We start from the raw sequence: 72,089 nt of genomic DNA, 5'->3' as shown, positions 1-72,089 counted from the left end.
TGTTGTCGCAGGACAATGTCTTACGCAACTACTTTGGATCAAACATCAGTTGGAAGACTACGACATTTATGAAAGTAGTATTCCTGTACTATGTGATAACACTGTTGCAATTAACATTTCTAAAAATCCTGTTTTGAATTCTAGGACTAAGCATATAGAAATCAAACATCATTTCATTAGAGATCATGTGCAAAAAGGAACGTTTAAACTGATTTATGTTAAGACTGAAGAACAACTAGCTAATATCTTCACCAAACCCCTTCAAAAAGATAGATATGTCTGGCTGCGAGATAGGCTAGGAATGGAGTTGATAGATGACCAATAGTATAGTGCACTCGGCCTCTATTTCTTTTTTATGATTACAAAGGGGGAGAAAGAACACAAAAAATCTATCAACTGAAAAGATCACTATGTAAGGGGGAGAGCATAGTCTAAGGGGGAGGAACCTTAGAACTTTAAGAAAATGAACATAAAAAACCCTTACATTACATATACATGATATTTTCTTGCTTTGTCTCTGATATAAAATGCTTGATATGTATAAACATGTATGAAGGATATATCCAAAAATGAACTTGATAGATTATATTTGTCATCATCAAAAAGGGGGAGATTGTTAAGTCAGATGAAGTGCATTCGCAATTCCCATCGAGATTTTGAATATGACAAATATAACACATATTGTTATTCCTAAGGGGGAGAAAGAACACAAAAAAAAACACAAAAAATCTATCAACTGAAAAGGTCACTATGTAAGGGGGAGAGCATAGTCTAAGGGGGAAGAACCTTAGAACTTTAAGAAAACGAACATAAAAAACTCTTACATTGCATATACCTTACATTACATATACATAATATTTGCTTGCTCTGTGTCTGATACAAAATTCTTTATATGTATAAACATGTATGAAGGATGTATCCAAAAACGAACTTGATAGATTATATTTGTCATCATCAAAAATGGGGAGATTGTTAAGTCAGACGAAGTGCATTCGCAATTCTCACCTAGGTTTTGAATACGACAAATATAACACATATTATTATTCCTAACATGTGCATTAGTGTTTCAGATGCATAACAATAAGTTCAGGCAAAAATGAAAGACAAAGTATGATCAAGCATAATCGGATTGAACAAGACATCAGACGATAGCAAAGCTAGTATCAAGACTAAGGTTGATCCAGGCCCAAATCAAAAACAAGATAAGACAAATCTATCAGTTGAATCTTGAGGGATCAGATGTAAGACCAAAATAGGCATCATATGAGACTAAGTCAAGAACTGGACGATAGTTGGCCAAACATCAACATAGAGTTGCAAAATCATCAGATAGAGCCTAACAAACAAGCAGACAAAGTCATCACCCTCATGATCAGACATAAAGGGTAGTCAAGACCAGACAAAGAATCATGTATCCAGACATAATTAGAAAGTAATGAAGCACGTCTGAAGTCCACTAATCACATTGAGTGAAATCATACAAGAAATACAAACAGACATCAAACCTGAATACAAAAAGAAGAAAAATAGGCAAGCGTGGATTCACAAGTCAAAGTTGCGTGTGTTAGAGAAAGGACACCTACTTTTCAGAAAAAAGACAGCACCTCAGCAGTTAATCTGATGAGAAAAGTACAAATATGCCTAGATCATGATTGAAGTCAGACATTGAAGTAATCAACTACACTGAAGGACTTCACGAATACAAGAAAACATTTAATGCAAGATCAAATGCATTAAATGAAAAGATTTACATAGTCATGAAAAAGCCTCCATCTGCAACGAATTAAAGCTATGCTCCAACGAGAAAACTTGAATTCAAACAATGACCAGATTTATCAATTGGCTATAAGTATCAAGCCAAAGAAGAAGAGAAGAGAACAGAGAAGTAGAGAAAAATGCACAATAAGAAAAACAAAGTGAAAGAGCATAAGCTACATTTCTTCTCAAAGCATTTCTTGTATATCTGACTAAAAACTAAGATAGCTTATCTTAGTGAGTGTTGCTAATAGTTTATCCTCTCTACGAGAGTAAACAAACACTTACACACTTATTCTTGTAATATTAAGGTTACGCACCTTAGTGAATGTAGAAACTATCTTATCCTTTCTGTGAGAGTTACAAACACACTCAACACCTTCATTTGTTGTAAAGCCTGAAGAGGCTAGTAGAAAGAATACTTGGAGAACTAGAAGTGGTTTGAGAATACTAGCGCTAGTGAGTGAAGCTAGCGGGCCAGAAGTGGTCAAGAATACTTGGAGAACCAGAAGTGGTTAATAATACTAGCATCGACAAGTGAGGTTAACGAGCTAGAAGTGGTTAAGAATAATTGTAATCCTCTGTGATTAGTGGAACCCTTCAGTTGAACGAGACTAGACATAGCTCAGATTGAGTGAACCACTATAGAAATCCGTGCATACCTCTTTCTATTTTTCAAACACTACTTGTCTAAAAACTTCGTCTTTCATCTACTTTCATTTCAACAAACTGTTAGACGAAAACACACTTGTCCACCATTTTCGAATAAACATTTTTTATTGGATGATAAAACCTTTCAGACGGAAAACTAATTTACTCAACATGTTTCTTGAAGTAGACGATCAGTTCTATCGGACGCAAAAAGCTTTCTAGTCAGACTAGCTTGCACAAGTTTTTAACAGAGCTTGAATATTCTTTTTATTAAAAGTAAAATAAGCATATTTACAAAACGATTTTAAAAAAATCTTCCTTCGAACAAACACACACATTCAACCCCCCCTTCTGTGTGTATTTCTACTAACTTCAACAACGCATTATTTATAAAATACAAATCCAAATTATACATAATCAATTTACATTCTTGGATATTTGTGCTTATACAAAATAATTTACATATAAAAAAACATAAAAAGTTGTACTAATAAGACAACATTAAGTTATATTAGGGAAATCGTACTAACAAGACACAGTTGATGAATTTTCCACAAAAACAAAATTATACTTCGTTTATAGCTTTGTCATCCCTTGACGGATTTTAGCACCATGAATGTGTCCTTACATTTTTTTTAAGCTACTAACTCCTCCAAGACATCAATTTTAGCTTGCTAACCCCTACATCTATCTTCAAACTACTTACGATGGCCTTCACCATTGGTAGAAGCTATACTATGATTTTCAAGTCCCCTTGTGTTCCCTTCCAAGGCTCTCTTATGTTCTCCATCACTACTTTGTCCTCTGAGCAGACTTTCGTGTTGCAACTCTCCTTCTTTCGTCTTTTCTCTTCCTTTATTTATCTTATTGGAGATAAAAGAGAAACACACACACACATACACTCCTATTAGAACTTGAGATGAATAAAAGAGCGAAATTTTATTGATCCCCAAAAACTCTAACATACAATTGATAACGTATTTAATTATATATGTACCATATCATATACAAACTATACCTTTTAAACAGCTGAATTAACCAAACCCATTAAATGAGTTAACCAATTAATAGAGTTATTGTATCAGCTAATAGAATTACTGTATTAACCAATCACTTAAAAAAGTTAACCACTCAAACTAACAAAGTGAACCTACCTTAAATTAATCTACACATATCGTCTCCTTTTTTGGAAGATATCCTACTCTTCCTTGGACCTTCATTCTCTTTTCCCAACTCTTTATTTTCCCTTTTTTCCCACATTACCCTTCTTCCTTCTTAAAAGTTAAAATTATACACAACAATTTTTTATGCAACAATCAACACTATTTTTTCTAAACTTGACATCAATTTTTCAAAGATGCACCATGAGAAGATCGATAGGAGCAAATGTATGTACAAGTCTCATGCAAGTATTGCATAAGCATAACATGAAAGGTAGGTAAGTGGTAAACTAAATAAAAACTTAACAATTACAGGAGTCAAAGCTTATATAAGGTCTCATATATAGCTTCTATACTGCAAAAAAATTGTCCTACAGTGACACACACCTTGTTGTGACACAATATTTGTCCCTAGAAATTACTTTTACCTGTATTCATATTCTCATAATTATTAAAAAAAGTATAAGTATAAGTTATAATGACATACAATATATGTATTACATCTCGTTCAAAATCAACAGTAAAATTATATGTGTGTATATATTAAATAGATTTATAACTACATATATTATATCTATAGAGATACTTTTTATAGGTTGCTACTTTCCATTTCTTAATGAACTGACAAATAAAAATTAAAATAATATAAATCAAGCAATCTATTTAAAGGAAACCATTTGTTGAATAATAAGTTCAACCTAGGCCATTACTAATTCAATGAACAAAAACCTAGAGAAATCATTAACAAAAAATGTTTTGAAGGATTAAGTGTTGGCTTCTTATTTCTTAGAGTTTCATGAGTTGTGTGTGTTTTGATGATTATGAAGGTTTAGCTAAAACAAAAAGAGATACACTAGGTTGTTTTAGTCTAATTTTTCTTTCTTCTATTATCTCCAAAGTTGAATAGTGTTGTCCCAATTCAAGACTTCTGCACATTCATGAAATTCATGTTCACTTTACTGAAAAAATCTATCACACATTCATGCCTTACACATACATGTAAAATGAAAATCAATTTATAAACTTATCAAACATCGTAAAAATTTATTTATTACTATACTTTACACTATACAATATTGAAGCAACCATTAAAAGTAAAACAACCATTAACATGTCTCCAAAATATCTATATTTTAACACATCAAAAGTTACCAATGGAACAACAAATAACAATCATTTTAACAAGTAAGCCACTATAATGCGAATTCAAATGTTGTGATTAAGAGAAGTTTTAACCCATTAAAATAAAACAATCAAAAACCTATATCTTACATATCTACATTTTAACCTTCACCACCAACAGAAGTTATACTCTGTATTTTGACTTATTTTGTGTCTTCTTCAAAGGCTCTCTTACTTCCTTTGTAACTCCTCCGCATTCCCAACCACACTCACTCTTTCAAATGCCAATTTCCATTGGATTTTATGGGAAACTGTTGGTATAAATTTCTAAGCCAAATAGAAATTTTTCATTAATCAATATTAAGAACCATTGTGTCAGATTACAGAGCTAAGGTTAGTAAACCATACCTGTATCCATTGACGTTGACCGAAGATTGCAGTTAAATAGTCTTTTGGTACAATGATCTTTCTCAGCCAAATCACTGAATTCCTTAACAAGACTTGATGTTCCTCTTCTGATGAGGAGACAGAGAGACATGTGTTTTTGATTTGGCATATTGGGGACCATGACTATCTTTACGATTTTAAACCTGTTAGGATTCCCATTAACCTTTGACGGGCCAAATCTGGTTTTCACTTATTTGGGCCCATATCAATTTTTCCTATTGGTAGTCTAAAGGCTCACTAAAATTAGATCACTTTTGTTGAGCCTAACTAAATGTAAATAGAAAATATAAATATTACAAATAATATATGTAGCCCACATTAATTATTATAAATTTTCTAACAATCTCCGATTTGGGCTTCATATTCATTTGAGCATTATTATATCACAAAATTCTTTAGGCGTGCAACCATATGCTATTTACTTTTAGACTCCCCTTAAACAATCTGGTTTATCTCATACAACTACAAGGAACTACTGCAACTTTCATCATTACCTAATGTGACTAAACCACAATGATCGTCACAATTGTATGCACTCAATGACATAGATCAAATATGGATAAGTGGCATGGAAATTACATGCAATGTGATCTTAGTCATGTTTATTTCCAATTGGTCCAAACTTTATTCTTTATAGAGATCAATTCAAAATTCAACATATATATATATATATATATATATATATATATATATATATATTGCACAAAAACAAGCTCAGAATAGAATTATGAACATTAACTTTATTTTTGTAGAAAATCCAAATAGTAAAAATATCTGGAAAAATTAAAAATAAAGAAGATATAAAACATAAATGAGACTCCCACTAAACTAAGGTACTATAAGGAATTACATCCATATGAATAGCGTGCTCATGAAAGACTTTAGGCACCAAACCCTTAGTAAGTGGATCTGTTAGCATAAAATTAGTCCCTATATGTTCTATAGAAATTTGTTTTTTCTGAACTATTTCCTTAACAACTAGAAACTTTATAACAATAAATTTTGACTTGGTTGTACTCTTATTGTAACAGCCCAATTTTCAATGGGCCTTGGGCCCAATTCGTTGCCCGGAACGGGCCGTTTCAAAAGTGAAACGGGCCGTTCCGGAATAAAGAATTTGCCTAAAAAACGTAGTTGAGAACGGGCCGTTCCGGTTAGAGAACGGGCCGTTCTGGTTTGGAGAACGGGTCGTTCCAGTTGAGATTTTTGTGTGGTTCTGGAGGGTCCAGAACGGCCGTTCCACTTTTGGAACGGGCCGTTCCGGGTTAGTGAGGCAGATTCCTATAAATAGGGGGCTTCACTTCTCATTTTTCACACACCTCTCATTCTCATTCTTTCTTCTCTTCTGTTCTCTCTTCTTTCCCTCTCCTTCTTTCTGAAGACCAAGAGGAATCTAGAGAAGGAGGTTCTACCCTACTTTTAGTTTCGGTCCCTGTTTAAGGAAAAGAGGAGGAGGTTCTGCCCTAGTTCCTATTTATCCAGGTACGGGAGAAAAGTGAATTATTTATATGTGGAGTTACATGAGGGAATTGGGTAGAATAAGAGCCCTTAGAATTATGAGAAATTTTATAATTATTTCTGTTTGAAAAATTATTGGCATTATTTGATTCTATATGAATTTAGGATTATGAATATATGATTTATTTGTAAAAAATGATGCTCTGGGAGAGAGAACGAAATTATAGAGAAGTGCCTGTGAGTTGGGTTTTGGAATAATTGGAGATTTTATCGTTTGTATTAAAATTATATTAAATTGCTAATTTTATTGATTATTATTACATTTATGAATGTTATATTAAATTGATAATTCTATTGATTTAATATTGTATTAAACTGGGGAATTAACTGAGTTTTATATTATTGTTATAATGAGTATTCATGGTGAATTACGTGAGGATGTGTAAACCCTTATTTTATTAGACTTATCTGTTGAGTATGTGATATGAAATTGTGTATTTGATATGAAATAGTGATATGAGATGAGATGTTGTATGGACATGATTAAGGTTGTGATTGTGATGTGTTTCCTCACACTAGTGACTAGGGATGGCACGACCCCTGGGTAAGTGGTGCTACAGGGAGGGCGTGACCCTAGTATGGTGTGGGATGAGTAAGACAGTTAACACACTCCACTTATGTCAATTATGGCAGCCCTGACATAGGGTTAATTGCAAGAGATTGTATGGATTGTAATGTGATTGTGGTTCCTCACATTCATGCTTCAGGGACGAGCGTACTCCTGAATGATCAGGGATTATACGAACCTGGGTAGGTGATGCTTCAGGGACGAGCGTACTCCTGAATGATCAGGGATGATACGAACCCTGGGTAGGTGATGCTTCAGGGACGAGCGTACTCCTGAATGATCAGGGATGATACGAACCCTAGGTAGGTGATGCTTTAGGGACGAGCGTACTCCTAGATGATCAGGGATGATACGAACCCTGGTATGGTGTGGGTTGAGTGAGGCAATTAACCCGTATCACTTGTGTCAGATGTGGCGAGGTCTTGGCATAGTGTTAATTGTAAGATTGGATTGAATTATGGACGTGGAAATGATATTGTTAAATGTAAAATGGTGTGGATGGTGATGGATTGATAAATTATGATACATGCTTATATATATGAATTATGATGAGATTTCATTATGATGTGGTAGTATGTACTTTGCATATAGATATTTCCTTTTCTCACCGTATAAATTGTGGATGTTTTAGGTGAGGAAGATCCGGCTACGAGTAGAATGCCAACATTTGAATTGTGGGTATGCTCTGATATTGTGACATTGGGGCAGAGGATTTTTAGGACATAGATTTTATATGGATTTGGAATTGTAAATATGATTTTGAAAACAATTTGTAAACTTTCAAGTTTTATTTTCAATTATTATGTTGGTTATTGATAAATGAATATGAAGGTTTTATGTGAACCCTTTTACCAACGTTAAAAACTTTATTCTTTAGTTTATTTATATGATTAATATTTACATGTGTTGGGGTAGTAAGGGTGTCACACTTATTGTTATTGGAATAAAGAAATGCAGAGTTATTATCACAATAGATTTTCAATGCCCTTTCAATTTCATCAACCACACGTAAATTAGTGATAAAATTTCGCAGTCATATCCCATGGTTGGATGTCTCAAAACAAGTAATGAACTCTACAACCATGGTTGAAGAAGCTATAATAGTCTATTGAATAGACTTCTAAGAGATAACTCCTCTAGCCAACATAAAGATTTGTATCCATATGTGGAGCGTTTGTTGTCTTGACATCTAGCAAAATTAGAGTTTGAGTACCCAATGATCTCTAAAATGTCAGACTTTTGATAAGTGAGCATATTTCCTTTTGTTATCTTCAAATAGTACATTACACGCTTTACTGTCTTCCAATGCTGTATCCCAAGATTACTTAACTATTTGCCCAAAATTTCCACTACAAATGCAATATTGGGACAAGTATAAACTTGAACGTACATTAGACTTCCCACAACTGAAGCAAAGGGAATCTTTTGCATCTCATTTCTTTCAAGGTCATTATTAGGGCACTATTTAAGGCTAAATTTGTCTCCCTTGGCTATAGGGGTATCTCCTAGTTTACTATCTTTCATGTTGAATCTATCTAAAACTTTATTGATATAGCTCTCTTATGATATCCTTATGATACCATGAGAACAATCTCTTAGTATCTTAATACCTAACACAAAAGAGGCTTCACCAAGATTTTTCATTTCAAGATTTTTTGTTAGAAATCTCTTAGTTTCATGCAATAAGCTTATATTGCTGCTAGCAAGTAGTATATCATCGACATATAACACCAAAAATATATATTTACTCCCACTAAACTTATGATAAACACAATCATCAACTATATTTTCCTCAAAACCATACGATGTAATAACTTGATGGAACTTGTGATACCATTGACAGGAAGCTTGTTTGAGACCATAGATATGGATTTATTTAGTTTGCATACATAGACTTTGAGTTAACAGACACAAATTTTTTTGGTTGCATCATATAAATCATTTTTTCAATGTCATTTAGAAACACAGTTTTAACATCCATATGTTGAAGCTCTAAATCATAATGAGCTACGAGTGCCATTATTATTCTAAAAGAATCATTTGAAGAAATCGGAGAAAAAATTTCTTTATGATCAATGCCTTCCTTTTAAGTGAAGCCTTTAGCAACTAAATGAGCCTGATATCTTTGGATATTACCTTTCGAATCTCTCTTGGTTTTAAATATCCATTTACAACCATTAGGTTTCACACCTTGAGGTAATTCAAAGAGATCTCAAACATCATTATCTTGCATAAATTTCACCTCATCTTTCATAGCATCAATCCACTTTTGAGAGTTAGAACTGCGAATAGTTTGATAGAAATTGATTGGATAATCCTCTAGTAAACAATGTCATCCTCATGTTCTTGGAGAAATGCAATATAATCATTTGAAATTGCACTTATTTCTCTAGTGGATGTCCTTAATGACACTTCTTGAGGCTGTTGAGCTTGCTTTATGGGTATTTGAGGGAGAACCTCAATATTGTCTTGTTCTGGGACAATGTTAGGAATAACTCCATGATTGTCACATATTACTAAGGTAAGTATTGGAATAGTAATAGGCATGAGAACTTGATTATTGTCAATGATAGGTTCTTCCTCAAAGACAACATTTCTTATGTTCTCTTGTTTCCCAAACTCAAAATCCTCAAGGAATTTCACATTCCCCGTCTCAAAGAATGATTAGTAGTGGGATTGTAAAATTTATAGCCCTGAAAGTGTTTAGGATAACCAACAAAGTAGAAACTTGCTTTCATGTGGCCTCTAAGGACGCGCTTCAGCTAGACAACCCAAATGTGTAAATGCTTTAGACTTGGCCTTTTACCGATCCATAGCTCATAAGGAGTTTTGTTAACTGCTAAACTTGATACCTTATTTAGGATATAAACTACGGTTTTAAATGCTTCTCCACACAATGACTCTGATAAGGAACAATGACTAATCATACTTTTCACCATATCCTTAAGCGTCTTGTTTCTATGTTCTGCAACACTATTTATGCTTGGTTTCCTAGGCATAGTATACTTAGGAATGATGCCACATTCCCTTAGGAAAACTGTAAAAGGCCATGGACGTTATTCACCTAATCCATCATATCTACCGTAATATTCACCACCACAATCATATTTGATGGCCTTAGTTTTCTTTTCAAGTTGAAGCTCAACTTCAACTTTTAAAGATTTGAAAATGTCTAGGGATTGGGAGTTCTCATGAATTAAAAATAGGTAGTCGTACCTTGAATAATCATCTATGAACGTAATGAAATACTGTTGCCCATTCCAAGATGTCGTAGGAAATGGTCCACAGATATCTGTGTGAATTAATTCCAAAGCGTCCTTAGCCCTTTAGGCACCTAATTTTCAAGAATTTTTTTGTTTACCCTTAATACATTTATCGCAAACCTCAAAGTCTGAAAAGTCTAAGTGTTCAAGAATCTCATCCAATACAAGCCTCTGAATTCTCTATTTAGAGACATGGCCTAAATGCTTATGCCATAAGGTGGCTGAGTTCTCATTTATTTTACACTTTGTACAATGAAAATCAATATGAAAATTTTCTTTATTGGAACTAACTACATCTAGTAAGTATAAATTATCAATTAAGGAACTAGAACCAACAACATTTGAATTTTGATAGAGACTAAATTTATTATTTCCAAATGAACAAGAAAAACCAAATTTGTTCAAACTAGAAATAGAAATTAAATTTTGCCTAAAAGATGGTACAACAAAAGTCTCAAATAAATCCAAATGAAATCCAGTTTTAACTGTAATCTAAATGTTTCAATAGCATCCACTATGACCTTGTCGCCATCACCCACATAGATAAATCTTTCATTATCACTTGGTGGTCGGGTCCAAAGGCAATTTTGTATGGATACACTAATGTGAGTAATAGAACCAGAATCTACCCACATCATGTGGTACAAAAGCTAAATTAACTTCATAACAAACAAAAGAGAGAAAGTTACCTTTCTTTACATGCCAGGAGGCATACTTGGGACACTTTATCTTCATGTTCCCAAGATTTTTGTAGAAGAAGCAAGTAGGTGTGTTCTTATCCATTTGGACTTTCTTTTGTTGAGAATTCCTTTCTGCAGCATCCTTATTATTCTTTCTCTTTCTATTGTGAGAGCTTGACGCCAAATGAGCACTTTTAGTCTTTTCCTTTTGTTACCTTTCATATTCTTGCACATAGTGAGAAATCAGTTCTTTCAAAGTCCATTTATCTTTCTAAGTATTATAACTCACGTTGAACTGCCCAAAGTGCATAGGAAGGAAAATCAAAACTCTAGGTGCACGAGCAAGTCATCAGACAACGCTAACTTTAGTTCTTTTAGTTTTGATGCAAGATTGGACATTTCCATAATGTACTCCCTTATATTTCCTTTACCTTTGTATCTCACAGAGATATATTTAGCAAGCAAACTACTTGCATCAGCTTTCTCATTACTGGTGAAATATTGCTCAACAACATCAAGGAAACCTTTAGCATTGTGGCTCTTAGAAATAGGGCCTTGAAAAACTTCTAGAACAGATCACTTCATGATCACCAAACACATTCGGTTTGAGTGTTCCCACTTTTCAACCTTATCCTCATTTAGGTTTTCTAGAGTTGAAGTGGATTTCTTAACCCTAAGTGCAAGATCAAGATCCATGCAATCAAGAATTATCTCAACTGCTTCCTTCCAGGCCTTAAAGTTTGCCTCACTAAACATGGGATATAATTAATTTGAGCAGAAAAGTTAACAACACTAGCAACAACAACTGTAATAGAACATAGATACAATTTTTTTAATTACATGCACACAAAGTAAAATAAAATAAAATATGCGAATTATTTACATAATAGACTCATTACAAGATATCGAGCACAACATTAATTTTTTGTCTTTGGACACACAAATTAACTTGTAAGTGGTACTCTCACTGCAACGATCAAATATTGACAATTAATTTTGTCAAATAATAGCCTTTCTTTGGATCGAATATTATTCACATGATTATAACTTTATAATTGTCACATATTTATCATCACACGCATGTTACTATTTGGTCAAATTGTGTCTTCCTTTGGGATGAGCACAAATTGCATAAATAATCTCATACTAACATCTATTGTAATTTTAATTAAATTAATTTCTATAATAGGGATTGCTTTGACAATATATTATATCAATTAATTTAATTAAAAAATTACTAGACAAGTTAATAAATAAAGAGGGTTTATAATCTATCAAAATTCGCACTCAAATTTTATATAAAAAAAATTGATATAAGCATGCAACATTTACAAATTTCAAAATTATCAATTCAAATTTGAGAAAAATATCATTGATTGAGAGATATAAGTATCAAAATAAAAAAATGCAATAATTAAAATATATAATCCCTTTAATCTATCCCATTAATATAAAAAATTCAATTTTTAATCAATCATGTATCCATATAACCAATTAAACCAAACTGGAGCTATCATACGACCAACGCTTAACTACACGTACTATCAATGAAACAAAATAAAAAATTAAAAAAACTATATCCAATATATGAATCAAATCATGTAAACAAAGCACAAATCAAAGATTGATTCATTCAATTTCCATTATAAAAAAAAAATTGTAATGATACGCTTTAGAACCTCATAACCTAACGACAACGCTGGCTTTGATACCACTTGTTGGAATAAATTTCTTAAGCCAAATAGAAAATTTCCATTAATCAATATTAAGAACTGTTTTGTCAGATTACAGAGTTAAGATTAGTAATAGATATCTGTATCCATTGACATTGACTGAATGTTGCAGCAAAATAGTCTTTTGGTACAATGATCTTCCTCAAGCAAATCACTGGATTCTTTAATGAGACTTGATGTCTCTCTTCTGATGGAGAGATAGAGAAACGTGTGTTTCTGATTTGACATATTGGAGACCATGACCATCTTTACGATTTTAAACCTGTTAGGGTTCCCATTAACCCTTAACGGACCAAATCTAGTTTTCACTTATTTGGGCCCATATATCAGTTTTTTCTATTGATATTTATAGGCTCACTAAAATTATATCAAATTTATTGATCCCAATTAAATATAAATACTACAAATAATATATATAGTCCACAATAATTATTAGAAATAAAATTTCTAACAGAAATAAAAAACTTTTTTTTGACAATTTCTTTCTCATATTTTTATCCACATAAACAAAGCTTGTAAGAAAGAAAAAAAAAAAAAAAAAAAAAGGAATGTGACATAGATGTTTTTGTCGTTAGTCGATGTAGAAATAACATTTTCGATTAATTTTATATCTTTTCATAATATTTAGTTTTTTTGAAAAATTATCCTACCTATACAATGCATATAAAAAAATTATTAGTTATAATGAAAATAAATTAAAACAATGTCTGTTACTAATATTCTTCAAAACATGGCTCATATTTTATACAAAAATATGACGCATCTAATAAAGATCATCATATCAACGCCATCTACAGTAAAACTAATTAAATATCCCAACAATAAAGCTATTTCACGCATGGTAAAGTTGAAAAGGTTTAGGCATGTGAATTATTTACCGTATTAAGCATATTTTTAAAAATTATTGTATAAAATAATAATTATACTTTATTTAATACATGTTATTTTTATTTTTTCAAACATTGACTTTCTGGTTGGTATAACAAAAAAAGAAAAAGGGAAAGCAGAACCTCTTTTAGTTTAATAAAAGAAAATAAATAAATAAAGATAATTTTTTATTTAAAAAATGAACTTTATCTCCCTTTTAATTTCTTTTCATCTCTATTCAATAAACTAGAAGAAATAAGAAAATCATTATTTATGTTTTCTGTGATACTATACCCCAACTTTAAATTCTTCAATCATATATAGATAATTGTTTGAGTCAGCTACCAAACAAAAGCAGCCCTCATAATTTAAATAAAGTGGCATGAAGTCTTCGTCAGTCATACTTTTGGCCAACATAAAAGCACTCCCACACACAACACATACCAAGCACATACATAGAGAAAGGTGGCAGCTATTATTGAAGACGAACCTGAAACTCACCAATCAATTTTTCCTCAACGATCAGGTTCTGATCTGAATCCATTCTCATCTAGTTTTCCAAAAATTTATTTATCTTTTTGGTGTTTTAGCCATAGTATCTACTAATTTCTTATTTTTTGATGATTTATTGCATGTTCTGTAATTGCAAGTTCTCTAAGCAAAGTATATAATTGATTAACTATTTGTTGGGACAAGCTATTCACTCTCTAGTGTATTCTTTGACACTAATTGGGTGTTAAAGCCTTCTAACATGCTTTCTTTTTCAATTTTTATCCTAAGAAGTTGAATCTAGGCCATTCGGAAACTGATACCTGTTTCCAGAATGGTTAGCATGCACAAAGGATTTTCTTTTATACATTTTCAACTTCTTAAGGTGTGAAAAGCTGAAAATGTTGCAGATAGTAAAGAAAACGGTTCTACGATTCAAAGTTTTGTCATAAGAAACAATCTAAATCAAGTCTATCCTAAATCTTTAAAGATGGATAATTATCAAATCATATCCCAAGCTAATAAGTATTGAAAAAACTTCAAATATCACACTAATTGAAGATAAAATTAACAAATAATATATAAATAGTAGATAATCATTATTTTATAAATTCATTTTATAAGATTGAATTAAATTTATAATTTTTTTAAAATATTTATTTTATCATAATATAATAATTAAACTGTCCTCTTTCTTTGGTAAAAAGCATTTCTCGTAAACATAAATTGTTTTCTTTTCATGCTTTCTATTATATAACCAAGTCAGTACTATCGTCCGTCAAAAAGCCTTACATATTGGCTTCCAGTGCTGCATGCGTTGCAATAACCTCTTTCTTTATATATATTTTATTAGAATATATTTTATTATTAATAAAAAGAAATAGAGTTAATAACTTTATAATATATTCTATACACTACTGCTACTGGATATGAATTTTTATTCCATTTATTTTCAAGAATTTTAACATTCAAAATTAGATTATTATCAGTATTATGAAAACTTTTAAGGGCCACTGAATAATTTGGGTAATTATTAATATATACAGGTCCTTTATGTAAATTTGTTTCAAACATAGCTAAAATTTGATTTTCGAGTTCAGTTGGTCTATTGTCTCTTAACGCTACAAACATTGAAGTATCCATTCCTAGTCTGAATAAAGGTTTTATTGCTATTTGTATAGAACCTATATGCATATACTTATAGTTTTTTATATGTTCGGCTATTAATGATTTAGTTATTAAAGGTATTTGCTCATGACTGATTTTTAACTCTATTTCTTTGTCTACAGTTTTTATTATATATTCTGTAGTAAATTTATCGGTCCATTCTTTTTCATAAATGTTCGAGATTTTTAACTTCGGAAGAGTCCACTTATTCAACTGGTTTTCTATTTCTGGGATTATTAATTCATGTTGCATTAACTGATTCATATTATTCTCTTCATCATTTTTCATATCTTCTTCACACTTTTCTTTTCCCTTAAATATTTTTATTATCCTTTCCATCCTATCACACAAGTAGTTTCTAACGGGAACAATTTAGGTACCAGATCCAGCGGAAGGTAAGGTAAAGGAAGAAAAGAAAGAGAAATTAATGGAAAAGAAATTCAATTATTAATGGGGTTATATTTTCACTGAATGATCTAAATGTTTCAAAGTTATGCACAATGTTTTTCATATTCTTGAAAATTTTCTTCAATATAAGTTATTATAGGAATAAAGTAAGAAATACGATGCAAATAAATTTTACAAAAACAAAATAATCATGTCTAGAATAATCTTCATACAAATATATCCAAACAGATCCATCTTCAAAATATATTATCATTGAAACAATAAATCTTACAAAGATTTTTTACAGACGCGAAGCCAGGGTTCTTAGCTATGAAGGAGACTCAAAGAGAGATAGAAGTTTAAGGCTCGGAGGAGCTGTGTCCCTCTACTCTAAATGAGAGACCTTTTATAGACAAAGAGCCAGACTTTACTTTACTGATAACACATCTTAGACATACACGTGTTATCATCTAAATACAACTGGCAAACCTTCACTATTTAGGCTGCCTATACAAAAGCAAAATACAACTGGCGAATCTTTACTTTAGACCGCCGATGCAAAAGACAAAATACAAAAGCATCTTTTGGGCGATGTGGGGAACAAGGGACCCACGACTTCTTACTCAGATGCCAAATCTTCTCAGGTCTTCAGATATTCCAACTTTGGTCTTCATCTTCGACTGCCTTTAATTTTTCCATAATAGTCCTTATGCGATTTTCAATGTGTTCTTTAATCTGAAATTCATTTTCTGTAATTTTCTGCTTAATTTGAACAACCTTTCTATTTGATTGCTACAAATTAGCAAAATCAATATCCTCATCTTCCGGAGCTTGAGCCATCTGGATGGCAAAGCAATCTTCAACTTCTTCTTTGTCAGATTCTGTTCCTAAAGAGGACAAAGCATCTAACAATTGCTTTTTCAGTATAGCTTTCTCTTCTTTAGAGGAAGGGAGATTTTCCAAAATATTCTTTGTAAGAGGCTTTTCAATCTTCATAGTGGGCTGGGCCTTAGCTGGTGATTGAAGACCCAAAGTTTTCCATTTTTGAAACCTATCTTCTACATATTTGACTTCGAACTTCTTCCACCAAAAAACTTTGGTTTTTCGACAAATAGTTTTCGGATAGGTGTCTTCTTTATGTTGATGGATTTCAAGAAGATGGGCCAAGAGCCAGCTTATGCCCATAGTAGAGCAAAATTTTATGAGACGCACATGGGGCGGTTGATTTGGGGTGAGGATTTTATATTTTCGATATATATTCAAAACATTTTCAGGAATTATAGATTGGACTAGACTTATTTGAAAAAACCAGTCTACAAACCAATTAGGAATTGGAAGGGGTAATTCATTTTTAAAACTGATATACCAAGAATGTTTAGGGTTTTCTTCTAATAGAATATAGGTCCAGGCCTTTTGATAATCAAAATATGAATATGAAGGAGGATCAAAAGGTCTAGAGAAATTCTTTTCGGTGAAGGGGTGTTGCTTCCAATCATGGTAAGACAACACTTTAACTATTTTCAGTTTAGAGTAATTTATTATGGATGGGTTTTTTGAATCTGCTACTGGGGTAATTTCTACTGATCCTAAATCTATTAAAATAAATTGATAAAATTTTTTGTTTTTCTTTAAATTTTCATTTTTTGGTATCCAACTCCAATGAGGAGGAGCTAGACTTTTTACTATCTTCCAGGGATCGTCTTCTTGCTAGTGATCTTCGATTGTTACAACATGTTGACAATGTTCAAGGATATGAAATTCTTTTGGGATGTGTTTAGAGGTAGAGGAAGTGGCCTTTTCAGGAGTATTTGGGCTATGAGCCAATACTGTGAATTTGTTCTCAAGAGGATTTTTTAAGGTGTTGGGTAATTTTCGAGTTTGGGAGGCTTTTGAATATGATGGAGAGAAGTCATCTAGCGAAAGGCTAGATGGCCCGTTTTTTTCAGAGGGATTGGGCTGAGAGCCCATTTTTTGGTGTGGTCATGGGTGAAACCCTGCAAAAATTCTCTGGTTAAAAAATCTGGAATTGAATTATTCTTTCCTTTTATAAATTCAATTTCAAAATCAAAACAAGATATTAAACTTTGCCATCTAGCAAAAATCTGCTTTGAAACCAAATTTTTAACATCTTTTTCTAAAACTTCTTTTGCTGATTTACAATCTATTCTCAAAAGAAATTTTTTGTTTATTAAATCATGCTGGAATTTTTGCATGCATAAAACAATGCTTAAAATTTCTTTTTTACCTGAATGATATTTTACTATTTGTTCAGGATGGTTTCCTATTTTTTGTTTAGGGTTTGTTTTAAGTGTGGAAGATATGGTCATATGAAAAAAGATTGTAGAGTTAAAGAAAAAATAAATAATTTAAATATGTCTGAAGAATTAAAAGAGCAAATTGCAAAACTTTTACTTTATGAATCAGAAAGTGAAGAAGAAGATAATAGTAGTGTAGAATATATAGATAATATAGAATCTTCAAGTGATGAAGAAAGTGAATGTGAATGTGATGAAAGCCCATGTTCATGTTCATTTAATATAAATGTAATAACCGCTGAAGCAAAATTAATATTAGAAATGGTAGAGAAAATACCTAATGAAGAAGAAAAACTAGAATATTTAAGTAAATTAAAAGACTTAATATTAGAAGATAAAATCCATGAAGAATCTATTACTACTCCTGAATTTAATGGGTATGATTTTTCACAAATATTAAAGAAAGCCTCACTAAAAGAAAAACCTGTAAATATTAGAGATTTACAAAGAGAAATAAATGAATTAAAGGGAGAAGTTAATATTATAAAAACTCAATTGATTGAAATAAAACAAGAAAAATATCAGCAAAATGAACTAATAAAAGAAATCCTTGAAAAAGATAAACCATCTAGCTCAACAAATGCCGAAGAAAATATAGTTATAAGACAAATTAAAATAATACAGAAAAAATGGCTAATAAAAGCAACTTTAAAAATAGGAAAAGAATATCATAAAACTTTTACAGCTCTAGTAGATTCAGGAGCAGATTTAAATTGTATAAGAGAAGGTTTAATACCAACCCAATATTATGAGAAAACTGTTCAAACTTTAAGAGCTGCAAATTCTAATAAATTAAAAGTAAAATATAAACTTTCAAAAGCTTATATTTGTAATAAGGGAACTTGTTTTAAAAATACTTTTATTTTAACTCCAGACATAAGTGAAGAAATGATTTTAGGGACACCCTTCCTAACCCAAATATATCCCTTTCCAGTAACTTCAGAAGGAATACAATTTAAAGAATTGTTATTTGAATTTATAAAACCAGCAACAACAAAAGAAATACATAATGTAAAAGATATAACTGAAAAAAAACATTATAACAAAAATACAAGCAAAAACAAAACAAATAAAATATTTAAAAAACGAAATAAAATATAAACAAATTGAAGAAAAATTACAAGATCCAAGGATTAAAAAAGAATTTGAAAATATTGAAAAAGAAATAATAAGAGAAATATGTTCAGATGTCCCTACTGCATTTTGGGAACGAAATTATTTTGAAATAGAACTACCATATGAAGAAGGATTTGTAGAAAAGAATATTCCCACGAAAGCTAAGCCAGTACAATTGAATAAAGAAACTCTAGAATATTGTAGAAAAGAAATTCAAAAAATTTTAAATAAAAAATTAATAAGACCTAGTAAATCTCCTTGGAGTTGTGCAGCCTTTTATGTACAATATGCTTCGAAAATAGAAAGAGGAGAACCTAGAATGGTCATCAATTATAAGCCATTGAATAAAGTATTAAAATGGATAAGATACCCTCTTCCTAATAAGTAGAATTTATAATGCTACCATATTTTCAAAGTTTGATATGAAAAGTGGTTATTATCAAATAAAAGTAAAAGAAGAAGATAAATACAAAACAACATTTGTAGTACCATTTGGTCAATATGAAAGGAATGTAATGCCAATGGGACTTAAAAATGCCCCCTCCGAATTTCAAAATATAATGAATACTATATTAAACCCATATTCAAAATTTGCACTAGTCTATATAGATGATGTGCTAATATTTTCATAATCAATTGAACAACATCTAAAACATTTGAAAATATTTAAAAATCTAATAAAAAGAAATGCAATGGTTATTTCCCAAAAGAAAATTAAACTAGCACAAACGAAAATTAGATTTTTGGGACATGATATTTATCAAGGAACAATTACCCCTATAAAAAGAAGTATAGAATTTTCAGAAAAAATTTCCTGATGAAATTAAAGATAAAAATCAATTACAAAGATTTTTGGGTTGTGTAAATTATATAGAAGATTTTATTCCAAACATTAGAATATTGTGTAAACCCCTTTATAATAGGCTTAGAAAAAATCCAAAACCTTGGACTCCTGAGTTAACTAAAATAGTTCAGGAAGTAAAAGCCCAAGTAAAATCCTTGCCTTGTCTAGGAATCCCAAATCCCAAAGCCCAACTGATAATAGAAACCGATGCGTCAGAACAAGGATATGGGGGAATACTTAAACAAAAAATAGGAAACCATCCTGAACAAATAGTAAAATATCATTTAGGAATATGGAATCCAGCCCAAACTAAATATAGTACTATCAAAAAAGAAATTTTAAGCATTGTTTTATGCATGCAAAAATTTCAGCATGATTTAATAAACAAAAAATTTCTTTTGAGAATAGATTGTAAATCAGCAAAAGAAGTTTTAGAAAAAGATGTTAAAAATTTGGTTTCAAAGAAGAATTTTGCTAGATGGCAAAGTTTAATATCTTGTTTTGATTTTGAAATTGAATTTATAAAAGGAAAGAATAATTCAATTCTAGATTTTATAACCAGAGAATTTTTGCAGGGTTTCACCCATGACCACACCAAAAATGGGCTCTCAGCCCAATCCCTCTGAAAAAACTGGGCCATCTAGCCTTTCGCTAGATGACTTCTCTCCATCATATTCAAAAGCCTCCCAAACTCGAAAACCCAACACCTTAAAAAATCCTCTTGAGAACAAATTCACAGTATTGGCTCATAGCCCAAATACTCCTGAAAAGGCCACTTCCTCTACCTCTAAACACATCCCAAAAGAATTTCATATCCTTGAACATTGTCAACATGTTGTAACAATCGAAGATCACTGGCAAGAAGACGATCCCTGGAAGATAGTAAAAAGTCTAGCTCCTCCTCATTGGAGTTGGATACCAAAAAATGAAAATTTAAAGAAAAACAAAATATTTTATCAATTTATTTTAATAGATTCAGGATTAGTAGAAATTACCCCAGTAGCAGATTCAAAAAACCCATCCATAATAAAATACTCTAAACTGAAAATAGTTAAAGTGTTGTCTTACCATGATTGGAAGCAACACCCATTCACCGAAAATAATTTCTCTAGACCTTTTGATCCTCCTTCATATTCATATTTTGATTATCAAAAGGCCTGGACCTATATTCTATTAGAAGAAAACCCTAAACATTCTTGGTATATCAGTTTTCAAAATGAATTACCCCTTCCAATTCCTAATTGGTTTGTAGACTGGTTTTTTCAAATAAGTCTAGTCCAATCTATAATTCCTGAAAATGTTTTGAATATATATCGAAAATATAAAATCCTCACCCCAAATCAACCGCCCTATGTGCGTCTCATAAAATTTTGTTCTACTATGGGCATAAGCTGGCTCTTGGCCCATCTTCTTGAAATCCATCAACATAAAGAAGACACCTATCTGAAAACTATTTGTCGAAAAACCAAAGTTTTTTGGTGGAAGAAGTTCGAAGTCAAATATGTAGAAGATAGGTTTCAAAAATGGAAAACTTTGGGTCTTCAATCACCAGCTAAGGCCCAGCCCACTATGAAGATTGAAAAGCCTCTTACAAAGAATATTTTGGAAAATCTCTCTTCCTCTAAAGAAGAGAAAGCTATACTGAAAAAGAAATTGTTAGATGCTTTGTCCTCTTTAGGAACAGAATCTGACGAAGAAGAAGTTGATGATTGCTTTGCCATCTAGATGGCTCAAGCTCCGGAAAATGAGGATATTGATTTTGCTAATTTGTAGCAATCAAATAGAAAGGTTGTTCAAATTAAGCAGAAAATTACAGAAAATGAATTTCAGATTAAAGAACACATTGAAAATCGCATAAGGACTATTATGGAAAAATTAAAGGCAGTCGAAGATGAAGACCAAAGTTGGAATATCTGAAGACCTGAGAAGATTTGGCATCTGAGTAAGAAGTCGTGGGTCCCTTGTTCCCCACGTCGCCCAAAAGATGCTTTTGTATTTTGTCTTTTGCGTCGGCGGTCTAAAGTAAAGATTCGCCAGTTGTATTTTGTTTTTGTATAGGCAGCCTAAATAGTAAAGGTTTGCCAGTTGTATTTAGATGATAACACGTGTATGTCTAAGATGTGTTATTAGTAAAGTAAAGTCTGGCCCTTTGTCTATAAAAGGTCTCTCATTTAGAGTAGAGGGACACAGCTCCTTTGAGCCTTAAACTTCTATCTCTCTTTGAGTCTCCTTCATAGCTAAGAACCCTGGCTTCGCGTCTGTAAAAAATCTCTGTAAGATTTATTGTTTCAATGATAATATATTTTGAAGATGGATCTGTTTGGATATATTTGTATGAAGATTATTCTAAACATGATTATTGTGTTTTTGTAAAATTTTATTTGCATCGTATTTCTTCCTCTATTCCTATTATAACTTATATTGAAGAAAATTTTCAAGAATATGAAAAACATTGTGCATAACTTTGAAACATTTAGATCATTCAGTGAAAATATAACCCCATTAATAATTGAATTTCTTTTCCATTAATTTCTCTTTTCTTTCTTCCTTTACCTTACCTTCCGCTGGATCTGGTACCTAAATGGTATCATAGCCAACGATCAAAAATTTTGCGTAATATATAGTATTAATATTTAAAGGATTTATTTGAACCTACCTTGGAGGCTCTGCCACCATTACTGGGAAGTATAAGTTCTGAGAATATTAATTCTGTTGAATAATTGAATCATATATTATTCTTGATATCATTTTAATATCTTCTAAAACTTGGATTTTCCAAAAAATAAATTTATTACCCATACCTTGCCTAGTTCATTGTGGGTAGTTTAGCGTTGGAAAGCCGGTGTGAGGTTGTAAGTTCTAAAGAGAGGCTGTAAAACCTGAGGTGTTCCCGTTAGAAACTACTTGTGTGATATGATGGAAAGGATAACAAAAATATTTAAGGGAAAAGAAAAGTGTGAAGAAGATATGAAAAATGATGAAGAGAATAATATGAATCAGTTAATGCAACATGAATTAATAATCCCAGAAATAGAAAACCAGTTGAATAAGTGGACTCTTCCGAAGTTAAAAATCTCGAACATTTATGAAAAAGAATGGACCGATAAATTTACTACAGAATATATAATAAAAACTGTAGACAAAGAAATAGAGTTAAAAACCAGTCATAAGCAAATACCTTTAATAACTAAATCATTAATAGCCGAACATATAAAAAACTATAAGTATATGCATATAGGTTCTATACAAATAGCAATAAAACCTTTATTCAGACTAGGAATGGATACTCCAATGTTTGTAGCGTTAAGAGATAATAGACCAACTGAACTCGAAAATCAAATTTTGGCTATGTTTGAAACAAATTTACATAAAGGACCAGTATATATTAATAATTACCCAAATTATCCAGTGGCCCATAAAAGTTTTCATAATACTGATAATAATCTAATTTTGGATGTTAAAATTCTTGAAAATAAATGGAATAAAAATTCATATCCAGTAGCAGTAGTGTATAGAATATATTATAAAGTTATGAAAACCCATTTAGCTCCTAAAGCTTTATTAATGTCTCCCAAAGATGAAACAACTATGCTTTTAATAAATCCTGAAAAAATAAGTGCAGTAATTCCTAAAACTTTAAAGCATAACGAAATAACCACTGGATTAAAATGGAGATTAGAAGATATTTTAAAACCAGATCCTCCAGATCCGGTAGAAGTAGAAGAAATAATTGAATATAAATCAGGAACAGTTGAAGTTTCTTTTACTCCACTAAGACGAATAAATTCTTTAAAAATAGGGGAAAGCTCAAGAGCATCCCCTCAAACTTTTCATACAGCACGAAGATCCTTAGATAGACCTAGTTTTGTATATCATAAAACTATGAATTTAAAAGGAATTAAACCAGATCATACAGTACCCACCCCAGAATATAATTGGGAGGAACCTAAAACTCATAATTCGCCATCAAATACTGAACTAGCAGGAGAAGAAAATGTAGATTATTCCATAAATGTAATTAAAAAATATGAAATAAATAAGGAATTAATAAAACAAGAATTTTTAGCAGAAGAAAATAAAGAAAAAAGAAAATGGTTTTTTGATACGTTTACACAAGAAGAATTAAAAAATTTTAGAAAAAATTATTATAATCATTTAGAAAAAATTCAAGTAGATATTCCTTATTTTAAATGGTTTGAAAAACATTGCCTTACAACTTTAACAATAAATGTTTTAAAAAATGCTAATAAAATATGGAAAACTAAGTCCGGAGAAAAAATAGGCGAAATACCTCCTTTAGAAGAAGTGAGATTCCCAAATATAGAAAATAAAGAAGTAATAGCCTCACCTTTTAAAATGATAGGAAGAAGAAATTTAGAAGAAAATCTAGCAGTGTTAGATATACAAAATATTCACAGTCAATTAAATTATACAAATCAATTATTACATCAAGTAGCAATAAAAATCTATGAAGATAAATCTGAAAGCAAAAATGAAAATCCTTTAGGAATAAAACCTTTGGAAAGATCATTAATAACTCCTACTAGATTTACTGATAAAGAATATAAAGAATTTAAATTAGGAAATAATACTGATAATCTTTTAACAAAAATTAATAAAAAATTAGAAAAATTAAATATAAAAAACATTAATATTTTAGAAATTCCTGAAGAAGAAATAGGAAATATAAATTTAGAAGACTTAGAAACTAATATATTTAAAATACAAAGAAAATTTAATCAAAGTCCAAATACAAATAATATGCCGACAACTAGAAATTATTATAGAAGACCTACCCTTCCTTACATACAATTTGAAGAATGGAATTTAGAAAGTCCTCCTGCCTTTAATGGTGAAGGAATAACTGAATGGAATATAGATGGTTTAACAGAACATCAAATATTAAGAAAAACTCATGAAATGTCAATGGCTGCCTCGGCTTATAGAGCAAAACATAGTGAGGCTCAAACAGTAAAACTTTTAATAGCTGGATTCACAGGATCATTGAAAGGATGGTGGGATAATTATCTTATCCAAGAACAAAGAAATTATATTCTAAATATAGTAAAAGTAGAAGAAGGATTAACCATCCCATTAATGGTAGAAACCTTAATAATATCTATAATTCAAAGTTTTATAGGAGATTCGAATATTTTTTATAATAAGACAAATACTCTCTTACATAATCTAAGATGTCCAACTTTAGGAGATTTTAGATGGTACGTAGACAATTTTATAATGATGGTAATGACTAGGGCAGACTGTAAAGAAAACTTTTGGAAAGAAAAATTTATTGCAGGATTGCCCCCAGTTTTTGCTACTAAAGTTAGAGAGAAACTAAGCCAAACATATGATGAAAACCTACAAGAATTAACCTATGGAAGGATAATTGCGGTAATAAAAACTACTGCGTTAGAAATTTGTAATAATATGAAACTAGAAAAACAAATTAAAAAACAAAAAGAAAGTGGAATAAGAGAATTGGGAAATTTCTGTGCTCAATATGGGTATGAAGGCATAACACCTCCATCAAGAAGAAATAAAAAGAATATTAGAAAACCTTTCAAAAGAAATCAATATTTTAGAAAAAATACTTTACCTTATAAGAAAAGAAAATTTAATAATAATAATAATAAAAATTTTAATAAAAAACAAACCTTTCCTAATAAAAATAAAGGAATAGTTTGTTTTAAGTGTGGAAGATATGGTCATATGTGTGACACCCTTACTACCCCAACACATATATAATATAATTTAATTAAGAAGAATAAACTTTCAAAGGGTTCGTAAAAGGGTTCACATAAACCTTCAAAACTGTTCTTTCTTCAAAATAAGAAAATGACTGAAAAATAAAACTTGAAAGGTAAAATTTAAGAGTTTACAATTTTAAAATCATTTATTACAATACCAAATTCATATAAATATTCTGTCCTAGAAATCCTCTGTCCCGATGTCACACTATCAGAGCATTCCCATAATTTAACTCACGCATTCTAGATGACACTCGTAGCCGGATCTTCTTCACCTAAAATATCCACAGTTTATACGGTGAGAAAAGAAAATATCTATATGCAAAGTACATACAAACACATCACAATATAATCTTATCATAATTCATTATTTAAAATATATATATATATATATATATATATATATATATATATATATATCAATCATTCATCATCTTCACATCTCAATTCACATTTAACATATCTCATTTCACATACATATCTCAATCCATCATAATCCACACCAATTATACAATTTACAACATCACTTCCATATTCATAATTCATGTCAATATCTTACAATTAACAATATCATTTTCACATCCATAATTCACACCAATCTTACAATTAACACTATGCCAAGACCTCGCCACATCTGACACAAGTGATACAGGTTAATTGCCTCCCACACCAAACTAGGGTCACGCCCTCCCTGTAGCATCACTTACCCAGGGGCCGTGCCATCCCTAGTCATTAAGGAGTACGCTCGTCCCTGAAGCATCACCTACCCAGGGTTCGTATCATCCCTGATCATCCGGGAGTACGCTCGTCCCTAAAACATCAACTAGCAGGGTTCGTATCATCATTGATCCTTTTGTGTGAGGAACCAAAATCAAATTACAATCCATACAGTCTCTTGCAATTAACCCTATGCCAAGGCTGCCATAATCGACATAAGTGGTGTGTGTTAACTGTCTTACTCATCCCACACCATGATAGGGTCACGCCCTCCCTGTAGCACCACTTACCCAGGGGTCGTGCCATCCCTAGTCACTGATGTGAGGCACCACAATCACAATCATAATCACATCCATACAACATCTTATCTCATAATTCAAATTCACATCACGTACACAATTTCACCTCACATACACAATAGATAAGCCCAACAAAATAAGGGTTTATACACCCAAATTTGTTCTTGCACCTCAAAACAACATCGATTCTACTCAGAAAAGTTATCTACACTCCAACCAATCTTTTCCACTTGATTCTCTAAGAAAGGCTCTAACTCCTAGGCTTCTCTAATCTCATCCATTAATTCACTAGTCACTTTCAACATAATCAATTCAATGCTCCTAAGGATAATCTCACACACAAAGCATAAGTCTCTAAATTCTTCAATCAATTCCAACCCTTAAATCATCAAAATGATATACCAGAGGTCATCATAATCAAGGCATCTGCCACAATATTGGTTTTACTTCTATGATCATCTCTAAAGATTAAGCACCTAAGCATAAGTTCACTAGGTATACATATCAGATCTCTAATTTCACCACTCCATCTATACCCAAGTCAAACTCTCATCCATCACCTTATCCTATAGCCTCATATCTTGTCACCAAAATTATGCTTCTCCAATTTCCTTCAACAATCCATTCACTACTCAAGTCATACTTAGTCTCACACTACTAAGGGTAACCTTATAAGCCAAACTTAAGTCTCTACTTTGAGCCAAAAGATTCATCTCTCTAATCATAAGGGAAGATAAATATAAAGGTTTCCTACACAAAACATCGATCACCACAATTGCTTTAGCCAAATAATAAATAAGATCAAAAAATCTTATTCCTTAAGAAATTCCAACTATCTCTTTTTTCTCATATTTAACTCCTTTGGTCAAAATATATTTAAGGTTCTTATGATCACTAAATACCTCAAGCTTAGAATCATATAGGTAGTGTCTCCAAATCTTATTATAAATGACAAAATCACTAACTCAAGGTTATGGGTAAGGTAATTCCTCTCATGAATTCTCAATTTCCTAGAAGCATAAGCTACTATTGTTCCTTCTTGCATCAACACTCTGTCCAAACCTATCTTAGAAGCATAACTATATACCACAAAAGACTTACTAAAATCTAGTAGTATTAACACTAGTCAATCTTTCGTTAAGAATTTCAAAACTACTCTCATACTTACTATCCCCCACAAGGACAATACTCTTCCTAGACGACCTAGTCGAAAGTAATGTTATCTTAGAAATTTACTCAATAAATCTCTAGTAGTAATGAGCTAACCCAAGAAACTCTTAACCTCACTAATAGTATCGCTCACTTAAGCACAACTTCTATCTTAGATAGATCTACGTTATACCTCCGCCAGAAATTACAGGACCTAGAAAACTCACTTCACACAATTAAAAATCATGCTTAGATAAATTAGCGTAGAGCTGTCTTGGATACATCTTCATCCTCATCTCCAATATGATGATATCACACCCTAAGGTCAATCTTACTAAACACATAAACACTCACTAAATGATCCACAAGGTCATCTATCCTCATATCAACATACATGCATATCAAATAGTATTAGAATACCTACTTAAACCTTCATATATATCCTTCCCAATCATATATATGAATCTATCACTATTTTACACCATATAACATGTGCATGAACTTAACTTTACCACATAGCATCATACAACCTTTAACAACCTTACAATCCACATGACAACACCTAAGAACATCATAACAAAATCATTTTTATCCTTGCATTGCCTAGTAACTCAAAAACATCATGATAACATATACCTCCCTTCAACAATGACAAAGCATATGACACATAAAGAGTTATACTCATCAATATGATCTCAAACCTATTTCAAAAGAAATCTAAGGGAATAAGTTATAACTCTTATGAAGTCATAAGACTAAAAAAAAATCATCTTCTTAGCTAAAAATTCAAAAACCATAACAAATATATTCAGCGCTTACAACTAGACTTTTGATCACCAAAGCAGTTATAACTGAAGTTCTAGACCTATGTTTTATCTTTTTCTAGTTCCATTGGAAAGATAATATCCAAAGTCACATTCTTCATGAAGACCACAAAAATCTAATTCTGTCAATACGATACTCATACTGTCACAACAAAACTACAGCAAAAATATCTTCTACACCAAATAGCAATAGTGTATCAATATATCTAATACCACAAAAATACCTCAACTCTTCCAAACTCACACCTCAATTTCCATTCAAGCCTCTCATTACAATCCTAACCAAAACAACTCACATGCTACCTAAACCATAAATGGTTAACATGCCAGTACTAACACTCAAGGGAATTACCGTCATTTCAATCTCTCACCAAGGATACAACCACCTTAGATTCAACCGCTACAACTATAGGTGTCAGGAACTCCACCAATCGCAAACTCTTAGTACAATCGACAAATCAATGTATCACTCACATCTAAGGTTCTAATAGTTTTAGTTGGCTTGCAAAAGGCTCCGTCCACTATTACCGGCACATGTGCTCGCAACACGAGTGATACTATTCAACCACTACTTCTTACATAAGTAAGAAGTATCAAAACCAATGAGTAATCATCAACTAAGCTATATCATGTCTTCCAGTCAAATTCTAAGAAAACAATACATAGGTACGACACTAACAACATAAGAGAACATCATCATCATATCATTATCCTCATCCTGAAGCAAAACATTTAGAGTACACAACAACAACAAACATAATCAATCATTATACTAACATATCAATAAGTTTCACAATTCATTTAATCATTCATCTACCAAACAAACATAGTAGACTCATAACTCACGGTCGATTGGATCGACCTGCTCTGATACCACTAAATGTGACACCCTTACTACCCCAACACATATATAATATAATTTAATTAAGAAGACTAACTTTTAAAGGGTTCGTAAAAGGGTTCACATAAAACTTCAAAACTGTTCTTTCTTCAAAATAAGAAAATGACAATACATACAAACACATCACAATATAATCTTATCATAATTCATTATTTAATAAATATATATATATATATATATATATATATATATATATATATATATATATATATATATATATCAATCATTCATCATCTTCACATCTCAATTCACATTTAACATATCTCATTTCACATACATATCTCAATCCATCATAATCCACACCAATTATACAATTTACAACATCACTTCCATATTCATAATTCATGTCAATCTTACAATTAACAATATCATTTCCACATCCATAATTCACACCAATCTTACAATTAACACTATGCCAAGACCTCGCCACATTTGACACAAGTGATACAGGTTAATTACCTCCCACACCAAACCAGGGTCACGCCCTCCCTGTAGCGTCACTTACCCAGAGGTCGTGCCATCCCTAGTCATTAAGGAGTACGCTCGTCCCTGAAGCATCACCTACCCAGGGTTCGTATCATCCCTGATCATCCGGGAGTACGCTCGTCCCTAAAACATCAACTACCAGGGTTCGTATCATCCTTGATCCTTTAGTGTGAGGAACCACAATCAAATTACAATCCATACAGTCTCTTGCAATTAACCCTATGTCAGGGCTGCCATAATCGACATAAGTGGTGTGTGTTAACTATCTTACTCATCCCACACCATGTTAGGGTCACGCCCTCCTTGTAGCATCACTTACCCAGGGGTCGTGCCATCCCTAGTCACTGATGTGAGGCACCACAATCACAATCATAATCACATCCATACAACATCTTATCTCATAATTCAAATTCACATCACGTACACAATTCCACCTCACATACACAACAGATAAGCCCAACAAAATAAGGGTTTACACACCCCTCAAGTAATTCACATCAAGATCATTCATTCTTATCAATCAATACAATAATAACATTCATAAATTAATATTATAAACAATGGAATTATCAATTTCATATAACTTTAACATAAACAGTAAAACCCCCAATTCTTTCAAAACCTAACTCACATGCACTTTTCTACAGTTTCGTTCTCCCTCTCAGATCATCATTCTTACAAATTAAATATATATTTCTAATCCTCAACACATACAGAATCTAATGGTATCATTAATTCCTCAAACAGAAATATTTCAATTTTTCCAAAATCTAGCCTACAGGCACTTTTCTATAATTTCGTTCTCTCTCCCAGAGCATCATTTTTACAAATAAATCATATATTCATAATCCTAAATTCATACAGAATAAAATAATGCCAATAATTTTTCAAACAAAAATAATTATAAAATTACTCATAATCCTAAGGGCTTTTCTTCTACCCAATTCCCTCATGTGACTCCACATATAAATAATCCCCTTTTCCCCCGTACCTGGATAAACATCAGTTGAAATGACAATAGGGATCTCTTGGTCTCCTCCTCTAAGTGCCCCATGGTCTTCAGAGAGAAGAAGAGGGGAAGAAAAAAGAACAGAAGAGAATAGGAAGAGAGAATGAGAGATGTGAGAAAATGAGAGGTAAGGCCTCCTATTTATAGGAATCTGCCTCAGCTAATCCGGAACGGCCCGTTCCAAAAGTGGAACGGCTGTTCTGGACCCTCCAGAACCAAGCAAAAATCTCAACTGGAACGGCCCGTTCCAAAACCCAGCAGAACGGCCCGTTCTACCTTCAGAACGGCCCGTTCTCCAAATCAGAACGGCCCGTTCTCCAACCGGAACAGCCCGTTCTCAACTTCGTTTTTTGGCAAATTCTTTATTCCGGAACAGCCAGTTTCACTTTTGAAACGGCCCATTCCAGGCAACCAATTGGGCCCACGACCTAGTAAAAATTTGGGTTGTTACAATATGAAAAAAGATTGTAGAGTTAAAGAAAAAATAAATAATTTAAATATGTCTGAAGAATTAAAAGAGAAAATTGCAAAACTTTTGCTTTATGAATCAGAAAGTGAAGAAGAAAATAATAGTAGTGTAGAATATATAGATAATATAGAATCTTCAAGTGATGAAGAAAGTGAATGTGAATGTGATGAAAGCCCATGTTCATGTTCATTTAATATAAATGTAATAACCGCTGAAGCAAAATTAATATTAGAAATGGTAGAGAAAATACCTAATGAAGAAGAAAAACTAGAATATTTAAGTAAATTGAAAGACTTAATATTAGAAGATAAAATCCATGAAGAATCTATTACTACTCCTGAATTTAATGGGTATGATTTTTCACAAATATTAAAGAAAGCCTCACTAAAAGAAAATCCTGTAAATATTAGAGTTTTACAAAGAGAAATAAATGAATTAAAGGGAGAAGTTAATATTATAAAAACTCAATTGATTGAAATAAAACAAGAAAACTATCAGCAAAATGAACTAATAAAAGAAATCCTTGAAAAAGATAAACCATCTAGCTCAACAAATGCCGAAGAAAATATAGTTATAAGACAAATAAAAATAATACAGCAAAAATGGCTAATAAAAGCAACTTTAAAAATAGGAAATGAATATCATAAAACTTTTACAGCTCTAGTAGATTTAGGAGCAGATTTAAATTGTATAAGAGAAGGTTTAATACCAACCCAATATCATGAGAAAACTGTTCAAACTTTATGAGCTGCAAATTCTAATAAATTAAAAGTAAAATATAAACTTTCAAAAGCTTATATTTGTAATAAGGGAACTTGTTTTAAAAATACTTTTATTTTAACTCCAGACATAAGTGAAGAAATGATTTTAGGGACACCCTTCCTAACCCAAATATATCCCTTTACAGTAACTTCAGAAGGAATACAATTTAAAGAATTGTTATTTGAATTTATAAAACCAGCAACAACAAAAGAAATACATAATGTAAAAGATATAACTGAAAAAAAAATTATAACAAAAATACAAGCAAAAACAAAACAAATAAAATATTTAAAAAACGAAATAAAATATAAACAAATTGAAGAAAAATTACAAGATCCAAGGATTAAAAAAGAAGTTGAAAATATTGAAAAAGAAATAATAAGAGAAATATGTTCAGATGTCCCTACTGCATTTTGGAAACGAAATTATTTTGAAATAGAACTACCATATGAAGAAGGATTTGTAGAAAAGAATATTCCCACGAAAGCTAAGCCAGTACAATTGAATAAAGAAACTCTAGAATATTGTAGAAAAGAAATTCAACAATTTTTAAATAAAAAATTAATAAGACCTAGTAAATCTCCTTGGAGTTGTGCAGCCTTTTATGTACAAAATGCTTCGGAAATAGAAAGAGGAGAACCTAGAATGGTCATCAATTATAAGCCATTGAATAAAGTATTAAAATGGATAAGATACCCTCTTCCTAATAAGTCAGAACTAATAAGTAGAATTTATAATGCTACCATATTTTCAAAGTTTGATATGAAAATTGGTTATTATCAAATAAAAGTAAAAGAAGAAGATAAATACAAAACAACATTTGTAGTACCATTTGGTCAATATGAATGGAATGTAATGCCAATGGGACTTAAAAATGCCCCCTCCGAATTTCAAAATATAATGAATACTATATTAAACCAATATTCAAAATTTGCACTAGTCTATATAGATGATGTGCTAATATTTTCAGAATCAATTGAACAACATCTAAAACATTTGAAAATATTTAAAAATCTAATAAAAATAAATGGAATGGTTATTTCCCAAAAGAAAATTAAACTAGCACAAACGAAAATTAGATTTTTGGGACATGATATTTATCAAGGAACAATTACCCCTATAAAAAGAAGTATAGAATTTTCAGAAAAATTTCCTGATGAAATTAAAGATAAAAATCAATTACAAAGATTTTTGGGTTGTGTAAATTATATAGCAGATTTTATTCCAAACATTAGAATATTGTGTAAACCCCTTTATAATAGGCTTAGAAAAAATCCAAAACCTTGGACTCCTGAGTTAACTAAAATAGTTCAGGAAGTAAAAGCCCAAGTAAAATCCTTGCCTTGTCTAGGAATCCCAAATCCCGAAGCCCAACTGATAATAGAAACCGATGCGCCAGAACAAGGATATGGGGGAATACTTAAACAAAAAACAGGAAATCATCCTGAACAAATAGTAAAATATCATTCAGGAATATGGAATCCAACCCAAACTAAATATAGTACTATTAAAAAAGAAATTTTAAGCATTGTTTTATGCATGCAAAAATTTTAGCATGATTTAATAAACAAAAAATTTCTTTTGAGAATAGATTGTAAATCAGCAAAAGAAGTTTTAGAAAAAGATGTTAAAAATTTGGTTTCAAAACAGATTTTTGCTAGATGGCAAAGTTTAATATCTTTTTTTGATTTTGAAATTGAATTTATAAAAGGAAAGAATAATTCAATTCCAGATTTTTTAACCAGAGAATTTTTGCAGGGTTTCACCCATGACCACACCAAAAATGGGCTCTCAGCCCAATCCCTCTGAAAAAACCGGGCCATCTAGCCTTTCGCTAGATGACTTCTCTCCATCATATTCAAAAGCCTCCCAAACTCGAAAATTACCCAACACCTTAAAAAATCCTCTTGAGAACAAATTCACAGTATTGGCTCAGAGCCCAAATACTCCTGAAAAGGTCACTTCCTCTACCTCTAAACACATCTCAAAAGAATTTCATATCCTTGAACATTGTCAACATGTTGTAACAATCGAAGATCACTGGCAAGAAGACGATCCCTGGAAGATAGTAAAAAGTCTAGCTCCTCTTCATTGGAGTTGGATACCGAAAAATGAAAATTTAAAGAAAAACAAAAAATTTTATCAATTTATTTTAATAGATTCAGGATCAGTAGAAATTACCCCAGTAGCAAATTCAAAAAACCCATCCATAATAAATTACTCTAAACTGAAAATAGTTAAAGTGTTGTCTTACCATGATTGGAAGCAACACCCCTTCACCGAAAAGAATTTCTCTAGACCTTTTGATCCTCCTTCATATTCATATTTTGATTATCAAACGGCCTGGACCTATATTCTATTAGAAGAAAACCCTAAACATTCTTGGTATATCAGTTTTACAAATGAATTACCCCTTCCAATTCCTAATTGGTTTGTAGACTGGTTTTTTCAAATAAGTCCAGTCCAATCTATAATTCCTGAAATTTTTTTGAATATATATCGAAAATATGAAATCCTCACCCCAAATCAACCGCCCCATGTGCGTCTCATAAAATTTTGTTCTACTACGGGCATAAGCTAGCTCTTGGCCCATCTTCTTGAAATCCATTAACATAAAGAAGAAACCTATCCGAAAACTATTTGTCGAAAAACCAAAGTTTTTTGGTGGAAGATGTTCGAAGTCAAATATGTAGAAGATAGGTTTCAAAAATGGAAAACTTTGGGACTTCAATCACCAGCTAAGGCCCAGCCCACTATGAAGATTGAAAAGCCTCTTACAAAGAATATTTTGGAAAATCTCCCTTCCTCTAACGAAGAGAAAGCTATACTGAAAAAGCAATTGTTAGATGCTTTGTCCTCATTAGGAACAGAATCTGACGAAGAAGAAGTTGAAGATTGCTTTGCCATCCAGATGGCTCAAGCTCCGGAAGATGAGGATATTGATTTTGCTAATTTGTAGCAATCAAATAGAAAGGTTGTTCAAATTAAGCAGAAAATTATAGAAAATGAATTTCAGATTAAAGAACACATTGAAAATCGCATAAGGACTATTATGGAAAAATTAAAGGCAGTTGAAGATGAAGACCAAAGTTGGAAGTATAAGTTCTGAGAATATATTACGCAAAATTTTTGATCGTTGGCTCTGATACCATTTAGGTACCAGATCCAGCGGAAGGTAAGGTAAAGGAAGAAAAGAAAGAGAAATTAATGGAAAAGAAATTCAATTATTAATGGGGTTATACTTCCCAGTAATGGTGGCAGAGCCTCCAAGTTAGGTTCAAATAAATCCTTTAAATATTAATACTATATATTACGCAAAATTTTTGATCGTTGGCTCTGATACCATTTAGGTACCAGATCCAGCGGAAGGTAAGGTAAAGGAAGAAAAGAAAGAGAAATTAATGGAAAAGAAATTCAATTATTAATGGGGTTATATTTTCACTGAATGATCTAAATGTTTCAAAGTTATGCACAATGTTTTCATATTCTTGAAAATTTTATTCAATATAAGTTATAATAGGAATAGAGTAGGAAATACGATGCAAATAAAATTTTACAAAAACACAATAATCATGTCTAGAATAATCTTCATTCAAATATATCCAAACAGATCCATCTTCAAAATATATTATCATTGAAACAATAAATCTTACAGAGATTTTTTACAGACGCAAAGCCAGGGTTCTTAGCTATGAAGGAGACTCAAAGAGAGATAGAAGTTTAAGGCTCGGAGGAGCTGTGTCCCTCTACTCTAAATGAGAGACCTTTTATAGACAAAGAGCCATGTAGACCCCTAAAATTGTCCGGGTCGGAAATAAAGCTTGAAGACTCTCGAAGACTGAAGGAAGATCAGCCAGAAGGACTCCTGGAAGGCCCTAGGAGGGTTCTCTGTAGGTCTAGAGGTCTTAGAATAGCTCAAAATAAGGAAGTGGAGGGAATGAAGCCCAATACGGCCGTACTGAGCTTAATACGGCCGTATTGAAGCTTCAATACGGCCGCAGTGAACTCAATACGGCGTATTGAAGTTTCTGAAACTTCAATACGGCCGTACTGAAACCAATACGGCCGTATTGAAGCTTCAATACAGCCGCAGTGAACTCAATACGGGCGCATTGAAATTTCTGAATTTCAATACGGCCGTATTGAACTCAATACGACCGTATTGAAGTTCAAAAATTTCAATACGGCCGTATTGCTTCTGTAGGCCGTATTGCGCCTATTCCCTATAAATATGACGTCAATTGGACGTCATTCCACACTTTCACACTCAGTTTTGACTCCATCCTTGAGTATTCTGGGGTTTTTGAGCAGTGTTCTGCCCTAGAAATCTCTCTGGGAGTCGATCCGACGAAGTTCTGGAATTCCGAGCACTTAGCTTGGAGATTCGAACCTAGTCGAAGGGAAATCCTCCGGATTTCCATAGTCAAAAGTTTTTAGGAAGGAGCGAGCGAGCTTGTAGAGCGAGGGAACGCCAAAAAGCTTCCCAGTTTTACTCAATATATAAAAGCACGCTCCAAGAGGTTTCTTCTTAAATCCTTCCTTTTACTGCTTTTTGTGTGCATATTTAAACTGTCATCATGTAGATAGTTAATTTATAATTGCTTAGAATAAATAGGGGTAATTTAGTAATTTTACACTGTTATTTTAGAAATAATCTGTCATAGGGAACCCGAAAGGGGCGCTGTGGGGTGCTAACACCTTCCCCACGCGTAACCGACTCCCTTACCCAACTCTGGTTGTAATGGCCAAAGTTGATTTATAAAATCAATTGCCTTATCCCTTTTTCCAATGTTTTGAGTAAAACATTGGTGGCGACTCCACGAACCCTCCTTTTGCGAAAACCACTAATCCATGGAGGGTCCCGCTTGGGATTAATATGGATTGGTGAGACTTTTAATAAATAAATTGGATAAGATCGACAAGGTCTCAGTTTGAGAACAAGTCGTTCTAATAATCCAATACATTTTCAAAACTAAAAATAATAAGCGAGCTCGACCGTCTTCGCGACCGCCGAGGCCCGTTCGGGCCGGTGGCGACAGATGGCGACTCCACTGGGGAATGTTCGAGAGTCAGTCCCATTTAGTGACAGATTATTTTTAACAAATAATAGTTAAAAATTACTTTATTACCCCTTGCTTGTATGATAACATGCTTTATATATTTGGCTTTAAATAACTGTTGTTTGTTTAAATTTCCGCAATTGTTTGAAATAAATTGCACACAAACCTTTGCACACAACAGTTCCCTCTATACCCGGGGGCATGAGTGGTAATCCATAGGGAGTGGATGTTAGTACGGCCGGTTGAATGGGTCTATAGGAGCCTACGAGACCGTTGTCGGAAAAACATCACTCAAGGTGATAACCATGAACTTGAGTCCGACAGTGCGTTGGAGCTTTCCATCGACTTACGACGAGAGGAATTGGGTCCCTATAATGGGGGCACCTTGGGGGCCTTTGACCAAGTGAGAACAGTTAGATCCTCCTTGAATATGCACTTTTCTGCAGGAGACCCCTACCTCGTGATTCGCTCGTGACTGTTCGTGGATGAGTGAATTGTTTGTGCATTGTTTATGTGAAATTGTTTGAGCATACATTGCATTATTTAAACATACAACATTCCCTTTTTTAAAAATAAGAATAAATAGGAATAAGAATCTTCCATTATACGGTGTTAACATCTACCTTCATCACATTCATATAGGTAGTTTCCCTTTTCACCCAAAAAATACAAAAAATATATAAAATAAAAAATACCCAAAAAAAGAAAAAAGGGTTATTTATCCAAACCAAGCAATATCATGCATCATCTTAGGAACATCCTAAAAACATAATAATGCTTAGTTGAATAAACACTATGCATGCATATCCACCACCATCATCTCATATCATGCATATAGATCATGGAGGGATCTAGGAGTTATTCATTTCATACATCTCTCCTAGTATTCCATTAATAAATATTAATAAAAAGAAAGAAATAATCGATGCGTATGTTCAAAGAATGGATCGCACGCCGTTCGTTATCAAGTGTAAGCCAACAACCGCGCCAAGCGAGCACACGACAGCTCCATTATTGGTAATCAAGACGAATAAAGGGGAAGGTCCAACACCATTAAGGATCACTGCTCCAAGACCTTTCCCCTACGAATCAAATAAGGCTGTGCCATGGATATACGACATCCACCTTTCTGCCGACAGCGATATCTCTAACATCGCTGGACTTGGGGGCATGACTAGGAGTGGCAGGATCTACACTCCCGATGATCTTCATGATAAAGCTCCCAAGAATAAAGAAAAAGAAGAAAAGAAAACCGAGGAAAAAGAATCCGAGGAGGAGACAGACGAGCTGTTAAAATTTATCCGACAGAGTGAGTACTCCATCGTGGATCAACTTCATAGGACGCCAGCAAAGATTACGCTGTTGTCGTTGATCCTAAGCTCCGAACCGCATCGGCAAGCTCTGTCGAAAGTCTTGAACGAGGCATATGTGTCGCACACTATCTCCCAAGACAAGTTTGAGGGGATTGTTAGTCACATCATGGCTAGTGATCACCTCACTTTCACCGATGAAGAAATCCCCGCTGGGGGACCGAATCATAACAAGCCCTTGCACATCTCTGTAAAGTGCAAGGAGTATCACATCGCTAAAGTCTTGGTAGATAATGGATCTTCCTTGAATGTGATGCCAAAAAGAACGCTCAAGCAATTGGCAATCAAGGGAGTCCAAATGCACCTGAGCAACATGATCGTTCGAGCTTTCGACGGTTCTAAAAGAGAAGTGGTGGGAGAGATCAATCTTCCAATCCAAATTGGACCCACTATCTTCAACGTCGAATTTCACGTGATGGACATTACTCCGGCATACAGCTGTCTCCTTGGCCGACCTTGGATTCAGGATGCGAAAGCTGTACCCTCTACGCTCCACCAGAAAGTCAAGTTCATAGTGGGTGACAAACTGGTGACTGTACAAGCTGAAGATGACATACTCATCAGCAAGCCATCCAACATACCTTACGTGGATGCAGCAGAGGAAGCTTTAAGAACCGCCTTCCAAGCATTGGAAATTGCCAATGTTGAAACGTTTCCCCGAGAAATGAAGAAGGTAGCCCATATGCTCACCAAAAATGGATACTTGCCGTGACAAGGACTTGGCAAGGACTCCTAAGGAATTCCCTAACTACCCGTTATCAAGGACAATCCGGGGAAACAAGGGTTAGGATACAACCCTGTTAAAGATCAAAGAACGAAGAGGAATCAAGATCCTTCTCGACATTCTTTAAGCCAGATCTTTAGGAAGGCTGGTTCACAAACGTCAAGGCCAGCTGTCGTCATCAAGTGTCCTTTTCCTTCTAATAGGGATGTATAGACTCAGTGACTATTAGAGATCACTCCTCGGGGACAGCCCGACCCCCGAGCCTCGATAGGGCACATGTTTCCGCTGCGATTATAATAAAATCATTCTTCATTAATTTCTTATTGCTTCTTTTCTTGCTTGCAATAAAATTCTAAACCACATTATTTAACCCTGTTTGAATGAACATAAGTGAGGTTAAAATCGTCTTAATAATCAATAAACCCGCATCATTTTTATGTGGAAGTGTGCATGACAGCTTGGAGCACCTTTTCTTGGCATCAATAAGTGCCATCATGGATAAAAGAAATCCTAAAGATAATAAGCTCGGCAGGAAACCCAAAAAGGGGACTGCGCAAAAATAATGAACAAAAACAAAAGCCCGCTAAGACATCACAAATGGGTGTTTTAGGCAAAAGTTAGGGCCGTCAAAAAAGAAAAACAAAATAAATCCATGATGGTACCATCAATTGAATTCAACAAGGGGCTCAAGAAAAGCCATCCAAGCACAATCATTAATAACAAAGATGTGCTTAACCTCATAAGTGTTTAATCAAACAAGCCTAAACACATAAGCCTACCATGGCCAGCCATTCTTACAAAAACCATTTTTCAAAAAATAAAATAATCCCCTCTAAAACACAAACTTTTGAAAATATATCCTTTCCTTCTTTTCTCTCTTGTCCCAACGATTTTTGAATAATCTAGTGGAAACATGGAGATATAGTGGTCAATAGGAGGGTTGACACATCTCTTAAAGAAAGGGAAGAATCATTTGGTTGATGACACCAAAATCAAAATACGCATCATTCCTCGGTAACAGAAATCGGCAGAGCACAGTCCGTCTGGAGGAATGGCAAAATCCAAACAGAAAAACGCATCGGTTAATTCTTTTGAAAAAAGAATCAAATAGAATTAGGTGCATCATACCGCATACATGCATACAGATGATAGGTGTACTGGAAGATCACTTATTCTCTGTTTATTGAAAAAACAAAAAAAACAAAAAAAAAAACAAAAAATATAAACTTCAGAAAAAAACAATGCGCCTGTACCATGTTCAGTACACCCGTACTAAAATTGGGGTTATGAACAAATTTTCAACTCAACATGGGCGTACTGAAATGGATACGGCCGTATTGGCCATAAAGAAATTTTCAAAGACCTCGTCACGAGGCAATTGCATAAAATAGAAAATAGGAAAAATTGATTGTGTATGACAGCAGTCAACAAAAAGCCGAAAACGGAAAAGAGGCATGGGTACAAAAAATCCAACAAGAAAATTGTACAGAATAACTGAGCCTGGAGAGGCTCGCCGAAAGAATACTCTTTCAGAATAATTGAGCCTGGAGAGGCTTGTCGAAACAATACTCATACAGAATAACTGAGCCTGGAGAGGCTTGCCGAAATAATACTCTCAGAATAACTGAGCCTGGAGAGGCTTGCCGAAAGAATACTCTCAGAAAATAATTGAGCCTGGAGAGGCTCGCCGAAATAATACTCTCTCAGAATAACTGAGACATTTCTGTACAGAAAAAGCCGAAAAACAACAGAAAAGGCAAAAATACAGAAAAAGCCAAAAAATGACAAAAAAGGCAAAAATACAGACAAAGCCAAAAACGACAAAAAAAGGCAAAAGATTTAGAAAATCAATCGCCTCGTACAAAATAATTGAGCCTGGAGAGGCTTGCCGAAATAATACTCCCGCAAAATAATTGAGCCTGGAGAGGCTTGCCTAAATAATACTCCCGCAGAATAACTGAGCCTGGAGAGGCTTGCCGAAATAATACTCCTTCATCATAACTGAGCCTGGAGAGGCTTGCAGAAATAATACTTCCTCAAGATAACTAAAGCCTGGAGAGGCTTGCAGAAATAATACTCCCCAACTGTACAGAATAATTGAGCCTGGAGAGGCTCGCAGAAATAATACTCCCCAGAGAAACCTCAACTCAAGCTCACGGAACGAATCCCCAGCGAGAGCTATCAAAGCAAGATCGACGACATCCCCAATGGAAGCACGATCACCCAAGCAGTATATCTAGTCAAAGGACTTAAAACTTCCTCAGTGGAAGATAGCTCTCTGACTCAAGCGCTAAGTGAGGCTAAGCCTGCAGAGGCTTCCTAAATAATACTCTGGGATACATAAGATCCCACATTCCCCAGTCGCCTACTCAGAGGCATCCCTGCAAAAGAAAAAAATCAAAAAAGATCAATAACCATTCCCCAAGTGGAATCCGGCTCTCAGCCTATCATTAAACATCAAGATGATCTGCCTAACAGAAGAGGCCAATCACAAACCAATGACAAAATCCCCTGGCGGATAACAGCCTACACAGAGGCAACAAAATCCAAAAATTAAAAAGAGTTACCCGAATAAGGATAACCGGGATACTCCACCAACGTCCAAAGGACGTCAGCCAACCATAAGGCACTGCTCATCTCAGAAAGAGCATCTTCGTGTCTACACCCCAAGGAAACAGAAATTCCTCAATGGGCGCCAACTACTCAATGGAAAGTTGGGACACAATAACCTATGAGTAACTGCACATCCCCTAGACGGATCCCTGCGTTATCCAGCCCTCAGTGGCACAAAAATCAAAAACAATCGTCGAAACAGCATCGTGGACTGTGGAGACAAAATCAACATCCAGAATCCCCAGCGGATAACAGCCTACACAGAGGCAGCAAAAATCAGAAAATCAAAAAGAGATACCCGAATAAGGATGAACCGGGATACTCCACCAACGTCAAAGGACGTCAGCCAAACATAAGGCATCGCTCAACTCAGAGAGAAAGAGCATCTGTGTCTACACCCCAAGGAGTCAGAAATTCCCCATGGGTACCAACAATGCAATGCAAGTTGGGGCACAGGAACCTGTGAATGACTGCACATCCCCTAGACGGATCCCTGCGTTATCCAGCCCTCAGTGGCACAAAATCAGAAAAAACCGTCGAAGCAGCATCGTGGACTGTGGAGACAAAATCATCACAAATCCCTGGAAAGGAGATATTCACGCTACCCCCGTCGTCACAAACACGGAGGTATGCACCTTCCGGCTCGAGCAATGAGCGAAGCTATCTCTGGAAAGGAGGTACTCACTGCTACCGTTTTCACAAGGGTACTTAGCTTCCGGCTCAAACAAAGAGTGAAGCTAAGCCTGGAGAGGCGGTACTCACAGCTTCCAGCTTGGGCAGCAAGCAAAGCAAAGCCTGGAGAGGCGAAACTCACACTGCTCACCGTCGTCACAAAGGTGCTTAGTTTCCGGCTCGAACAAAGAGCGAGACTAATCCTGGAGGGGCGAAACTCACACTGCTACCGTTGTCACAAGGGTACTTAGCTTCCGGCTCGAACAAAGAGTGAAGCTAAGCCTGGAGAGGCGGTACTCACAGCTTCCAGCTTGGGCAACAAGCAAAGCAAAACCTGGAGAGGCTACTCGACAATTTTCCACCGGAAGACGCTACAAGTCAGAAGGTCGGCGCATCACCCGGACAATTGGGTCAACTCCTTTACTTGTCAGCCAGTACACCAAAAGGCCGTCCGACTAAGTAAAGGGGGGGCAGCTGTAGACCCCTAAAATTGTCCGGGTCGGAAATAAAGCTTGAAGACTCTCGAAGACTGAAGGAAGATCAGCCAGAAGGACTCCTGGAAGGCCCTAGGAGGGTTCTCTGTAGGTCTAGAGGTCTTAGAATAGCTCAAAATAAGGAAGTGGAGGGAATGAAGCCCAATACGGCCGTACTGAACTTAATACGGCCGTATTGAAGCTTCAATACGGCCGCAGTGAACTCAATACGGCGTATTGAAGTTTCTGAAACTTCAATACGGCCGTACTGAAACCAATACGGCCGTATTGAAGCTTCAATACAGCCGCAGTGAACTCAATACGGGCGCATTGAAATTTCTGAATTTCAATACGGCCGTATTGAACTCAATACGACCGTATTGAAGTTCAAAAATTTCAATACGGCCGTATTGCTTCTGTAGGCCGTATTGCGCCTATTCCCTATAAATATGACGTCAATTGGACGTCATTCCACACTTTCACACTCAGTTTTGACTCCATCCTTGAGTATTCTGGGGTTTTTGAGCAGTGTTCTGCCCTAGAAATCTCTCTGGGAGTCGATCCGACGAAGTTCTGGAATTCCGAGCACTTAGCTTGGAGATTCGAACCTAGTCGAAGGGAAATCCTCCGGATTTCCATAGTCAAAAGTTTTTAGGAAGGAGCGAGCGAGCTTGTAGAGCGAGGGAACGCCAAAAAGCTTCCCAGTTTTACTCAATATATAAAAGCACGCTCCAAGAGGTTTCTTCTTAAATCCTTCCTTTTACTGCTTTTTGTGTGCATATTTAAACTGTCATCATGTAGATAGTTAATTTATAATTGCTTAGAATAAATAGGGGTAATTTAGTAATTTTACACTGTTATTTTAGAAATAATCTGTCATAGGGAACCCGAAAGGGGCGCTGTGGGGTGCTAACACCTTCCCCACGCGTAACCGACTCCCTTACCCAACTCTGGTTGTAATGGCCAAAGTTGATTTATAAAATCAATTGCCTTATCCCTTTTTCCAATGTTTTGAGTAAAACATTGGTGGCGACTCCACGAACCCTCCTTTTGCGAAAACCACTAATCCATGGAGGGTCCCGCTTGGGATTAATATGGATTGGTGAGACTTTTAATAAATAAATTGGATAAGATCGACAAGGTCTCAGTTTGAGAACAAGTCGTTCTAATAATCCAATACATTTTCAAAACTAAAAATAATAAGCGAGCTCGACCGTCTTCGCGACCGCCGAGGCCCGTTCGGGCCGGTGGCGACAAGCCAGACTTTACTTTACTGATAACACATCTTAGACATACACGTGTTATCATCTAAATACAACTGGCAAACCTTTACTATTTAGGCTGCCTATACAAAAACAAAATACAACTGGCGAATATTTACTTTAGACCGCCGACGCAAAAGACAAAATACAAAAGCATCTTTTGGGCGATGTGGGGAACAAGGGACCCACGACTTCTTACTCAGATGCCAAATCTTCTCAGGTTTTCAGATATTCCAACTTTGGTCTTCATCTTCGACTGCCTTTAATTTTTCAATAATAGTCCTTATGCGATTTTCAATGTGTTCTTTAATCTGAAATTCATTTTCTGTAATTTTCTGCTTAATTTGAACAACCTTTCTATTTGATTGCTACAAATTAGCAAAATCAATATCCTCATCTTCCGGAGCTTGAGCCATCTGGATGGCAAAGCAATCTTCAACTTCTTCTTTGTCAGATTCTGTTCCTAAAGAGGACAAAGCATCTAACAATTGCTTTTTCAGTATGGCCGAGTTAGCCTCTTCCAGTTCGCAAGAAGAATTTTCGGCCAAGAATTGGGTATTCTCGGCGATTCTTTTCTTGTGTTGCTGTTGTAATAATGTTGGAGAGTTACCTTTGGCCCATTCTTTAATTCTTGATTTGCTAATTAAATTTAAATCGAACTTTTTTCCACCACTTAATTTTTATGGATCTTGATAATATTTTCAAAGGAACGTTATCGTATGGTTGCCTGAAGATATAATCCTATGTAACAATCCATGTAATGTTCTGGGATGCTACAAAAGTAATCATTTTGTAGTTTGGTAAGAATGTTGTAACTTCTTTAAAATAATCATAGTTCTTAGAAACTTCTTGAGGGAATAATTTTCTAATGGATCCCCATGTATAGAACCATTGGAGGAACCATTTAGGAAATTTTAAAAGAGATTCCTCTGCGGAACCCGAAGAACCAGGAATGTGTCTTGCGTTGCAAATATAGCATGTATGTCCATGCCATGGTGTAATCATAATAAGTGTATGTTTGGGGTTGAAATTGTCTTGAAAATGATTTTGGTTGATGGATGGGTTGTCCCCATTCTTCAGGAGACATAATCTTGAGGATCTTGATTTTGGAAAATTGAATATTGTTTTCGGCATCTCTTGCATGAAATAATTCTATTGAGTCAGAATCAATTAGAATGAATTCATAAAATATTCTAGGTTTTAAAAAGTTTTGGAAATGGCAGTCTTTAGGAAAAATGGTATTGAGTAACTGTTCTCGAGTTAGATCTTTCCACTCGGGTTCTATTGGCATAATATCAATATATTGATCTTTGGTGATGTATGAATCGTCATATGATCTTGAATTTGAAGGTGTGGTTGTTGGAGTAGTATTGTGGGTAATATTTTTAGAAAGGTTTTGGGAAATTTGTTTTGAAGGAGAAAGTATTGAGCTAGGTTCTGGAGCATGACCTAGGGCAGAAATAGGGTCAAATTTATTGTGAAAGAGTAATGGAGAGGCGGCTGCTTCTAAAAATATTGAGTTTTTTCTGGGTAATTTTGTATTGAAAGACTGATGTAATTTTCTTGATGAACTCGGCGAAGCCGATAATTTTCTTGATGCTTCTGATTAAGCCAATTTAACAGTATTGTTGAGTGGGGCCTTGAAGGGCGTCCCATAATTTTCTCTAGAGCTTTTGCTCATTTTCCTATAAAAACTCTCTTGTTAAATAATCTGGTAATGTGTTTGATTCTCCTTTAATATGTTCAATCTCAAAATCGAAGCATGATAATAGAGCTTGCCATCTAGCGAAAATATGTTTTGAAACTAGATTTTTAACATCCTTTTGTAAAACTGATGGAGCTGCTTTGCAATCTGTTCTAATTAAAAATCTTTTTGAAAATAAATCATCTTGAAATTTTTGAAGACATAAAACTATTGATAAAATTTCTTTTTTAACTGTCGAATATTTCTTTTGAGCAGGGTGCCAAATACCTAAATGATATCTGACAACTTGTTCTTTTGATAAAATCTTTTGCTTTAAAATTCCCCCACATCCTAAGTCTGAGGCATCTATCTCGACAATAAGATAGGCTTCTGGATCAGGACTCCTTAAACAGGGAAATCTTTTAACTATTTTCTTTTACTTTAATAATGACGGGTCATTTCATTGTCCCAAGGTTTTGGATTTTTTCTAAGGCGTTCATAGAGTGGGGCACATATAACTCTAATATTGGGAATAAAGTCTTGTGACACCCTTACTACCCCAACGCATATATTGTAATAATGAAAACTTACAAATAAATTTTTCAATTTTGGTAAAAGGGTTCACACGAGAATATTTGAAATTATTCTTCAATAACCACAATAATAAAAATGAAACACAGGAGTTTACAAATTATTTTCAAAAGTAATAATTACAATTCCAAATCCATATAAAAATCTATGTCCTAAAAATCCTCTGTCCTGATGTCACAATATTAGAGCATACCCACAATTCCACTGTTGGCATTCTAGATGCCATTCGAAGCCGAATCTTCCTCACCTAAAACATCCACAATTTATACGGTGAGAAAAGAAAATACCTATATGCAAAGCACATGCAAACACACCACTAATGTAATCTCATCAAAACTCATTGCTTAATAAAATACTTACAAGCATTCATATATATATATCATAATTTATCAATTATTCATCATCTTCACATCTCAATTCACAATTACATCAATCCATCACAATCCACATAAATCTTACAATTAACACTATGCCAAGGCCACGCCACATCTGACACAAGTGATACGGTTAATTGCCTCACTCATCCCACACCATGCCAGGGGCACGCTCGTCCCCGAAGCATCACCTACCCAGGGTTCGTCTCATCCCTGGTCATTAGTGTGAGGATCCACAAGCACATTACAATCCACACAATCTCTTGCAATTAACCCTATGCCAGGGCTGCCATATTTGACATAAGTGATGCGTGTTAATTGCCTCACTCATCCTACACCATGTCAGGGGCACGCTCGTCCTTGAAGCATCACTACTCAAGGTTCGTCTCATCCCTGGTCATTAGTGTGAGGAACCACAATCACAATCATAATCATATCCACACAACATCTCATCTCATATCTCAATTAAATATTACATACACAATTCCATATCACATACACGATAGATAAGTCCCACAAAATAAGGGTTCACATACCCCTCAAGCAATTCACATCTAGATCATCAATTCTTATCAATTAACATAACAATAAAATTCATAAATTAATAAAATAATCAATAGAATTATCAATTTAATATAATTTTAACATAAACAGTAAAACCCCCAATTATTCCAAAACTTAACTCACAAGCACTTTTCTACAGTTTCGTTCTCCCTCTCAGATCATCATTCTTACAAATTAAATATGTATTTCTTGATGGAGACCCTCCTTCCATGGTTGTAAGTGATGTGTTGAACGGAGTCACCTTACCCATGATCTAGGCTCACCAAAGGTTAGGCAAAGGAATGTTGTTTATGGTGGAAAAAGGAAGCAAGGCGTGATATGGTGAAGGGTGGCGGAAGTGTTTTGGGCTCAAAGGTTGGCTCACTCCAAGTGAAGGTGGAGGCCACTCTAGGGTTTCACTCTCCAAGGGTGGAGAATGAAGGGGTTAGCTGAAGTTAACCTAGTGACTAAGGATGGGATTTTGAGGCATAAAATGCTCACTCAATATCATATAATCCAAAGTATTTACAAGGTGTGGTGCATTGAGTATTTATAGGAGGGGAGGCATCTAGCGTTGCATTTCACAAGGCAAATGCACTCCAAATGAAATGCAAATTAACCCTAGATGCAACTTGGTGGCCAAGGATGGAATCTTTGGGTTTAGATTGGCTATATCTAGGTGCATGATAAGACCATGCAACCTTTGCCCTCCACTTGGGCCTAAGCCTTTCTAACACCAAAAATAGGTCCAAGAACACCAAAAAATGCGTCACCTCCTAATGTTACACCCTAGCCCAAAATTAAAAACCTAATCATCTAGAGCACCCCATAATACAAGGGTAAAATTGGAAATACAAAAAAAAAATAAATCCTATGACTAAGATACCCCAAAATACAAGGGTAAAATTGGAAATACAAGTAAAATTCTATACTACTCAAATTGGGCCTAGGAGGGGGATCCATACATGGTATCTCTCCATTCTCCTAGCCATGAACCATGTGATGATACCACTTGATGGCATCCTTTCTAGCATTGATGGATTGGTTGATCAATGTGAGGACACCTTGACTCCTTGGATCAAGTTCTTCAAAGGTGGCGTTTTGTTTAGAGAAGGAATATGGTGGAATGGATAAAAATGGAGAGTGTGGATGAAGTGTTTTATGAAAGGTTTGAGAGGGCACTCTAGGGTTTGACTCACTTCAAGGTAGATGAAGGCCACTTCTAGGGTTTAGCTCTCAAGGTGGAGATAGGATGGGAGGTGGCCGAAAATAGCCAAGGTGACTAAGGATGATATAAAGGCAAAAATGCTCTCTTTATATTCAATTTCCAGAGTATTTACATGATGCATAACCTAGGGTATTTATAGGAGTGGGAGGCATCTAGGGTTGCATTTGGAGAATGCATGGCAAAAATTCACAAGCCAGATGCACACCAAATGAAATGCAAATTAACCCTAGATGCAACTTGGTGGCCAAGGATGGAATCTTTGGGATTAGTTAGGCTACATCTAGGTGCATGATAAGACCATGCAACCTTTGCCCTCCACTTGGGCCTAAGCCTTTCTAACACCAAAAATAGGTCCAATAGCCACAAAAAAATACGTCTAGCTTTTATCCCACCCTAATCAAATACCTTAGCCCAAAAATAAATCCTATGACTAAGATACCCCAAAATACAAGGGTAAATTTGGAAATACAAGTAAAATTCTATACTACTCAAATTGGGCCTAGGAAGTGGATCCATACATGGTATCTCTCCATTCTCCTAGCCATGAACCATGTGATGGGTCTCACATGAAGTACCAAGGATGGTCCTCCATCATCCCCTCCTTCTTGAGAAGGATTTGTCTTCAATTCTTTAAGCTCTTCCATTCCATTGATCCTTCAAAATGATGTGAAACCACAATTAGGGAAGTAAAATACTAAAACTTAGCTATGCAATCCTTAAGTACACAATTTGTTGAATGAAAGTGTTAGGTTCATTGAGGAAGCCAAAAGGCATAACCATATAAGAAAATTTTCAAAAGTTGTGGTGACCCCATGTAATTCATTCATTAAATCGTCTATCTTAGGGATTGGGTGCCAATACTTTATTGATGGCTTTCTAAATTGGTGCACATCCTCTATTGCCATCTTTCTTTGGCACCAAAAGAATGAGGATGGCACAAGGGTTAAGGTTCTCTTGAACCTAGCCCTTTTTCTTCAAAGGAAAAATTATTTTTTTCTTTTCTTTTCTTTTTGTTTTTGTTTTTGCTTTTCTCCTCCTCATCTTTCTTAGCTTTTAATTTGAGTTGGTCCTCATTCACTTGAGAAGGTGATAGAGGACACCACACAAATTTCTTTCCCAAGTGTTGGAAACTTATTTTATTGGTGAGACCATCATGGATTGTTTGCTTGTCAAATTGCCATGGCCTCCCAAGTAATACATGACTAACCTCCAATGGCACTATGTCACACAAAACTTCTTCTTTATAATTGCCAATGGAGATTGGTATGCTTGCTTGTTGGTTAACTACAATACCTCTCTCCTCATTGATCCATTGCATTCTATAAGGTTTAGGATGAGGTTTTGTAGTCAAAGCTAACTTATCAACCAATCTAGTACTACAACAATTTGAAGTAGACCCACTATCTACAATGAGAGAACAAGTGTTTTCTAGAATCTTGCATTTTGTTTGAAACAAGTTCTCTCTTTGAGATTGGTCAATGCTACTAGGTTGATTGTTAAGAAGCCTTCTAACCAATAGTAAGTCTCCTTCACAAGGTAAAATTTCTTCCTCGGAATCTATGGCTTCTTCTTCACTACTAAAGGAAGAAGAAGTAGCTTCATCAAGGCTACTATAGTGGTCTTGGGCTTTTAAAACCATAGTTTTCTTTGTAGGACATTGGGAAGCAATATGTCCTCTTCCAAGACACTTGAAGCACTTGATTTCACTTGACTTAGACTCTTTGGAAGGTGCTTTAAAAGATGATTTTTCTTTTTCTTTTTCTTTTTCTTCTTTGGGATAAGGTAGGGAAGGGTGGCCCTCCTTCTTAAAACTCTTGGAATAAGAGGGAGTGGAGTCTTTTCGAAAAGGTTTTCTTGTAAGTTGATGCTCCACTCTTGAACAAAGTTGAACTAGTTCATTCAAATACTTATAAGGTAAAAGTTCAACTCTGTCTCTTATCTCAAGATTAAGACCACTTTGAAATCTAGAGATTGTGGTCCTCTCTTCCTCCCTAATCCCAGCCCTCATCATGAGCAACTCCATAGATTGCCTATATTCTTCCACACTAGAGGACCCTTGTTTCAATCTTTGAAGCTTATCCATAAGCTCTCGGTCATAGTATGGAAGAATATGCCTCCTTCTTAAGGCACTACGGAGCTCATTCCAATATTGGATTGGGGGCTCATGATTTATTCTCCATTCTTTTTCTAAGGAGGTCCACCAATACATAGCATGCCCTTGGAAGCTAAGGGTTGCTAAAGAAACCTTCCTATCTTCACTCACCCTATGGCAAGAGAAAAATTGTTCAACTTTCATTTCCCAATCCAAATAATTCTCAACATTGTCTTTGCCATGAAATGGGGGAAGAATGATGTTGGGTTTCCTATTGGAAGACTCCCTATGTCTATGTTTCCTTGGGGGTCTTTGATAGTAATCATCATTGTGATGACTACTATAAAAGATATCACTTGGAGGTTGGGTATGATGCCCTTCCTCCTCATGAACACTTGAATGTATCATATGCCCCTTTCCTCTTGAGGATTTAGGAGAAGTGACTCTTGGTTTTGAACCACTAGCCTCTCCTCCCACAACTAGCCTAGCAAGCAACCTTCTTATTTCTTCATTATTTTTTTCATTTTCTCTTTCTTTTCTTCTCAACTCTTTCTCTCTTTTTATATTTTCCTCTTCTTTTTTTCTTAGGTACTCTTTTAGTTGCCTAAGTTCATCCCTAACACTAGACCTAGTACTATATGAGTTATGACCATGGACACTAGAATGATCACCCATCTTTGATCCAAAAAGGTTTTCACAAAGTTGTTTTTCAAAAAGGTTGAAAAAGGTTTTCACAAAGAGTGAGTGATAAAAAAGGTTTTCACAAAAAGGTTTTCAAGGTGCAAGATAGGTAGAAAAAGGCCTAAGTGTACAAAGTGAACTATCAAAGGGAGGTGGACTACTAGGAATCACTTAATAACCAAGCCTTATCAAGTAAAAATCACTAAGCCTTTTCCACTTTTCTCACAAAACAATTTGGCACAAAAATAAAGTGTGTGTGTGCACGTTCCCCCTATTAGGAAAAAGCAAGCCTTCTAAACGGAATTGGAGACAAAGATAAAACCCTAAACAATTATACTACCAAAAGCTTTAAAACATGCAAAAGGAAAGCACTTAAAACATATACTAGTCAAAGTCCTAGGTGAAGGTTTTCAAATCACCTTCAACTACACGAAACTAAACCAAAATGAAGAGGTTTAGAAATGGCCTATTATAAACCAAAATAAAGAAAGAAGGCCCAAATACAAGTGACCCAAAAGAAATCAAGCAAAAATTGAAAAGACAAAATTTTTAGGCCTTCAACTCCTCCACTTTTGTTCCTTCACAATGAGCAAACTTTGTTAGTCCTCTCCAAGTTTTTAACACTCGTTTTGTGTGGTGTAAATCCCTCCAAAGACTAGGTTTGGATTCGGTTCACTCCTCCACTCAAATCCACCAAAGGTTTGCTAGTTTGCTAGATAGGTTCTTCACCTACATTCAAAATGAAACCAACCCAAAGAGCAAGAGTCCAAGAAATAAAAACTGAAAATGCACAATTAGGAAAGGCTAAACCCAAAGAGAGTAGGTTGAGACAAAACAAAAGAGGCCAAAGAAAAGACAAACTAAAATTAAGACACAATTAAAAAGGAAGCACACAAAAGAGTAATCCTAGAATGACACTAGAATGGATTAGTGTTTAGTCCACTTGCTTAAGTCTTTTATATGATTCGGTCCAGCCAAATTTAAAGTCTCAAAATAGGTTCAATAATGGTCTTAAGTCCAACTCCAAAAAGCATAGGTATTGGTCCAAGTCCACAAGTCTAGCAACAAGTCCTTTTTGGTCAATTTTTTTTTTGTTCTTTTTTTTTTTCTATTTTCACGTCAATTTTTTTTTATACTTTGGGTCCAATTTCTTTTCTTTAATGTTTAGCCCATTTTTTGCTTAGGTTTTGCACTTGTGGGTGGGAAGAAATTAGGTCAAATTTAGGAGAAGGAGAGGAGGACAAGTGGCGGTTTCTTAGAGGTGTTTAGGGTATCTTTTGAGTGGAATTAGATTTGTACTATCTAGTACAAGTTGTTTTGCACAAATTTTCCAACACACCTCTTAGATTCTTTTAGGGTTTTTAAGCATCAAATATAGACCATAACAAGTGGAATGCAAGGAAAAAGTGGGCAGCAATTTACATGCATGTGCAAGGAAGCATTTTACACATGGAAACTAAAAAATACAAGGAACATGCTAGGACTAAGTAGCATGCATGAATGACCCCTAGAAAGCTTCTATATGTCACGCCCACTTATGTTATGCATCATGGTATTTTTTTGATTCATGCATTCATGCAAAGTGTTTGGCATACATACATGGAATTTTTTTTGACAAAATATAGGAAACAAGACTTTGACAAAACTTAAAAGATTCAAAAAAAAAAAAAAACATGTTTATCATGTTCTTGATGTTCATATGAGACTCAACCTAAAAATAGGAAAGCATGGATATGACCTAGCAATGGAAACCTAAAATGTTCAAGGAAGGTTGACAAGGAACAAAATATGAACCACAAAGCATTCGTCCATACAAAGAAAGACAATAAAGAAGACAAAGACCGAATGGAAGGAAAATGGCAAGATGTTACCCTTGATGAACCTTGGCTCTAGATACCACTTGATGGGAGACCCTCCTTCCATGGTTGTAAGTGATGTGTTGAAGGGAGTCACCTTACCCATGATCTAGGCTCACCAAAGGTTAGGCAAAGGAATTTTTATGGTGGAAAAATGAAGCTAGGTGTGATATGGTGAAGGGTGGCGGAAGTGTTTTGGGCTCAAAGGTTGGCTCACACCAAGTGAAGGTGGAGGCCACTCTAGGGTTTCACTCTCCAAGGGTGAGAATGAAGGGGTTAGCCGAAGTTAACCTAGTGACTAAGGATGGGATTTTGAGGCATAAAATGCTCACTCAATATCATATAATCCAAAGTATTTACAAGGTGTGGTGCATTGGGTATTTATAGGAGGGAAGGCATCTAGGGTTGCATTTCACAAGGCAAATGCACTCCAAATAAAATTCAAATTAACCCTAGATACAACTTGGTGGCCAAGGATGGAATCTTTGGGTTTAGATTGGCTATATCTAGGTGCATGATAAGACCATGCAACCTTTGCCCTCCACTTGGGCCTAAGCCTTTCTAACACCAAAAATAGGTCCAAGAACACCAAAAAATGTGTCACCTCCTAATGTTACACCCTAGCCCAAAATTAAAAACCTAATCATCTAGAGCACCCCATAATACAAGGGTAAAATGGGAAATACAAAAGAAAATAAATCATATGACTAAGATACCCCAAAATACAAGGGTAAAATTGGAAATACAAGTAAAATTCTATACTACTCAAATTGGGCCTAAGAGGTGGATCCATACATGGTATCTCTGCATTCTCCTAACCATGAACCATGTGATGGGTCTCACATGAAGTACCAAGGATGGTCCTCCATCATTTCTAATCCTCAACACATACAGAATCTAATGGGATCAACAATTCCTCAAATGGAAATATTCCAATTTTTTCAAAACCTGGCTTACAGGCACTTTTCTATAATTTCGTTCTCTCTCCTAGAGCATTTTTACAAATAAATCATATATTCGTAGTCCTAAATATATAAAGAATCAAATAAGACCAATAATTTTCCAAACAGAAATAATTAATAAATTATTCATAATCCTACGAGCTTCCTCTTCTACCCAATTCCCTCATGTAACTTTGCATACAAATAATCTCCTTTTTCCCCGTACCTGGATAAACAGTAGTTGAACTAAAACATGAATCTCTTGGTCTCCTCCTCTAAATGCCCCTTGGTCTTTAGAGAGAAGAGGGAAAGAAGAGAGAACAGAAGATAATAGGAAGAGAGAATGAGAGATGTGTGAAAATTAGAGGTGAGAGGCGCTATTTATACGATTTGTGTGACACCCTTCTACCCCATAATAGATAAGTAACAACAATAAGAATAATTCAATAAATATAACATCAAGAAGGGTCCACATATTTTAATAAAAACTCATAGGTTCACAAGTCTTGAAATAAATAGAAATAATAATAATAATAATAATAATAATAAAGTTTTACTCTTAAAAGAAAATTATCAAGGTCTCTAAAGAAAAATGAAAGGGATCCAGAATTTACAAATATAAGGTGAATATAAAACTCCTAAAAATAAGTCTCCTCAAACGACAATAACAATTCATAACTAAAGCATCCTAAATTCATGCCCCAATGTCACATCCTATCAGAGCAGAACCCTTTCCCTTTAGAACTCAACACTATGAGTGCCTTCATCTTCACCTAAAAGAAAACCACATAAAAACAGGACGGTGAGAGATAGATAACATCATATATGAACATAGAGCTACCCAATTCCCACCCCACACCGTGCACCAAAATATCATCATTAACTATAAACAACAAATACATCTCATATAATTACCAAACATCATTTTTTTTTCAATCATACAAGCTTTCATACACATGCTCACTATATGCTCATACACATCTCCTCTCCTAAGAGTCTCAACTTGGCACTCCGCACAATGGGCGTACCTCGTCAATTCCCTTAGTTGTTGCCAATGTGGGCATACCGTTCTCACACCCTCCCAGGGCCGGCATGTTGCACGGTTAAACACCCAGCGGCCCGTGCAAAGGCAATCCACCCACCGTTAAACCCTCTGTGGCCAGTGAGCTGCGCAGTTAAACACCCAACGGCCCACGCATGGAATGCCTCCCGTCATGGTCCCCCCTGTCTCAACCCCTCTCTGGGCCCAGGGTCCAATGCAATATAGCCACGTCTGGCTTCTCAAGCACCACATGCAACTCATAAGTCTCATGCAACTCATGCATCCCACGTAACTCATAATTAATGCATCTCCATTATATAACATCATCACATGTCAATAACAATCCATGCAATATCATCCTCACATGCTAGGTACCTATCATTAAGTTATCAACATCATAGACCACAAATTTCACATAATTCTTCACACACATCACAATATCTATGACATTCAGTTAATAATTTAACCATAACTCGAGATATACATATCCTTTCTAAGTGATCCCAACTCCATTAGAATCCTAACATCAATATCTACAACTTTCATGAAGAACCCAAATCCTAATAAAGTCGTTTAGGTTACCATTCAGGGCTCACAAAAATTGATGTTGTGGTTCGCACACAGATTGGAAGGCTCAAATTGCAACTCACATAACTTGATCAAATATTAATATTTTTACACGATTCTTGTGTCTAAATGGTATCCTCAGATGTCGAGTTTCTAACAAAACAAACGGCACTCGATTTGGATAACTACACAGAAAGATATCGCAAAATTACAAACGTATGTCGGGATCCCGACGCCCGACTCCCAAAACTGGCGCTGAGCGCCCAAATCTCTGCCCAGACTCCCCTCTGTGAAATTAAACCTGCGTTTTACGAGTTTCAACAAGGTTTTTACCAATTTTCACTACTTCTACACCCCGTTGGTTCGGTTTAACTCCATTTATATTCTTCATACGTTCCAAATCAATCCATACACATCTCAAGCCTCGAAAATTGGTTTCCATTGGTTTTACAAAAAAAAAAATCTAAACTCTTCTTAACACAAAATTCAAGTCATCAAATTTAAGGATAAAGAATTAACAAGAAAGCCCCAATGGAATTCAAAGACAATTCAAGAAATAAGTTCTTCCAAATGAATTAAGAATTTAGAACATCGATTGCACAGATAATCGTTCAGAATTTTAAATAGAGTTCCTAGAGGGACTTAGGGATTGCCCTCACTACCCGAACACCCCTATATTCACATATGAAGAAACCCATCTCCCCCGTACCTGGATGAGCAGAAGATGAATGGTCTTGGTGTGATCTAAGATTGTTCCTGAGTACTCTTCCTTAGAGCTCTTTGTTTCTCCTCTTTTTTTCCCTAACCCTTCAGAACGCAAATGAGGCAGATAGGGTTAACACCACCTGACTCCTTTCTTAAAATTAATCCATTGGACTGGGTCAACCCAACCCATTTTCCTTCTCTTCTAACCCACTTCTAATTTTCCTCAAAATAATTAAATAAAATAAATACATGTATATTATAAAATATTTTTTCTCTATAATAATAATATATTTCTGACCCTAAATATAATAATATAATTTCAATAACAAAATATCATATAAAATCAACCTTCTCTTAAAACATATAAATATTTATTTAAAAATGCTAATAAAAATACTTATTTAATACGTACAAAATAATTGTCCAAAATAATAATTATTTAAAACGTACAAAATAATATTCCTCTATAATTATTAAAATAATTATGACCAAATATCATCTAATAATAATAATAATAATAATAATAATAACCTTTTTGAAAATTGGGGTGTTACAATACTCTCATCCTTTAAGAAATTTCGTCCCCGAAATTTTTGTAATGGTAGACTTCTCTCTTCTTACTTTCTAATCCTTATGCAAACTCACTACCTTATTGATGTACAACTCTATCAATTTCTCCAAAGGATATCTAAAGGTAAAACAAGTAAACTTGGCGAGTCTATCCACTAAAACACAAATAGAATCGATCTCTTAAGTATCTCAGACAAACCTACAATTAAGGTCTATCCACTCACCATTACAGTTCCAAAATGGGACGTCTAAGTGCTACAAAATTCCAAAAGACTTCTTGCATACTAAACACGAGCATACAATTTCTCTACTCCTCTCTTCACCTTAGGCCACCATGCTTTCGCTGCACCACTCTGATACATCCTCCTAAGGTCCCGATACATCTCAGTAGCTCCTAAATGAATGTCCTTCCTCTAAAATCATCTTTCTTAATTGAAGGTTACTAAGCACCCAAATTTGTTCTTGCACCTCAAAATAACATCGATTCTACTCAAAAAAATTATCTACACTCCTACCAATCTTTTCCACTTGGTTCTCTAAGAAAGGCTCTAACTCCTAGGCTTCTCTAATCTCATCCATTAATTCACTAGTCACTTTCAACATAATCAATTCAATGCTCCTAAGGATAATCTCACACACAAAGCATAAGTCTCTAAATTCTTCAATCAAATCCAACCCTTAAATCATCATAAACGATATACCAGAGGTTATCATAATCAAGGCATCTGCTACAACATTGGTTTTACTTCTATGATCATCTCTAAAGATTAAGCACCTAAGCGTAAGTTCACTAGGTATACATATCAGATCTCTAATTTCACCACTCCATCTACACCCAAGTCAAACTCTTATCCATCACCTTATCCTATAGCCTCATATCTTGTCAACAAAATTGTGCTTCTCCAATTTCCTTCAACAATCCATTCGTTACTCAAGTCATACTTAGTCTCACACTACTAAGAGTAACCTTATAAGCCAAACTTAAATCTCTAATTTGAGCCAAAAGGATTCATCTCTCTAATCATAAGGGAAGATAAATATAAAGGTTTCCTACACAAAACATCGGTCACCACAATAGCTTTACTCAATTAACAACTAAGTTTGAAATATTAGTCCTCTAGAAATTAAACTATCTCTTTAGTCACATAATTAACTACTCAGTCAACAGATAATTAAGGCTCTAACGATCAAAAAATACTTCAAGCTTGGAATCATATACATAATGTCTCCAAATCTTAGTATAAATATTAAAGCTACTAACTCAAGGTCATAGATAAGAAAATTCCTCTCATGAATTTTCAATTGCCTAAAATCATAACCTACTACCTTTCCTTCTTGTCACAATACTCCTCCCAAACATATCTTTAGAAGCATAACTATATATCACAAAAGGCTTACTAAGATCGGCCAATGCTCACACTAGCGCACTAGTCGATATTTCCTTAAGAATTTGGAAACTACTATCACACTTACTATCTCACACAAAAATAACACTCTTCTTACTCAATATGTTCAAAGGTAATGCTATCTTAGAAAGTTACTCAATAAATATCCAACAACAATGAGCTAATCCAAGAAACTCATAACCTCGCTAATAGACTCATGTATCTCTCACTTAAGCACAACTTCTATCTTAGATAGATCTACGTTATACCTCCGCAAGAAAATTACATGGCCTAGAACACTCATCTCATACAGTCAAAAATCATACTTAGATAATCTATCCTAAATTTATCTTGGATATATCTTCACACTTAACTCTTAATATGGTGATATCACATCCTAAGATCAATCTCATTAATACACAAACATCCACTAATTGATCCATAAAGTCATCTATCCTCATATATACATACATGCATATCAAATCATATTAGAATACCTACTTTAAAATCTTCATATATACTATCCCTAAGCATATACGAATCAATCATCGTTTACACCATAAAGCATGAATCAACTTTACCACATAACATCATACAATCTTAAACAACCTCTCAATCCACCTAACATCTTAGAATCATGACAAAAATCAATTTTTATCCTTGCATTGTCTAACGATTCAAAAATATCATGACACCATACATATCCCTTCAACAATGATCAAAGAAAATGATACCTAGAGAGTTATACTCATCCAAATGATCTCAAACCTATCTCAAAAGAAAGCTAAGAGAATAAGTTAAAACTCTTATGAAGACATAAAATTCTAAAAGATCCTCTTCTTAGCTAAAAATTTCAAAAACCGCAGCAGATATATTCGGCGCTTACAGCTAGACCTTTGATCACCAAAGTAGCTATAACTGGAGTTCTAGACCTCCGTTTTACCTGATTCCAATTCCATTGGAAAGATAACGTCTAAGGCTACAACTTTTATGAATATCATAAAATCTAAATCTGTCAATATGGTAGTCATAATGGCACAACAAAACTGCAGCGAAAATATCCTCTACACCAAACAGCAATAGTATATCAATATATCTAAGGCCACAAAAATACATCAACCCTTCCAAACTCACACCTCAACTTCATATTCAAGCTTCCCACTACAATCCTAAACCAAACAACTCACATATTTAGCACAACAGACTTAGAAAATAAAACTCACATGCTACCTAAACCATAAACGGTAAACATGCCAACACCAACACTCAAGGGAATTACCAACATTTCAATCTCTCATCAAGGATACCAAAACTCCAATTCTCATATACAACCTCCTTGGATTCAATCGCTACAACTATAGATTCTAGAAACTCCATTAACCGTAAACTCTCAACAAATCAATGTCTCACCCAAATCTAAGGTCCCAATAATTTCTAGTTGATTAGCAAGGCTTCGTCCACTACTACTGGCACATATGCTTGCAATACGAGCGATACCACTCAACCACTACTTCTTACGTAAGCAAGAAGTATCAAAACAAATAAGCAATCATGAATAGCCTCAACTAAGCTATATCATGTCTTTTAGCCAAATTCTGAGAAAACAATATAAGTGTAAGCACAACACTAACAACACAAGGGAAACATCATCATCATCATCATTATCCTCATCATAAAGCAAAACATATTCCATCATTCATCTACCAAACAAGCATAGTAGACTCATAACTCACGGCCGATTGGATCAACCAAGCTCTGATACCACTAAATGTGACACCCTTCTACCCCATAATAGATAAGTAACAACAATAAGAATAATTCAATAAATATAACATCAAGAAGGGTCCACATATTTTAATAAAAACTCATAGGTTCACAAGTCTTGAAATAAATAGAAATAATAATAATAATAATAATAAAGTTTTACTCTTAAAAGAAAATTATCAAGGTCTCTAAAGAAAAATGAAAGGGATCCAGAATTTACAAATATAAGGTGAATATAAAACTCCTAAAAATAAGTCTCCTCAAACGACAATAACAATTCATAACTAAAGCATCCTAAATTCATGCCCCAATGTCACATCCTATCAGAGCAGAACCCTTTCCCTTTAGAACTCAACACTATGAGTGCCTTCATCTTCACCTAAAAGAAAACCACATAAAAACAGGACGGTGAGAGATAGATAACATCATATATGAACATAGAGCTACCCAATTCCCACCCCACACCGTGCACCAAAATATCATCATTAACTATAAACAACAAATACATCTCATATAATTACCAAACATCATTTTTTTTCAATCAAACAAGCTTTCGTACACATGCTCACTATATGCTCATACACATCTCCTCTCCTAAGAGTCTCAACTTGGCACTCCGCACAATGGGCGTACCTCGTCAATTCCCTTAGTTGTTGCCAATGTGGGCATACCGTTCTCACACCCTCCCAGGGCCAGTATGTTGCACGGTTAAACACCCAGCGGCCCGTGCAAAGGCAATCCACCCACCGTTAAACCCTCTGTGGCCAGTGAGCTGCGCAGTTAAACACCCAACGGCCCACGCATGGAATGCCTCCCGTCATGGTCCCCCCCTGTCTCAACCCCTCTCTGGGCCCAGGGTCCAATGCAATATAGCCACGTCTGGCTTCTCAAGCACCACATGCAACTCATAAGTCTCATGCAACTCATATGCATCCCACGTAACTCATAATTAATGCATCTCCATTATATAACATCATCACATGTCAATAACAATCCATGCAATATCATCCTCACATGCTAGGTACCTATCATTAAGTTATCAACATCATAGACCACAAATTTCACATAATTCTTCACACACATCACAATATCTATGACATTCAGTTAATAATTTAACCATAACTCGAGATATACATATCCTTTCTAAGTGATCCCAACTCCATTAGAATCCTAACATCAATATCTACAACTTTCATGAAGAACACAAATCCTAATAAAGTCTTTTAGGTTACCATTCAGGGCTCACAAAAATTGATGTTGTGGTTCGCACACAGATTGGAAGGCTCAAATTGCAACTCACATAACTTGATCAAATATTAATATTTTTACACGATTCTTGTGTCTAAATGGTAGCCCCAGATGTCTAGTTTCTAACAAAACAAACGGAACTCGATTTGGATAACTACACAGAAAGATATCGCAAAATTACAAACGTATGTCGGGATCCCTACGCCCGACTCCCAAAACTGGCGCTGAGCGCCCAAATCTCTGCCCAGACTCCCCTCTGTGAAATTAAACCTGCGTTTTACGAGTTTCAACAAGGTTTTTACCAATTTTCACTACTTCTACACCCCGTTGGTTCGGTTTAACTCCATTTATATTCCTCATACGTTCCAAATCAATCCATACACATCTCAAGCCTCGAAAATTGGTTTCCATTGGTTTTACAAAAAAAAATATCTAAACTCTTCTTAACACATAAAATTCAAGTCATCAAATTTAAGGATAAAGAATTAACAAGAAAGCCCCAATGGAATTCAAAGACAATTCAAGAAATAAGTTCTTCCAAATGAATTAAGAATTTAGAACATCGATTGCACAGATAATCGTTCAGAATTTTAAATAGAGTTCCTAGAGGGACTTAGGGATTGCCCTCACTACCCGAACACCCCTATATTCACATATGAAGAAACCCATCTCCCCCGTACCTGGATGAGCAGAAGATGAATGGTCTTGGTGTGATCTAAGATTGTTCCTGAGTACTCTTCCTTAGAGCTCTTTGTTTCTCCTCTTTTTTTCCCTAACCCTTCAGAACGCAAATGAGGCAGATAGGGTTAACACCACCTGACTCCTTTCTTAAAATTAATCCATTGGACTGGGTCAACCCAACCCATTTTCCTTCTCTTCTAACCCACTTCTAATTTTCCTCAAAATAATTAAATAAAATAAATACATGTATATTATAAAATATTTTTTCTCTATAATAATAATATATTTCTGACCCTAAATATAATAATATAATTTCAATAACAAAATATCATATAAAATCAACCTTCTCTTAAAACATATAAATATTTATTTAAAAATGCTAATAAAAATACTTATTTAATACGTTACAAAATAATTGTCCAAAATAATAATTATTTAAAACGTACAAAATAATATTCCTCTATAATTATTAAAATAATTATGACCAAATATCATCTAATAATAATAATAATAATAACCTTTTTGAAAATTGGGGTGTTACAATTTGAGGCTCACCTACCGGAACGGCCTGTTCCAAAAGTGGAATGGCCGTTCTGGACCCTTCGAAACTACGCAAAATTCTCAACTGGAACCGCCCGTTCCAAAACCAGAACCCGTTCTCAAAACTAGCAGAACGACCCGTTCTCCAAACCAGAACGGCCCATTCTGCTTCTCCAATTTTGGGCATTTTTCTTATTCCGGAACAGCCCGTTTCACTTTTGAAACAGCTCATTCCGGGCAATCAGTTGGGCCTCTGGCCCAACGATTTTGGGCTGTTACAATACTCTCCTCCTTTATGAAATTTCGTCCCCGAAATTTTTGCAATGGTAGACTCTTCGCTTCTTACTTTCTAATTCTTATGCAACCTCACTACCTTATTGATGTACAACTCTATCAATTTCACCAAAAGATATCAGGGCAAAACAAGTAAACTTGGAGAGCCTATCCACTAAAACCCAAATAGAATCAACCTCTTGAGCGTCTCAGACAAACCTACAATTAAGACCTATCCACTCATCATCTTACGTCCAAAATGGGACGTCTAAGTGCTACAAAAATTCCTAAAGACTTCTAGCATACTAAACACGAGTATACAATTTCTCTACTCCTCTCTTCACCTTAGGCCACCATGTTAGAAAATAATGGCACAACCCAAGAGGGGGGGTGAATTGGATTCTATGACTTTTTAAAAATTATCAGAGTATTTAGGATCTTTATTTCATTTAAACTTTTCTAAGACTGAATTTTTCAAATGAAGCTCCCTTAAAGACTTGTTATGAAAGTGTGAATGCAATATGCTTTCTTGATTACAAAATTGTGAGGTTCAAATATAATGTTCTAATTCAGATTTAAACCAACAATTTTCACACACACATGTTAATAAAAAATTATCTTCTTTAATGTTCAATCAAGCAATTACTCAAAGTAAAAGATAAGGTAGAAGAAGATTGCACAAGTCTTTTATACTGGTTCAGCCACTCCACATGTGACCTACATCCAGTCCTTAATCAACACCTAATTAAGATTTGTTCCACTATCTTAAGCAAGAAGGTTTACAAGCACACACACATGCATATACTTCAACACTAAAGATAACCACTTTCTTGACCCCAAGAAGGCACCCCTTGTAGAAACCCACTACAAGAAACCTTACCACTTGAGAAACCCTTCTCAAGATTTTACAAAGATTCACAAAGAACAAAGGAACGAATTCACCTGGAATTCTTGAAGCAAATCTTTTATCTTCCCCTTTCAAGAATATGATGATGATGATATTCTAACAAAGTTGTTCACAAACGTTTTCACTCTTGGATTTCACAAAGAAAACTCTCCAAGATGGTCACAAAGACTCCACAAAACGCTTTTCACAGTTTGATTATCAGTTCTAACTCATGTCTGAAGTTTCTCAAAGTTCAAACTATTTATAAAAGTTTCAGATGCAGATAATCGATTATTTTAAAGAATAATCGATTATTTTGTTCTTCAAGTTTTCTAGAAACCAACCAAGAACAATATAATCGATTATTTTGCTGGATAATCGATTATTCCAGAGAGTTGTTTCTGGGATAATCGATTATTTTGGCAAATAATCGATTATTGCAGCAAGGCATCCCATTTTGCCTGTTGCTGGAATAATCGATTATATTTAACGATAATCGATTATTTTGAGTTAGTTTTCAAAACTTCGTTTTAAGTCTCAAAATAACTTTCCAACCTTTTCACTCATCATCACACACTCTCTACTTAGCTTTAGATATAGATTTGCTTATGCACAAAGCATACTTAAGCACACACAATATAAAAACTCATTCAAAACAACTTAATTTCTAAACTCTATTACATAGCTCCATTACATAGCATTTTCTTGACTTTTCTTTGACTTTGTTTTTGTGCTTCCAAGTTGTAAGTTGTTTTTGTACATGTGCTTCTAAGTTGTTTTTGTACACTTATGTTGTGATCATCAAAACTCCTTTAGGCTTCAAGGTCTCCTAAGCTCAACAATCTCCCCCTTTTTGATGATGACAACCCATGATTCACACTACATCAACTCATGCAATTGTGCTTCAAACTTCTTAGCCATTGTGCCTAATTCCAACATATACAACCTGCACAATACACACACAAGCACAATACCTGCAAAAACAACAACTAATACACACAACACAACACAACCTTTTCTCCCCCTTTGGCATTATCAAAAACAAAGTAAGCCAAGTTTCACAATTATAAGCCATGAACAGAGTATATCCAGCAATAACCAAGTCAAACAAAACTTTGGTTCAGCAATCCAAATTGAATCATTTGTGCACCAATGATCCACAACGCAGAACAAGTCAAGCCAAGAAAGACATTACCACAATATCAAAAACAGAGCATTTCAACCAGCAAAATCAAAACCAAAATATCAACACATATGCTCACAAAACAGAGCATTTCAGCACCAGCTTTCCAAATCATAATTTGGAACCACAATCAAGCCATCATATCAGCAAAATAAACTCCAAATTCATCAGAATTTAATTGTTCAATCAACAGAAAGCATTAAAATTGTTCAAAAATTGAAATCATTACAACCAAATCGAAATTAATTGTTCAAAACCAGAATTTAAACTCCTAATTAAAACTAAACAGAAACACGACAAAGATCAATCCTCATCTTCCGGTATGCTAAGGTGAGTCTTGAGCAGCCTCACTTCATGATCCAGATCATCAAACCTGTCAAGAATACCAGAAAACAAAGATTCATGTCTTCTTGACATTTCCATTACCGCATCCAGCTTGTTTATCATGATTTGCTCAAATGGTGAAAATGGTTTTGGCTCCGCTTCAGTCTCCCTGCTAGGTTCAGCTTCCACCTGTGGTGGTTGATCCTCATCATGAGACGAAACACCTTCTTCATCAGTTGCCTGCTCCGGAGTAGGGGGTACATCGCCTTTGAACACCCATTTGTCTTCTTGTTTAAGCATTCCCATGTGATGTAAAGAAAATTTCTCTATTTTGTTCGAAGCATGTAAAACAATTTTCCTTTCCCCAGATAAATCCACACCAGCAATCTCAAAAATCTTGGATAATAACAAAGCATATGGAATCGGACCATCTTCCTTCCGCCTAGCTTTCCATATACAATCATTTACGACCGATACCCAATCGATCTTGATTTTCTTTTTAATAACATGCATTAACAAAATGTCATCCCGTGACATTTGAGCATGATTATGTAATCTAGGTTTCAACATCCAAGCAATTATGAAAGAAATTAAACGGGAATTCTTTTTCATACCTCCCGCCAGAAACTTCTCATAGTTGGTGTTCACGGGGTTCCTTTGACAGTCCTGGAAGGTAATCAGCTATTCAAAATCCCCAAAATTGAAAGGTTGGGGTTTCTCCCATCCAGTGCCGCTTAGCCCCGCAGTAGCATTTAACGTTGGCCCGGACAACTTAATCAGCTTTCCTTTCACCACTGATTGCATGATGCCGTCGTTACTCGAAGCGAAACAGAGAAACAACCTGATTAACTCAGGATAGTAGGGACCCTCTATTTCCAAAAACTTGCCCAGTTCTTGGTGCTCTAGAAGGGTTGGAAAACTAAAACTTCGTTCTTAAACCATTCAAGTTTAAGAGTCTTCGGAGGAATGATTCTCCGCCCGGCGTACCACTCAAAATAGTACTCTTGAGCCTTCTCATCAGCAAACCATTTCGTAATCAGTTTCCCAGAGGGTAGAGGACGTTTGCTCCCCCTCACTTCAAGCTTCTTTGGTCTCTTTGATGAAGATGCCATGAGTGGGTATTGAAGAAGATGAAGAAAATGAGAGGTTTGAGAGGGTTTGTGAGAGTTAGGGTTTATGGGTTGAGAGAAAATGAGAGAATGAGAGAAGTGAAGTTGTGAGAAATGTTTTTATGCCCTAGCACATTCTGAGTTTAAGAGTAATGGGTGGTTTTAAGAGTTGGCGCATAGATAACCGTTCAAAACGCTTCAGGAATTTTAAAAATCACCCAGATAATCGATTATTTATGCAAATAATTGATTATTTGCATCAGAAAAATCCCTTAAAAACGCAATCTGATATGGATAATCGATTATTTTCAAGATAATCGATTATTACAGAGGTTATTTTCTCCTAACACAGCCCAGATAATCGATTATTTACAGAATAATTGATTATTCCAGTGGCCTTTCAGATTCCACTACTCAGATAATCGATTATTACCCAAGATAATCGATTATTCCAGAGACTCTTGAGTTCCTTCTTACCATATAATCGATTATTTACAGAATAATCGATTATTCTAGTGGCTTTTTGAATTTTTCATGTTCCAGATAATCGATTATTACCCAAATAATCGATTATTTTCATGGGTTTACTTAAGATAATCGATTATATTTTAAGATAATCGATTATTCCAGAGAAGTTTTGTTTCTCAGAAATTTTAACACTTCAAATTACACCAAGTCTAATTTGCCACTTAAATATTAAACATCTCTAACTTTCACTCTCAAAGCCTAATAAATTCAAACATGATTCATTGATTATCCCTAATTCAATTCTTAATTGGTTGAATCTTTCCCTTGGTAGAGGTTTTGTAAAAATATCAACTAGTTGTTTACTAGTTTCCACAAACTCTACAACACAATCATTCCTTTGAACATGATCTCTCAAAAAGTGGTGTCTTATCTCAATATGTTTTGTTCTAGAATGCAAAATTGAATTCTTGGTCAAATTTATTGCACTTGTATTGTCACACCTCAAAGGAATTTTGTTCAACTCAACTCCATAATCTCTTAATTGTTGTTTCATCCAAAGAATTTGAGCACAACAACTTCCAGCAGCAATATACTCAGCCTCAGCTGTACTCAAAGCAACACAAGCTTGCTTTTTGCTATGCCATGAAACAAGTGCACTACCTAGTAAGTGACAAGTTCCACTTGTGCTCTTCCTATCTAGTCTACACCCAGCATAGTCTGAAGGAAGGCATTCTTTAAACTTTACAAAACATAATGAATTCTTAAATTCACGTGTTTATTTAAAATTTGAGGACCAAATTCGTGAATGTGACAGTACAAGGACCTTGACCATGTTTAACTGAGTATAAGGAAAAAAAAACGTTTTTCCTTTGTGTCTAGAACTAATTTTGTTACTTTGTTAATGACACTAATTTAGTGAGGTAAACAAAAAAATGTTTTACTTTGTTGATGACACTCCTAACAGAGCACGATATTGTTATTGACACAATATGTGTTTGAATTAATATATAACATCATACTCGCACCTTTCCTGGTATTGTGCATTATTGTTGGATACTATGTTTGCTATGAAATGACATACTTATTCTTAAATTAGTTTTTATAATTTGACTATCTTTTTCAGAATATAATTTAATTTTAGCATTGATTTTACTGTAATTTTATTTGCCAATATCCTGAAATATGAAAATGATGCTCGAGTTAGAGAATAAGAAATATGAGAAAAACTAATTTTAGGATAATTTTGTCTTTATATTGGGTTTGGGTGGTGGGAAGCATAACAATTTTCCAAATCACCTAAAGTTTAACGTGCATTGAAGATTTTTCTGAAGATTTTATTTGTTTTGGTTTATAGGTTGCTTCCTTTGAGTTTACTACCTTAACTTTGCATCCCAGGTGTGATCACATATCGTGGAGCTAAAATCCAGGTATCTCTACATAAGCAAGCTATATGTTAATAAATTCATCACCCTTCTATACGCAAGATATTCTGATTATGAGTTGAAAAACTTGGGATGCCTTATGCTATGTTTTGTGGTACCTGTTTTTGTGATAATAGTTGGATGTAAGAGAAGATTAAATGATGTGAATTCTGCCACAATATGTTAATAGCTTCTTTCTATAAGCTACATGTGTACTCAGTATTTTAAGGAACATCAGCATATGGGTTTTGGTGAATTTTAAAAATTGAACTAAACTATTTTATATTTTAGTGAACTATAGTTAGTAAGTTTGAACTATACTATAATTTATATTAAACTAACTTATTATTCCATTGGTTATAAGTTTGGTTACATATATTGACTTTCAATTTTGTTAAATGTAGGAGATATCTAATAAAAATGTAGCAAATCGTGAAAAGTTATTGATCCCACACACTCTATGATCAAAGACATTAGCAAGAAAAAGGGATGAGTTGGTATGAAAAGTTCATTTAGTCTATTTTGTTTGAAGAAACTAAAAAATGAATTGTTTGTATAATTACTTTTGGAATGGTGCAAAATGTTAGGAAGTGCAATATGGACGACATTATAGTAGAGGAGAAATGTATCCTATTGCTCATAAAAAAAAGGATGGTTCATTTGTAAGCGAAGATGCTAGAGAAAAATATGTGAGTATAATATATTATTTGTAATTTTCAATTACCATTTACTCTTAACTCATATATGTAATCTTTTACTATTTATCTATATATTCAACATTATATGTAGGAACAATTGCATAATGAAATTCAGGAGACTTCTTCTGAGAATGAGGCATTCTTGAAAGTGTTTGGAAAAGAGCATCCCGGATATGTTCGAGGCATGGGACTTGGGGTTACTCCAACTCAAATCATTGGATCATATTCTTCCTCTGCAAGGTCTGGATCTTCATCAGATGCGGCCACGATAGCACAATTGCAATCTGAAGTTGAAGCGCTTAAGGCACGAGTTGGTGAAGTTGATGTTTTGAAGGAACAATAAGCTTTCCTTATGCAAATTGTTAAAGGAAATCAGGTAAAAAATAAAGTCTTTAAAAATTCATAAATTTTATTTTCCAAGTAAAAGTTTGAATCTAAGTTGTGATTATTTTAATTTCAGGCAGCTGAATTGGGATCACCAGCAGATTTGAGACGTTCTTTTGAGTCTAGCCATGTTCCTGAAGACAATGGAGGGTCATCATGAGGGACTATTTAGAATTGCTTCAATTTTAGTTTATTAGGAGCTTTTAGGACCATCTTTATATTTTCGTTGTTTTTATGTACCTAAGTTGCTTAATTTTAAGGACTATTTCTATGTTTGATAGATGCAAATCTATTATGTACTAAATTTGGATTTAATATCTTTAGTTAATGAATGACGCTTCTATTTGCATCATTTGTATTAGTTTATCTTTATCACATATGTTTGAGATGAGAATTTAAATAAACAGGTTGAAAAATGTAATTATCATAAACATTTAATTGCAAATTGGATAAGAACTATAAAATGTGCGTTTACATTTGCGGCGGGTTAAAACTGCCGCTAATTTTTAACTTATATCAGTTTTCCAAAATAGCGACACTTTCATAACTGCCGCAACTTTATCAAATATATTGTGGCTATTTGTGTGGCTGTTTAAAAAACGCCGCAAAATGAAGTCCCGACGCACGATATTGCGGTGGTTTAGAAACCGCCGCAATATAATTTTGTGGCAGTCAAAACCGCCGCCGCTCTTACTAAAAAACCGCCGCAAACAAACAAGTTTCTTGTAGTGAGAATCTGGACCAATACAAGTTATTGTTAGATTATACTATAAGATTACAAAAATTGATTACAATTACAAAGCTCTTAGGTCTTCACCTAAGAATGAAACTGTATTAGTTGAAGCAAATCTCAAGAAATCTTCAATACAAGTACCTAGGCGTCTGCTGAAGTTATTTCATAAATTCCAAAAGATTGATTATTAGAAGATATCATAGAAGAACCAAAAATTTATAACACACAAGTTAGGGAAATTATTCAAGATGGTACAGATATTAGGTTAAGATTAAATAGATCAACATCTTTCAAAAATAATTTACCACAAATGATTTTTAAAGGTAATAGTGCGAGACATTCAGTTGATGGATCCACTATCAATATAGATTTAACCAAATTAGATATTAATTCCAAAATAACAAGACCCGTTTATTAAAATATTCAACATGAAGAAGTAGATGATTTTAACCCTTATGCTTCTCAAGTTCTTAATACTATTACAAGACAAGAACCTTTTCAAATTGATAAAGAATGGATTAATCAAGATTTTAAGGCTGATTATAATAAAGAATTAAGAGAATGGTATTTTTCAAATTTTACTCAAGAAGAAATTATTAATCTAAGAAATAACTATTATTTTTTTATGGAAGAAAATAAGATTAATGTTTATTTCTTTGATTGGTTAGAAAACCATTGTAAAGAGAACAATATTTTAAAATCAATAAATCCTTTAATAAAAACCAATAAAACTTGGAAAACTGTAAATAATGAAGTTATTATCTCAGAATATCCTCCTATGACTACTATTAAAAGAAAAGTAGAAAATCAAGAAGTAGAAGCAAGTCCCTATAAAACTATTAATGAATCAGAAAAAGAAATTAGTAAAAAAGACATTAAAAAATTTCATAATCAAATAAATTTTTCTAATAGTATGTTAGAAACTATGTCAAAACAATTAACTAGAATAGAAGATAAAGACATTCCCTCTAGTAGCATAGTTAGTAGTATTCCAAAACCTTTAGTCAAACCAATATACCAATTAAACACACATATAGATTCATTAAAATTAGGAAATGAAAGTGATTCAAAAATTGAAGAAATAAAAGAATTATTATCTAAATTAACATTAGCAAAACCTTCAATAAATACAATAGATATAGATGATTTTTTGATTAATAAAACTAAAACCACGTATTCAAAAACTAGAACGTATTATCCAAGACCTTCTCCAGTAGATGTTCTTTAAAAAGAACGAGGAGAATTAGTTCAAAATAGTTATACGGGAAGTGAAGTTTGTGAATGGAACCTAGATGGGATGAGTGAGCAACACATATTAGATTTTATATGTCAAATGTCTATGGCAGCTAGTGCCTACAAAAGACGAGGAAACTCTGATAAAGCAACAGCCCTGACTTTAGTCCAAGGATTTTCTGGCCAACTTAAAGGATAGTGGGATAATTTTTGGACACAAGCTGATAGAGAAGCTATATTAAATGTTGTAAAGCAAGAAACAA

The 72,089-nt window shown here is 34.3% G+C and overlaps 1 protein-coding gene across 3 annotated transcripts; it reads left to right on the top strand.

Moving 5' to 3' along the window:
• Positions 1–13,601: 13,601 nt before the first annotated feature.
• LOC145955666 (uncharacterized) lies at positions 13,602–71,532 on the top strand. Of its 3 annotated transcripts, XM_083070644.1 has the most exons (6): positions 13,651–14,290; positions 68,712–68,784; positions 69,183–69,275; positions 69,366–69,467; positions 69,568–69,852; positions 69,937–71,532. In XM_083070644.1, the coding sequence occupies exons 4-5, from the start codon at positions 69,402–69,404 to the stop codon at positions 69,817–69,819; spliced, it is 318 nt and encodes a 105-aa protein (XP_082926770.1). In that variant the 5' UTR covers positions 13,651–14,290; positions 68,712–68,784; positions 69,183–69,275; positions 69,366–69,401; the 3' UTR covers positions 69,820–69,852; positions 69,937–71,532. The 3 variants fall into 3 exon arrangements, 2 of the variants coding, with proteins under 2 accessions (XP_082926769.1, XP_082926770.1); XR_014432318.1 differs by lacking the exons at positions 68,712–68,784; positions 69,183–69,275; positions 69,366–69,467; positions 69,568–69,852; positions 69,937–71,532 and adding an exon at positions 16,115–29,856 and having other exon boundaries at positions 13,602–14,290; XM_083070643.1 differs by lacking the exons at positions 68,712–68,784; positions 69,183–69,275; positions 69,366–69,467; positions 69,568–69,852; positions 69,937–71,532 and adding an exon at positions 36,117–40,904 and having other exon boundaries at positions 13,616–14,290.
• Positions 71,533–72,089: the final 557 nt, after the last annotated feature.

The sequence above is a fragment of the Cajanus cajan genome, chromosome 3 (genome assembly GCF_000230855.2).
Source record: "Cajanus cajan strain Asha chromosome 3, NIPB_CcT2T_4, whole genome shotgun sequence".
Lineage (NCBI taxonomy): Eukaryota > Viridiplantae > Streptophyta > Magnoliopsida > Fabales > Fabaceae > Cajanus > Cajanus cajan.
Note: the sequence above shows the minus strand (reverse complement) of the source record. Positions and strands in the feature narration are given on the sequence as shown.

Coding starts and splice junctions, on each gene's coding strand:
- LOC145955666 (XM_083070643.1), top strand. CDS start 38,451: ATGGATCGCACGCCGTTCGTTATCAAGTGTAAGCCAACAACCGCGCCA.